Below are 72,089 nucleotides of genomic sequence, written 5' to 3'. Positions count from 1 at the left end.
ACCTTAACAATTGGTATCTTGTTTTGCTTAAGTCTTTTAACCTCACGATCCATTATTTTGACGGGTTCTTCGATGAATTGAAGTTTTTCGTTGATTTGGATTTCATCTAACGGAATAGTGAGATCTTCTTTAGCAAAACATTTCTTCAAATTCGAGACGTGGAAAGTGTTATGTACAGCCGCGAGTTGTTGAGGTAACTCAAGTCGGTAAGCTACTGGTCCGACACGATCAATAATCTTGAATGGTCTAATATACCTTGGATTTAATTTCCCTCGTTTACCAAATCGAACAACGCCTTTCCAAGGTGCAACTTTAAGCAAGACCATCTCTCCAATTTCAAATTCTATATCTTTTCTTTTAATGTTAGCGTAGCTCTTTTGTCGACTTTGGGCGGTTTTCAACCGTTGTTGAATTTGGATGATCTTCTCGGTAGTTTCTTCTATAATCTCCGGACCCGTAATCTGTCTATCCCCCACTTCACTCCAACAAATCGAAGACCTACACTTTCTACCATAAAGTGCTTCAAACGGAGCCATCTCAATGCTTGAATAGTAGCTGTTGTTGTAGGAAAATTCTGCTAACGGTAGATGTCGATCCCAACTGTTTCCGAAATCAATAACACATGCTCGTAGCATGTCTTCAAGCGTTTGTATCGTCCTTTCACTCTGCCCATCAGTTTGTGGATGATAGGCAGTACTCATGTCTAGACGAGTTCCTAATGCTTGCTGTAATGTCTGCCAGAATCTTGAAATAAATCTGCCATCCCTATCAGAGATAATAGAGATTGGTATTCCATGTCTGGAGATGACTTCCTTCAAATACAGTCGTGCTAACTTCTCCATCTTGTCATCTTCTCTTATTGGCAGGAAGTGTGCTGATTTGGTGAGACGATCAACTATTACCCAAATAGTATCAAAACCACTTGCAGTCCTTGGCAATTTAGTGATGAAATCCATAGTAATGTTTTCCCATTTCCATTCCGGGATTTCGGGTTGTTGAAGTAGACCTGATGGTTTCTGATGCTCAGCTTTGACCTTAGAACACGTCAAACATTCTCCTACGTATTTAGCAACATCGGCTTTCATACCTGGCCACCAAAAATGTTTCTTGAGATCCTTGTACATCTTCCCCGTTCCAGGATGTATTGAGTATCTGGTTTTATGAGCTTCTCTAAGTACCATTTCTCTCATATCTCCAAATTTTGGTACCCAAATCCTTTCAGCCCTATACCGGGTTCTGTCTTCCCGAATATTAAGATGCTTCTCCGATCCTTTGGGTATTTCATCCTTTAAATTTCCCTCTTTTAAAACTCCTTGTTGCGCCTCCTTTATTTGAGTAGTAATGTTATTTTGAATCATTATATTCATAGATTTTACTCGAATGGGTTCTCTGTCCTTCCTGCTCAAGGCATCGGCTACCACATTTGCCTTCCCCGGGTGGTAACGAATCTCAAAGTCATAATCATTCAACAATTCAATCCACCTACGCTGCCTCATATTCAGTTGTTTCTGATTAAATATGTGTTGAAGACTTTTGTGGTCGGTATATATAATACTTTTGACCCCATATAAGTAGTGCCTCCAAGTCTTTAATGCAAAAACAACCGCGCCTAATTCCAAATCATGTGTCGTATAATTTTGTTCGTGAATCTTCAATTGTCTAGACGCATAAGCAATCACCTTCGTTCGTTGCATTAATACACAACCGAGACCTTGCTTTGATGCGTCACAATAAATCACAAAATCATCATTCCCTTCAGGCAATGACAATATAGGTACCGTAGTTAGCTTTTTCTTCAATAACTGAAACGCTTTCTCTTGTTCATCATTCCATTCAAATTTCTTTCCTTTATGCGTTAATGCAGTCAAGGGTTTTGCTATTCTGGAAAAGTCTTGGATGAACCTTCTGTAGTAACCAGCTAGTCCTAAAAACTGGCGTATGTGTTTCGGAGTTTTCGGGGTTTCCCACTTTTCAACAGTTTCTATCTTTGCCGGATCCACCTTAATACCTTCTTTGTTCACTATGTGACCGAGGAATTGAACTTCTTCCAACCAAAATGCATACTTTGAAAACTTAGCGTACAATTCTTCCTTCCTCAATACTTCTAACACCTTTCTCAAATGTTCACCGTGTTCTTGGTCATTCTTTGAGTAAATAAGTATGTCATCAATGAAAACAATGACAAACTTGTCAAGGTATGGTCCACACACTCGGTTCATAAGGTCCATGAACACAGCTGGTGCATTAGTTAAACCAAACGGCATGACCATAAACTCGTAATGACCGTAACGTGTTCTGAAAGCAGTCTTTGGAATATCATCTTCTTTCACCCGCATTTGATGATACCCGGAACATAAGTCAATCTTTGAATAAACAGACGAGCCTTGTAGTTGATCAAATAAGTCATCGATTCTCGGTAGTGGGTAGCGGTTCTTGATGGTAAGTTTGTTCAACTCTCGGTAGTCGATACACAACCTGAATGTACCATCTTTCTTCTTGACAAACAAAACAGGAGCTCCCCACGGTGATGTGCTTGGTCGAATGAAACCACGCTCTAAAAGTTCTTGTAATTGGCTTTGCAGTTCTTTCATCTCGCTGGGTGCGAGTCTGTAAGGAGCACGAGCTATTGGTGCAGCTCCTGGTACAAGATCTATTTGAAATTCAACGGATCGATGTGGGGGTAATCCCGGTAATTCTTTCGGAAATACATCGGGAAATTCTTTTGCAATGAGAACATCATTGATGCTCTTTTCTTCAGTTTGTACTTTCTCGACGTGTGCTAGAACAGCATAGCAACCTTTTCTTATTAGTTTTTGTGCCTTCAAATTACTAATAAGATGTAGCTTCGTGTTGCCCTTTTCTCCGTACACCATTAAGGGTTTTCCTTTTTCTCGTATAATGCGAATTGCATTTTTGTAACAAACGATCTCTGCTTTCACTTCTTTCAACCAGTCCATACCGATTATCACATCAAAACTCCCTAACTCTACTGGTATCAAATCAATCTTAAATGTTTAATTTCTCGATTCCGACATATATTATCTGCTGAAATTAATTTACCATTTGCTAATTCGAGTAAAAATTTACTATCCAAAGGCGTCAATGGACAACTTAATTTAGCACAAAAATCTCTACTCATATAGCTTCTATCCGCACCCGAATCAAATAAAACGTAAGCAGATTTATTGTCAACAAGAAACGTACCCGTAACAAGCTCCGGGTCTTCCTGTGCCTCTGCCGCATTAATATTGAAAACTCTTCCGCGACCTTGTCCATTCGTGTTCTCCTGGTTCGGGCAATTTCTAATAATGTGGCCCGGTTTTCTACATTTATAACAAACTACATTGGCATAACTTGCTCCGACACTACTTGCTCCGCCATTACTCATTCCGACACCATTTGTTCCTTTCGTTCTATTAACCCCTGGTCCGTAGACCTCACACTTCACCGCGCTATGACCATTTCTTTTACACTTGTTGCAAAATTTGGTGCAGAACCCCGAGTGATACTTTTCACACCTTTGACATAGCTACTTCTGATTGTTGTTGTTGTTGCGGTTATTATTGTTGTTGGGATGATTGTTGTAGTTGTTGTTGTTGTTGTTGTTGTTGTTGTTGTTGTTGTTGTTGTTGTTGGGCCGTTTGTTGTAGTTGCGATTGATGTTGCGATTGTTGGGATAATTGTTGCGATTGTTGTTGTAATTGCTGTTGTTGTTGTATTGGTGATTCTTATCACCGTTTTCCTCCCACTTTCTTTTGACTTGCTTCACATTGGCCTCTTCAGCAGTCTGTTCTTTAATTCTTTCTTCAATCTGCTTCACTAGTTTGTGAGCCATTCTACATGCCTGTTGTATGGAGGCGGGCTCGTGTGAACTTATATCTTCTTGGATTCTTTCCGGTAATCCTTTCACAAACGCATCGATCTTCTCTTCCTCATCTTCGAATGCTCCCGGACACAATAGGCACAATTCTGTGAATCGTCTTTCGTACGTGCTAATATCAAATCCTTGGGTTCGTAACCCTCTAAGTTCTGTCTTGAGCTTATTGACCTCGGTTCTGGGACGGTACTTCTCGTTCATTAAGTGCTTGAATGCTGACCACGGTAGTGCGTACGCATCGTCTTGTCCCACTTGCTCTAGATAGGTATTCCACCATGTTAACGCAGAACCTGTGAAGGTATGCGTAGCGTACTTCACTTTGTCCTCTTCACTACACTTACTTATGGCAAACACCGATTCGACCTTCTCGGTCCACCGTTTCAATCCGATCGGTCCTTCGGTTCCATCAAATTCCAAAGGTTTGCAGGCAGTGAATTCTTTGTAGGTGCATCCTACACGATTTCCTGTACTACAAGATCCAAGGTTATTGTTGGTATGTAGCGCAGCCTGTACTGCGGATATGTTTGAAGCTAGAAAAGTACGGAATTCCTCTTCATTCATATTCACGGTGTGTCGAGTAGTCGGTGCCATTTCCTTCAAAATAGTCAAATGGAACAAGTTAATCATACAGAATATTAAGAGTAGTTAATAGTATTTCGTAGCATAATATGAACTCATTTATAAAAGCTTTTTCTTCATATTAGCGTTTTATAAGTTTAAATTCGGGTAGTACCTACCCGTTAAGTTCATACTTAGTAGCTAATATACAATTCAACTACTACAATTCTATATGAAAAACTGATTATAATAATATTTCGCGTTCAAACTTTTACACAATATTTTACAAACTTACAATACCGCTTATTTTACATATAGCATGAAATATAGTACACAATAAATTTGATACAAGATGGTTGTGAAGATAATTCTAGCTAGTACACAAGTCGTTCAGCAAAGGCAATAAAGACACGTAATTCATACGTCCAGAAACAAGTCATGCATTCTGGTTTTACTAGGATTACTTCCCATCCTTGGTCTTGTGGAACATAACCGTTATGGCCGTTGATAAGACAGCGTGTTGTAACGTCGTCAAAGGGATGAGGGTTACGTAATGTCCAACAGTCCCGTAACAATCTAAAAATCTCATTTCTTACCCCAATTACCGACTCCGTCACTTGTGGGAACGTTTTGTTTAATAGTTGTAGCCCGATGTTCTTGTTCTCACTTTGGTGAGAAGTGAACATTACTAATCCGTAAGCATAACATGCTTCTTTATGTTGCATGTTAGCCGCTTTTTCTAAATCACGAAGTCCAATATTCGGATATATTGAGTCAAAATAATTTCTTAACCCATTGTGTAAAATAGCATTTGGGTTCCCCGCAATATATGCGTCAAAGTAAACACATCGTAACTTATGGATTTCCCAATGTGATATCCCCCATCTTTCGAACGAAAGCCTTTTATAAACCAAGGCATTCTTGGAACGTTCTTCGAATGTCTTACAAACTGATCTCGCCTTAAATAGTTGTGCCGAAGAATTCTGACCGACTCTAGACAAGATTTCATCAATCATGTCTCCGGGTAGGTCTCTTAAAATATTGGGTTGTCTATCCATTTTGTGTTTTTATACTGTAAAATAGACAAGAGTTAGATTCATAAAAAAAATACTTATTAATACAAGCAATTTTTACATATATCATAAAGCATAAGCACACTATATTACATATATTACACCACACGAATACAACTATCTTATTCCGACTCGCTTGTTTCTTCTTCTTCGGTTTTGGTTCGTTTTGCCAAGTTTCTAGGGATATATGATGTTCCCCTAATACGAGCCGTCGTTTTCCACATTGGTTTAGAAAAACCTGGTGGTTTAGAGGTTCCCGGGTCATTGTTACAACTTAAGGACTTCGGGGGTTGACGATACATATAAAGTTCATCGGGGTTGGAATTAGATTTCTCTATTTTTATGCCCTTTCCCTTATTATTTTCTTTTGCCTTTTTAAATTCAGTTGGGGTAATTTCTATAACATCATCGGAATTCTCGTCGGAATCCGATTCATCGGAGAATTGGTAATCCTCCCAATATTTTGCTTCCTTGGCGGAAACACCATTGACCATAATTAACCTTGGTCGGTTGGTTGAGGATTTTCTTTTACTTAACCGTTTTATTATTTCCCCCACCGGTTCTATTTCTTCATCCGGTTCCGATTCTTCTTCCGGTTCCGATTCTTCTTCCGGTTCTGACTCTTCTTCCGGTTCCTCTTCGGGAACTTGTGAATCAGTCCACGAATCATTCCAATTTACATTTGACTCTTCATTATTATTAGGTGAGTCAATGGGACTTGTTCTAGAGGTAGACATCTATCACATAATATGTCACACCCCCAAAATAGGGCCTAGGGTATTTGTGACTAATTATATCAAATCACAGTTGTATATACGAGAACAACTCTATATGAGACGTTTTGAATAAAACATTTATTAATAAAACAGCGGAAGCATTAAAAGTTTTACATCAAATTTAAACTGAAATAATAATAATAGTCTTAATGCAAAGTAAATGTAATGAAATGAAGACTCCTTGTAGCAGCATTCAATTCATCAGGTAGCAATCATGGCAATCATCTTATTCGTCACCTGAGACAAAACATGCTTAAAGTGTCAACCAAAAAGGTTGGTGAGTTCATTAGTTTATCAAAATCAATCATTTCCGTTATAATAATAGGCCACAAGATTTCAGTTTCATAAATATCCGTACACTAGCAAGTGTATAAAAGCATTCTATAAGTTGTAGGCACCCGGTAACAAGCCTTAACGTTCATGTTTTACCCTCTGAAAGTACACCGAATCAGGTGTGTTATATAAACCTCGAAGTACTAAAGCATCCCATAGTCAGGATAGGGTTGTCAGGCCCAATAGATCTATCTTTAGGATTCGCGCCTACCGTACATAGACAGGTAGTTTAATGTTACCAAGCTAAGGGTATATTTATGGTTTAAACCCACATAGAATTAGTTTTAGTACTTGTGCCTATTTCGTAAAACATTTATAAAACAACGCATGTATTCTCAGCCCAAAAATATATATAAAAAGGGAGTAATGAAACTCACCTTAAATAGCAGTTGAAGTATTCCACGCAAGAAAGGAAAATAAAGCAAGTAAGTGACCGAGATATCAACTAGAAGTAGTTCTTAAGAGAGAAATGAGAGATTAAGGTGTAAGTTTGAAATGAGAAATGTATGTGGTATTTATAGTTGAAAATGTTAGGTAAAAAAAAATTAAAATAAAATAAGTAAATCTTAAAAGTTAAAATAAGAAAAAGTATTTTGTATTTTTATTAAAAGTAAATCTTAAAAGTTAAAATAAGAAAAAGTAGTTTGTATTTTTATTAAAAGTAAAATCTTAAAAGTTAAAATAAGAAAAAGTATTTTGTATTTTTATTAAAAGTAAATCTTAAAAGTTAAAATAAGAAAAAGTAGTTTGTATTTTTATTAAAAGTAAAATCTTAAAAGTTAAAATAAGAAAAAGTAGTTTGTATTTTTATTAAAAGTAAAATCTTAAAAGTTAAAATAATAAAAAGTAGTTTGTATTTTTGTATTTATTTATTAAAAGTAGATATAGTTTTTATTTTTATTTTGTATAAAATTCTAAAAAAAATTGTTTAATATATTTCTAAACATTTTATTTCTATATTTGTTTAATTATTAAATACGAATTTTATATAAAAATTATTATTATATTTAGTTTTTATAAAAATTAAAATTTATGATTATTAATTTATAGTTTTTATTAGTTTTATAAATGTTATAATATTATTTATTATTTAGTTAATTATATATTCTATTAACTAAATAACAAAAGTAATATAAATATTATATATATATTCATTGATGTAATTATGTTATATTATATATCATAATCTTATTTATAATATTTATAATTATATTATTTATTTTAAGCGTACGTTTATTCGGTCAACGTTAAATTTATTCGTATATAACAACTCTAGGTATTTTAGTAAAATCGGAAGTCGAAAAGTGAGGGTTGTTATAGTACCTACCCGTTAAAAGAAATTTCGTCCCGAAATTTAGTTTTTGCCATCAATCGGCGTTGTTCGTACCTAGACGAGGATATTTACATTTTATCTGGTCTTCACGTTCCCAGGTAGATTCGGGGCCTTTCGTGAATTCCAACGGATAGAATATTGTTCTGTTTCATGCATTTAAATAATACGCACCCTAATTTCTTGCAGGTTCTTCTATAAAGTGCATTTTATCATTAATGCGGAGGTTATCTAAAGGATTAATAAGAGTGTCATTTGACTAGGTTATCCTCAAAAGGGATGATGGTGTTATACGAGCATTTTAGTAAACTGAACACATGAAATGTGTTATGAATAGTATTGAGCTTATTTAAAACTTTGAGTGTTTATGTCACAATATTAGGGTAGAAAAAAAAAACAGAGAGTAGTTCATGAAAATTATAGTCATGAAGTTTGATAGAGATCATCATTGTTTACAACAAGAATATTGTAATGATGAATATAAGTTGAAAAAATAAAGTTTTATCACTACTGAATAATATGGATAAAACGATTTGATTATAGGAAGCGTATAAACGAAGCTATTGTAAAAGAGTGAATGAGAAATTAAATGTTCGCCTTAACTTTTGACGTAGTCACGATTGATTTCCGGAATTCAAGGGATTAAAGGAAATCTTCGTAATCCAGGGATTAAAGGAAATCTTCGTAATCCATAAGATTTGATTCTCCGGTAATTAAGGAATTTGAAATTTTCTTTGATTAAATGAGGTGAATTGCTTCAATTGTTGTGTTTGGAATTTTGCTATAAATTAGCTTCTTCCGTTTCATTATCTTCACCACTTCTATACTGTCTTCCTCAATTCATACTTCCAAAGATTGTGAGAATGCTCCATCCAGTTCTTATCCTGGATATTTTTCTGACTATCATTTCAGTCATTCTTCTTTTTCATTTACCACCAGAGGAATTTGTTTTCTTCTACTATTACCTTGGGGTTATAGTGTTTTTAATTCTCCCATGTCTTTACGTTGCAATACGTATTGATATACACGGTTTGTAATTTCGGTATCGTTATCGGGCTACATATTTTCCCTTATATGTCGGAGCTCTTTGCCTTTTTATTCTCCTCTCGACTCTAAGTAAAGCGAGTAATGGTCCAGAATTTGTAGGTATGAAGTTTCGAATGGACCTACTGTTCTAAGCGTAATATCAAGATTTGATTTGGTAAATTACCAGAATTACTGAGGATAGAACTATCAAAAATATATTTTCTTGATATGTTCAGAGATTAAGTAGAATGTAAGAGTCGTGTAACATGACAATGATGATTATAAAGTCTATGAATCATCATCTTCCATTAAAAATTTAGCATGACTTACTGTAATATAATCACGTTGGCCTGACGTCATTATATTATACTAACTCATTCTTCAATTCTCAACACTACTTCAAATCATTCAAAATTTGAATTTAAATTTTACAGAATATAGAAACTTAAATAGTTTTCCTTTATGATGTAATAAAGATATTGTAAAGAGATAATTAATTGTGGACAAGAATCGTTATGAAGATATCTTTAGAAATATCGAGGATATTTATAACGAAAGATACGATGATATTTTAGAATTTCTAAAATCGATGGATAATGAAGAAATTCTTCTGTAAGGATTTAGAATGCGTAAAAAGATCTTCTGTGATTTCCTTCAGAAATCGAATCATCTAGATTCTTTGGTTATAGGTTTAGTCCTTGGGATTTGTCCTTGGTCTCCTTCATGTTTTGCTCAATCCATCTTTCAATACCAGATTTTCTTTTGAGCTTTCCCAACACACAATTCTTTATTATCAAGCTTCTGATCATTAAGGCCATCTACAGCTTTTGCTGCTTCATCAGCATTCTCAAGGTTAACTGATCTGAATCATTGATTATCAATCCGATATGTTTTCAAGGATTTTGTAGAATGTACAATGTAATATATTAATGTGAATGTTAGATATTTCTTGGGTATTACCTACCCGTTAAAATGTTTTCACAATCAACAGTTTGTACAAAAGAATTTTTAAATACAATCTTTATGAAAATATACATACATATATATTTTCTTCAGATGTAATTATGGATTTAATAAGTTAATATAATATTAAACTCATTTGATTTACGGTTGAAACGAGAATAAATAATCTCCAAAACTTTAGAGATTACATAATCATCGCGGAATATTTCTTTAATGAAGTTATGAATCAATACTTCATCGTTCATTGTTATTAATATACCTCAGTATATGATGTTGATGCTCGTGGATTTCTTGTGAAATTCATAAGGCACAAATGATGTTTTCGAGAAATTTTTTGAGTACATCGAAAATAGGAGTGTAAAATCACACATGCATTTGAATAATACACTTAGTTTATTATGAAATGGAGTTTATTGTACTGAAGCAGTGATTAATGATTGTTAAGTCATTAACGAAGGATGTACATCATAGCGTATTAGTGATATGAATTAACCAAGTAGTACATACTAGTTAAGATTCACACGTAATAGTTTAGTACGAAAAGATTTATTATTGTTCCAAACCATATATATATAAAGTATACATATATAATTCTTCAGGAATAATGAGTCAATACATCTTAACTCATTAAACTCATTATTACTAATATTCCTTAGTATCTATGGGCGTATGATGTCGATGTTTGAGGTACCGATTATGATGTTGAGACGTGGGATGCTGATGTTGTTGTTGGTGAAGCTGATGCTGTTGGTGGTGATGCTGATAGTACTGGTGGTGCTGGTGCTGCTGTTGGTGCTGCTTGTGGTACTTGGTTAGTAAGTGTGAGCCTAGCTACCAAATCGCGCACTATTTCCTCCAGGGTTTCTACTTTACGCTCGAGTCTATGGATTTGTTCTACCCATTCCTCTGTAAGGTTTGTCAATTCTTGATATTTAGTTGGAAGTCTTCTAACTTCTTCTAATAACCCTTTCTAGTTAGAATTCGGGAGTAGAGGACGAATATTGTCGTTGGTTACATCGAGTCGACCTTCGAGGCGGAAAATCCTTGCGAAAAGAGTGAAAACGGTATTGCGAACAGGTTCGCCGGTAAGTGGATCGAGTACTCCGACGTTTGGTGGTAAGTTTGGCTCGTGATAAGGAGTACCTTCTTCATTTCTCCATAGGGTGAGTATTTCGCGAACCCATCCCCATTTTCTAAAGAAATCACGGTAATTGATCGGTGGGTGTGCTCCTGTCATGCTATCTTTGGAGCTAGAAGAACTTGAGGAATCAGGTGAGAAATCCATATTATGTGTTTGGAATAGGGTTTGATATGAAATGGGTGTTGAATATTGAATGATATATTCGTCTCCTTGAATACGTATATATAGCAGAAAGATTTCCGTAATTTACGGAGGAAATTTAGGAAAAGTGTTAGACAAGGTCTATTGGGAATAGATATGCTAAGATATGATTTGTCTATACTCCAATAATGGCAGTATGACGTGTCGAGATTATAAAATGATAAGTATGTAATCTAATAATCTTTCGATTAAAGACTTTCAATTCGTATACTGTGATAACCCAATGACATTTCCCGGTTCGCAAACCGATGCATAAAGGCATAAGGCATATAGGTACGTGATATAACAGGGAGTTATATACCTTTGAGTATGAATTATAGGAGTTTCAAAAATCTTGGATAATATTTCATGTAATACATATGTAATACACAAAACCAGGATAGATGACTAAGTGAGTTGTTCTTAATAAGTTCACCACTTATTAAGTGCGTAAGTGACTAAGTGTTGTATGATCACTATAGTCAGGTTTGATATTGTGCACCATACCCAAACATCTATGCCACCGCCGAGTCACTTGAATGATCAATTGTTACCGGTTGGCCCAGGAATTCTCGACCAAAATCTAAGTTTGGCATTCGAAATCCACAAGCGTCCCATAGTGGTACCAAGGATCACCCTAGGCCTTAAGTAGCGTTGACGTTCGAGTAATTTCACATTATCGTGTATGTTATAATCTTAAGATTTAAGTATATTTTCTAAGGTATAGTGTAGCATTTATCAATTAAAGGCAACAATTAAAGGCACTATGGTCAAGGAAAGTTGTAGTCCTACATTGCTAAGGTACCTAATTGTATAAGGCACACATAAAATGCAATCTTGGTTCTCTACAACAACCTGCTCTGATACCAATCTGTCACACCCCCCAAAATAGGGCCTAGGGTATTTGTGACTAATTATATCAAATCACAGTTGTATATACGAGAACAACTCTATATGAGACGTTTTGAATAAAACATTTATTAATAAAATAGCGGAAGCATTAAAAGTTTTACATCAAATTTAAACTGAAATAATAATAATAGTCTTAATGCAAAGTAAATGTAATGAAATGAAGACTCCATGTAGCAGCATTCAATTCATCAGGTAGCAATCATGGCAATCATCTTATTCGTCACCTGAGACAAAACATGCTTAAAGTGTCAACCAAAAAGGTTGGTGAGTTCATTAGTTTATCAAAATCAATCATTTCCGTTATAATAATAGGCCACAAGATTTCAGTTTCATAAATATCCGTACACTAGCAAGTGTATAAAAGCATTCTATAAGTTGTAGGCACCCGGTAACAAGCCTTAACGTTCATGTTTTACCCTCTGAAAGTACACCGAATCAGGTGTGTTATATAAACCTCGAAGTACTAAAGCATCCCATAGTCAGGATAGGGTTGTCAGGCCCAATAGATCTATCTTTAGGATTCGCGCCTACCGTACATAGACAGGTAGTTTAATGTTACCAAGCTAAGGGTATATTTATGGTTTAAACCCACATAGAATTAGTTTTAGTACTTGTGCCTATTTCGTAAAACATTTATAAAACAACGCATGTATTCTCAGCCCAAAAATATATATAAAAAGGGAGTAATGAAACTCACCTTAAATAGCAGTTGAAGTATTCCACGCAAGAAAGGAAAGTAAAGCAAGTAAGTGACCGAGATATCAACTAGAAGTAGTTCTTAAGAGAGAAATGAGAGATTAAGGTGTAAGTTTGAAATGAGAAATGTATGTGGTATTTATAGTTGAAAATGTTAGGTAAAAAAAAATTAAAATAAAATAAGTAAATCTTAAAAGTTAAAATAAGAAAAAGTATTTTGTATTTTTATTAAAAGTAAATCTTAAAAGTTAAAATAAGAAAAAGTAGTTTGTATTTTTATTAAAAGTAAAATCTTAAAAGTTAAAATAAGAAAAAGTATTTTGTATTTTTATTAAAAGTAAATCTTAAAAGTTAAAATAAGAAAAAGTAGTTTGTATTTTTATTAAAAGTAAAATCTTAAAAGTAAAAATAAGAAAAAGTAGTTTGTATTTTTATTAAAAGTAAAATCTTAAAAGTTAAAATAATAAAAAGTAGTTTGTATTTTTGTATTTATTTATTAAAAGTAGATATAGTTTTTATTTTTATTTTGTATAAAATTCTAAAAAAAATTGTTTAATATATTTCTAAACATTTTATTTCTATATTTGTTTAATTATTAAATACGAATTTTATATAAAAATTATTATTATATTTAGTTTTTATAAAAATTAAAATTTATGATTATTAATTTATAGTTTTTATTAGTTTTATAAATGTTATAATATTATTTATTATTTAGTTAATTATATATTCTATTAACTAAATAACAAAAGTAATATAAATATTATATATATATTCATTGATGTAATTATGTTATATTATATATCATAATCTTATTTATAATATTTATAATTATATTATTTATTTTAAGCGTACGTTTATTCGGTCAACGTTAAATTTATTCGTATATAACAACTCTAGGTATTTTAGTAAAATCGGAATTCGAAAAGTGAGGGTTGTTATATAATATCAAACGCGTTAAGAGATTAATATATCACATAATATTCACATGTTAAAAATATATAGTTTCCAACAAAATTTGTTAAGCAATCATTTTTCAAGTAAACACGGTCGAAGTCCAGACTCACTAATGCATCCTAACAAACTCGATAAGACACACTAATGCAAAATTCTGGTTCTCTAAGACCAACGCTCGGATACCAACTGAAATGTCCCGTTCTTATTGATTAAAAACGTTCCATATTAATTGATTTCGTTGCGAGGTTTTGACCTCTATATGAGACGTTTTTCAAAGACTGCATTCATTTTAAAACAAACCATAACTTTTATTTCATCAATAAAGGTTTAAAAAGCTTTACGTAGATTATCAAATAATGATAATCTAAAATATCCTGTTTACACACGACCATTACATAATGGTTTACAATACAAATATGTTACAACAAAATAAGTTTCTTGAATGCAGTTTTTACACAATATCATACAAGCATGGACTCCAAATCTCGTCCTTATTTAAGTATGCGACAGCGGAAGCTCTTAATAATCACCTGAGAATAAACATGCTTAAAACGTCAACAAAAATGTTGGTGAGTTATAGGTTTAACCTATATATATCAAATCATAATAATAGACCACAAGATTTCATATTTCAATACACATCCCATACATAGAGATAAAAATCATTCATATGGTGAACACCTGGTAACCGACATTAACAAGATGCATATATAAGAATATCCCCATCATTCCGGGACACCCTTCGGATATGATATAAATTTCGAAGTACTAAAGCATCTGGTACTTTGGATGGGGTTTGTTAGGCCCAATAGATCTATCTTTAGGATTCGCGTCAATTAGGGTGTCTGTTCCCTAATTCTTAGATTACCAGACTTAATAAAAAGGGGCATATTCGATTTCGATAATTTAACCATAGAATGTAGTTTCACGTACTTGTGTCTATTTTGTAAATCATTTATAAAACCTGCATGTATTCTCATCCCAAAAATATTAGATTTTAAAAGTGGGACTATAACTCACTTTCACAGATTTTTACTTCGTCGGGAAGTAAGACTTGACCACTGGTTGATTCACGAACCTATAACAATATATACATATATATCAAAGTATGTTCAAAGTATATTTACAACACTTTTAATATATTTTGATGTTTTAAGTTTATTAAGTTAGTTGTCCTCGTTAGTAACCTACAACTAGTTGTCCACAGTTAGATGTACAGAAATAAATCGACAAATATTATCTTGAATCAATCCACGACCCTGTGTATACGTATCTCAGTATTGATCACAACTCAAACTATATATATTTTGGAATCAACCTCAACCCTGTATAGCTAACTCCAACATTCACATATAGAGTGTCTATGGTTGTTCCGAAATATATATAGATGTGTCGACATGATAGGTCGAAACATTGTATACGTGTCTATGGTATCTCAAGATTACATAATATACAATACAAGTTGATTAAGTTATGGTTGGAATAGATTTGTTACCAATTTTCACGTAGCTAAAATGAGAAAAATTATCCAATCTTGTTTTACCCATAACTTCTTCATTTTAAATCCGTTTTGAGTGAATCAAATTGCTATGGTTTCATATTGAACTCTATTTTATGACTCTAAACATAAAAAGTATAGGTTTATAGTCGGAAAAATAAGTTACAAGTCATTTTTGTAAATGTAGTCATTTCAGTCGAAAGAACGACGTCTAGATGACCATTTTAGAAAACATACTTCCACTTTGAGTTTAACCATAATTTTTGGATATAGTTTCATGTTCATAATAAAAATCATTTTCTCAGAATAACAACTTTTAAATCAAAGTTTATCATAGTTTTTAATTAACTAACCCAAAACAGCCCGCGGTGTTACTACGACGGCGTAAATCCGGTTTTACGGTGTTTTTCGTGTTTCCAGGTTTTAAATCATTAAGTTAGCATATCATATAGATATAGAACATGTGTTTAGTTGATTTTAAAAGTCAAGTTAGAAGGATTAACTTTTGTCTGCGAACAAGTTTAGAATTAACTAAACTATGTTCTAGTGATTACAAGTTTAAACCTTCGAATAAGATAGCTTTATATGTATAAATCGAATGATGTTATGAAAATCATTACTACCTTAAGTTCCTTGGATAAACCTACTGGAAAAGAGAAAAATGGATCTAGCTTCAACGGATCCTTGGATGGCTCGAAGTTCTTGAAGCAGAATCATGACACGAAAACAAGTTCAAGTAAGATCATCACTTGAAATAAGATTGTTATAGTTATAGAAATTGAACCAAAGTTTGAATATGATTATTACCTTGTATTAGAATGATAACCTACTGTAAGAAACAAAGATTTCTTGAGGTTGGATGATCACCTTACAAGATTGGAAGTGAGCTAGCAAACTTGAAAGTATTCTTGATTTTATGTAACTAGAACTTGTAGAATATATGAAGAACACTTAGAACTTGAAGATAGAACTTGAGAGAGATCAATTAGATGAATAAAATTGAAGAATGAAAGTGTTTGTAGGTGTTTTTGGTCGTTGGTGTATGGATTAGATATAAAGGATATGTAATTTTATTTTCATGTAAATAAGTCATGAATGATTACTCATATTTTTGTAATTTTATGAGATATTTCATGCTAGTTGCCAAATGATGGTTCCCACATGTGTTAGGTAACTCACATGGGCTGCTAAGAGCTGATCATTGGAGTGTATATACTAATAGTACATACATCTAAAAGCCGTGTATTGTACGAGTACGAATAAGGGTGCATACGAGTAGAATTGTTGATGAAACTGAACGAGGATGTAATTGTAAGCATTTTTGTTAAGTAGAAGTATTTTGATAAGTGTATTGAAGTCTTTCAAAAGTGTATAAATACATATTAAAACACTACATGTATATACATTTTAACTGAGTCGTTAAGTCATCGTTAGTCGTTACATGTAAGTGTTGTTTTGAAACCTTTAGGTTAACGATCTTGTTAAATGTTGTTAACCCAATGTTTATAATATCAAATGAGATTTTAAATTATTATATTATCATGATATTATCATGTACGAATATCTCTTAATATGATATATATACATTAAATGTCTTTACAACGATAATCGTTACATATATGTCTCGTTTAAAAATCATTAAGTTAGTAGTCTTGTTTTTACATATGTAGTTCATTGTTAATATACTTAATGATATGTTTACTTATCATAGTATCATGTTAACTATATATATATATCCATATATATGTCATCATATAGTTTTTACAAGTTTTAACGTTCGTGAATCACCGGTCAACTTGGGTGGTCAATTGTCTATATGAAACATATTTCAATTAATCAAGTCTTAACAAGTTTGATTGCTTAACATGTTGGAAACATTTAATCATGTAAATATCAATCTCAATTAATATATATAAACATGGAAAAGTTCGGGTCACTACAGTTACAAGTCATTATTTGAAAATAACATAAGTTACGAATGCAAAAGAAAAGTTCCATGATTGAGACATCTCTAAGTAATGCAGCGGAAATCTAACACAGCAGGTCCATAACAGCAAGTCTATAACACCAAGACAGCAATTCTAACAGCGGAAGCAACATCGTCTAAGCACCTGAGAAATACACGCTTAAAAGTCAACACGAATGTTGGTGAGCTATAGTTTGTAATCAGTAAAGTAATGTAGACCACGAGATTTCAGTGCTTCAACCAGTAGTTTAAATCAGTATAAAAAGTATATGCTTAACCGTGGGCACCAGGTAACTAGACTTAACGTATGTATATCACCCCCTAAAAGTGCACTTGACGAGTGCGTTTGTCCTCGAAGTATTAAACACCCGTTGAATGCTAGCGCGACTAGCCCGAGTGGGGTTGTCAAACCCTATAGATCTATATCTAAGATTCGCGTTCACGGTTAGGAAACCAATGATTAAACGTTATCGCGCTAAGGGGAATCTTTGTGCTGTTATATCACCCGCACATATGTAAAGTTTACGTACTCGTGTCTAGTATGTAAAATGTAAAAAGCGCATGTATTCTCAGTCCCAAAAATAGTAAAGTAGAAAGGGATGCTATAACTCACAGTGAATAAGCAGTAAAAGTCGATATAAAATGTATGCAGGTAGTAAGTCGGTCAGAAAGGTCGCCAACCTAAGTCAAAAGTCACTAGGTCAGTATGTTGTCCCAATAAGTGTAAAAGTGAATAAATTAAGTTTAAGTGTCATCATCAACATCATCATTATCATCATCATTCATCAACACTAAGGTAAGTTTAACAAGAATAGAGATCAAAACAAAAAGCTGACTTCGGACAGCTGTTAAGACCTCTATACAAATCAAAAAGATGCGTAGTCAGTGGCCATGGCTCCGTATGTGAGTCCTCTAACCGCTGAACAATTTTTAGAACCTAACTCGTCTTCGTTTGATCGTGGTGACAGTTTAAGTGCGAGTAGGTCAGAAATTTCAGCACAACGTTACAAAGGCGTAGTGACTTTCGGAAGGCTATAAATCCTAAACCGCATATCGGATAAAGTCGAGGCCTAAACAAAAAGTCATCCACTCGAAACGAACTATCTGAAAATAAATTTTCTAGAAGCCCAGGAGTCTGATCAGACCCCAAAAAACCGCAAACAAGTGCTCCGGTGAGATTCTTGGTGCTTGATGCTCATCACGGTTCTCATCCTTGATGCTTGTAAGCTTCAAGTGTACAACTCTTTGATGTTTTAGAATCACTTTGACCAAGGTTCAACCATCAATACATGTGACGACCCGGAAATTTCCGACCAAATTTAAACCTAACCTTTATATGTTTCCGACACGATAAGCAGAATTTGTAATGTTGAATCTCAAGAAGTTTGAAACTACATTCATGTAATCAATTACCCTTTGACCGTGTTCGATGATTCACGAACAATTATATGTATATAGATATGTATATATAATATATAATAACTGAAAACATTAACAAAGTATTTGATATATATGATACTTTACATGAACGTATTTGTTTCGATATATTTATCGACAGAATTAAGAGATAATATCAAATGATTGAATTATCATATACATTATGATATGATTACGGGCCAATGTTATGAGGTCCACTGTGATTTAAGAAATCTATTCTTTTTGACAATATTCGGAAAATGGTAAAGTGATCTATAAGTAGGAATGTGGAGTGTAAATAACTTAGATGTTGGATATCGACAAGTTAAGTAACTCGACATTTTTCATTAAGATGATTTCATACGTTTATTAAACCTTTGGACTTTATCCCATGCTTCACCAACAGACTGTAATTTAAAAACTTGAAACCTATTATGAATATATATAATTCTACTTTTCTAAAATGTTTTATGATATAACGATTTAAATTAATATTAAATATATTTATACGCGTATTATACGTACATAGTTTTATACTTTTACTATACTTTAACTTTACCTTTACTTTACTTTTACTTTACTTTTATTTTACTTTAACTTTAATAATTCACTTTAATAATTTACTTTAATAATTCACTTTAATAATAATTCACTTTAATAATTCACACTTTAATAATTCACTTTAATAATTCATACTTTAATAATTCACTTTAATAATTCACTTTAATAATTCATACTTTAATAATTCATACTTTAATAATTCATACTTTAATAATTCACTTTAATAATTCATACTTTAATAATTCACTTTAATAATTCAAAAATCTATTATAAATAGAATTCAATAGGTTTTATTATTTCATAGAAACTTAAAAATATATTTCTCTAAACTCTCTCAATCGAATTACATATATATATTTACTTAGTATTATTTCAAGATATTATTAGTATACATAAAATACTATAACGGAGTTATATTCAGACGATTTCAAAATAAGTTTTCAAACGGGATAGAGCTAAGGAAATTATGGGTTATAGCTATGGAGGTTATGGGTATTGTTCGAGGGTATTGCTCGCGAGGTCAACCTAACGTTTATCATTTTCGTTGCGTCTACGTACTTTCCTGCAATATTGAATCACAATATTGATACGTGAGCATTCATATCTTATCTTTTATATATTAATAGTGTATCCCTGACTAGTGCTCGAGTATATATGATTATGCATGTTTGTATGCTTAATTTCGTCGTTAAATAGTTTATGATAAATCACGAATTTGATACATATGCTACTGAGATAAGGTATATGATATGCATGTCGTTGAAAAGTTAAAGAAAAATTAATAACTTTTCATTTAGAAATAGTGTGGGTTCGATGAACGGATTAAAAGATATGGTCAACTGAATTATTATTAATTTTAATATTATTATTAAAACGATTATTATAATTGTTATCAGTTGATGTTATTACTAAAATTATCTTTATTACTAAAAATTAATATTTTTATTGAAACTATCATTTTATTATTTTTATCATTGTTATTATTATCAATATTATTTAATCAAATAAATGTGCGTACAAAGATATTTTTACCACACGTAATATAATTACATTAATAATACATACCACTATATTTTTATGATATTAAGTGAATTTTATAAAATTTATTACTTGAGATATATAAAAGTATATTTTTATCATATATGAATTTAAATATAAATTTTTATTTATTAATAAATGACTTGTATTATTTAGTATAATAAGATCTGATAAATATATTTAAATATATAAAACGACTATATATAAGTTATACAATAAACATGTATAGATTTTGGAAGTCATTTTGGGTCAAGTTGACTTTTGTTGACTTTTGCATGTCGGTCTCGAGCATTAGGATTGTGATACACTACGACTTGACCTAAATTGTTAGACAGATATTGACCAACATATAAATATATATACTTAATATAGGTTTGTGAATCCGAGATAAACCCTGCACTTGTTCAGTGCCGTCATATACATAATTGCTACGAAATACAGTATTGTGAGTTTCATTACTCCCTTTTTATATATATCTTTGGGCTGAGAATACATGCGCTATTTTATAAATGTTTTACGAAATAGGCACAAGTACTAAAACTAATTCTATGTGGGTTTAAACCAGAAATATACCCTTAGCTTGGTAACATTAAACTACTTGTCTATGTATGGTAGGCGCGAATCCTAAAGATAGATCTATTGGGCCTGATAAACCCCATCCTGACTATGGGATGCTTTAGTACTTCGAGGTTATTTTAAACACACCTGATCTGGTGTACTTCAGAGGGTAAAACATGAACGTTAAGGCTTGTTACCGGGAGCCTACAACTTATAGAATACTTTTATACACTTGCGAGTGTACATATATTTATAAACAGAAATCTTGTGGTCTATTACTATTACAGAAATGATTCATTATGATAAACTAATGAACTCACCAACCTTTTAGTTGACACTTTAAAGCATGTTTATTCTCAGGTATTAAAGAAATCTTTCGCTGTGCATTAGCTCATTTTAAGGATATTACTTGGAGTCATTCATGACATACTTTGAAAGGCGTTGCATTCGAGTCGTTGAGTTCATCAAGATTAATATTAAGTCAAATATAGTTGGATGTAATATGAAATGGTATGCATGCCGTCAATTTTAGATGTAAAGAGAGTTTGTCTTTCAAAAACGAATGCAATGTTTGTAAAACGTATCATATAGAGGTCAAATACCTCGCGATGTAATCAACTATTGTGAATCGTTTATAATGTATATGAACGGGTCCTTTCAGTTGGTATCAGAGCGGTGGTCTTAGCGAACCAGGTCTTGCATTAATGTGTCTAACTGATAGTTGTTAAGATGCATTAGTGAGTCTGGACTTCGACCGTGTCTGCATGTCAAAATTTTGCTTATCATTTTTAGTCGGAAATCATCTACTTACCATCCTTAGGAAATTACCTGCTTATCATTCTTAAGTCTAGACGCGTTTTCCTACATTTATTGCATAATAATGTATAGTCAAATTCTTATCTTAGCATATCTGTTACTGTGAACTTTGATTGACATCTTTCAAAGATTCCTCCGTAATTTATGGGATTTTGGTATTATATATACATATGTAAATTATGTACTGAAGAATACCAAATCTAAATTCTACAATCTATTTCATACCAAAAATTCTTTCCCTGATCATACAAGATGGATCCCTCAACCAGTTCGAATTCCTCGGATTCCGACAGCTATGCCGATATGGATTTCCACATGAGCTCCGAAAGCAGCGTGACCGGAATGGATCAACCAATTAGCCATCATCCATTTTAGATGAATTGGGGATGGGTTCGTAATCTACTTAACCATTAGAGACAAGAAGAAGGTGATCCCTTTCATCCACCACATTGCCCTCTTGGCAATGAACCTGAAGCACTTACCGGCGAACCTGTCCGAAACACCATTTTCTCTCTCATTTCCAGAGTATCTCGTCATGATTATATACTACACCAAATTCTAGATCTTATCTATCCGCTCGTCCGAACCTACAATCACCCCGGTGTAATAGAAGAAGTCAACGAGCTTCGCGTTCGGGTAGTGGCTTTGGAGAATATGGTGCAAAGGTTACAAACACCAGCAGCAGCACCAGCAGCATAACCAGTACCACTATCAACAACATCAACAGTACCATTACCACCACCAACAACAACCGCATCGCAAACCTCAACTTCACAATCTGTCCCACGAGCATCGACGTCATACGCCATGTAGATACCAAGGAATACCACAACGATGAAGTATTGATTCATAACTTCATTGGGGAAACATTCTACGACGATTATGTAATTTCTAAAGTTTAGAAATTATCTATCCTAGCCTTAACCATAAATCAAATGAGTTTAATTTAATGTTAACTCATTAAATCTATATTACATATGAAGAAATATACACATATATATTTCCATAAAGACTGTAATAAAATTCTTTTGTACAAAATATTAATTGTGAGATTTTTTTTTAACGGGTAGGTAATACCCGAGAGATATATAAATTCACAATTAATATGTTACATTCTTCGAATCTGATTCAGCAAATCATCCATTATACTCCCTACTTTCACAACAATATACATTCTTTTATAGAAATCAAAACAACCATACTCATTTAAAATCTAATTACATATTCTGATTTTGAAATCTCAGAATTTGATTCAAGATATAATCGAAATCATCACTCTTAGATTTCTACATCTTTCAAAACTATACTTTGACTTCAAAACTGTCCTAGAACTTCATTTCTATTCATGGAACTCACAAAAATATTTGTATCATTCAAAATCTTAGAACATCATATGTATATTAACAATTACAATATGTGTTCAAACACTTCAAAATTCTTAAAGACATGCGAGATGATGATCCAACCACACATTACCCACTGTCAAGCACCTGAAAAGCTCTCGAAACCAAAGTTATAGTTTAACACGTATCCGTGTCAGATCCTTTGATATTTATTACCAAATATAATTTTTCAATCTCTTTTCAAAATAGACAGTTTTGTCATAGCTTCAACAAATCACCTTCATTTGTTTATACGAATAAACCTTATTATAACAATTACCCCTTCATCATTGTTACCGGGGAACCTTTCATATCTCGCCACATTAGCAGTAAACTTATCAACAACTTCCTTAACCTTCGACTTAAGCCTCTCCGAAAAGCCACTATACTTATTCATTAAAACCCCATCATGTACTCACCTACATCATGTAACAATAATTGTCACACCAACTACTGGGAATTAGCAATCAGTATTTTGAATTTCGCGACAATTTTACGTCAAAAGTTATATGTATACATATAACGTCTATCTCCTAGACTTACATACTTCGAATGTGAATTTTCTTAAAAATATCCCAAACTATGAACTAGTTCTCCGAAATTGGAAAAAATGCAGATGAAGCAGCAAAAACTGTAAACGACTTTAACAGTCAAAAGTTTGATGATAAAGAATAGTATGGTGGTAAAGCTGAGAAAAAGAGAAGGTTTGAAACTGGAAAACGGATTGAGCAGACCATGAAGAAGGCTGTGGACAAATCACAAAGACTAAACCTGCCTTCAAAGGATCCAAATAATTCAGTGTCTACTGAAATCATTATCAAACACCTTACTTCTTATTCTAAACCTTCACAGACAAATCTTCTTCATCATCCATCTATGTTAAGAATTCTAAGATATCATCGTATCTTTTATTATAAATATCTTCGATATTCCTGAAGATATTTTCAAAACTATTCTTATCCAAAATCTTCTATCTATTCGCAATATCTGCGTTACAACATAAAAAGAACTGTGTTAGTTTCTAAATTCTGAAGAAAAAATAAATTCGAATAGGAATGTTTTTGAAGTAGTGTTGGGAACTGAAGCATGAGTTAGTATAATATAATGACACTTGATCAATGTGATTATATTACAGTAACTCATACTGAGTTTCTAATGGAACGTGATGATTCACAGAACATACCGTCATCATGTACTATTTACACGACTCTTACATTCTACCCAATTTCCAAACATATTAAGAACATATCATCTTGATAGCTCTATATTTTTGGATATTCTGGTAATTTGCCAAATCAAGATCGTGCCATTATGATTTTCTTCTTGGAACATTAATTATGTTCATCCAAAAATTCATATCTACAAATTCTGGACCATTATCCGCTTGACTTAAGGTCGGGAAGAGAAAACGAAAGCATGAAGCTCCGAAATATAATGGATAACAACCCCGAAATTACAAACCTTGTATATCAATGCGTATAGCAATATAAAGACACGGGAGAATGAAAAACACAATAACCCCAAGGTAATGGTAGAAGAAAATAACTTCCTCCGGTGGTAGATGAAAAAGAAGAATGACAAATATGAAAGTTAAGAGTATATCAAGAATCAATACTGGATGAAGCATATTAACGAATGCTTTAAAGTATGAATTGGGGAGAAAGACTAGAAGGTGTGAGCTGTGGAAATAAAGAAATGAAGGGGGTGGATTTATAGTAAAATATCAGACAGAGAAATCGAGACAGATTATCGCATTTAATCAAATAAGATCCTGATTTCCTTAATCGCCGAAGAACCAAATCTTATTGCAAAGATTTTCTTTAAATTCCATGAATTCCGGAAATCAATCATAACTACGTCATCGGTTAAAACGAATATACGTTTACTCATTTCACTCTCTTGCGATAGCTTCACTTATACTCTTCGCATAATCAAATTGTTTTATCTATATTACTCAATGATGATAAAACTCTATTTATCAACTCATATTCGTCATGAAAACATTTTTAAAGTTAGCCATGACGACCTCGATCAAATTTCGGGACGAAATTTCTTTAACGGGTAGGTACTGTGACGACCCGGAAATTTTCGACCAAATTTAAACCAAACCTTTATATGTTTCCGACACGATAAGCAGAATTTGTAATGTTGAATCTCAAAAAGTTTGGAACTACATTCATGTAATCAATTACCCTTTGACCGTGTTCGATGATTCACGAACAATTATATGTATATAGATATGTATATATAATATATAATAACTGAAAACATTAACAAAGTATTTGATATATATGATACTTTACATGAACGTGTTTGTTTCGATATATTTATCGACAGAATTAAGAGATAATATCAAATGATTGAATTATCAGATACATTATGATATGATTACGGGCCAATGTTATGAGGTCCACTGTGATTTAAGAAATCTATTCTTTTTGACAATATTCGGAAAATGGTAAAGTGATCTATAAGTAGGAATGTGGAGTGTAAATAACTTAGATGTTGGATATCGACAAGTTAAGTAACTCGACATTTTTCATTAAGATGATTTCATACGTTTATTAAACCTTTGAACTTTATCCCATGCTTCACCAACAGACTGTAATTTAAAAACTTGAAACCTATTATGAATATATATAATTCTACTTTTCTAAAATGTTTTATGATATAACGATTTAAATTAATATTAAATATATTTATACGCGTATTATACGTACATAGTTTTATACTTTTACTATACTTTACCTTTACTTTACTTTTACTTTACATTTATTTTACTTTAACTTTAATAATTCACTTTAATAATTCACTTTAATAATAATTCACTTTAATAATTCATACTTTAATAATTCACTTTAATAATTCATACTTTAATAATTCACTTTAATAATTCACTTTAATAATTCATACTTTAATAATTCATACTTTAATAATTCACTTTAATAATTCATACTTTAATAATTCACTTTAATAATTCATACTTTAATAATTCACTTTAATAATTCAAAAATCTATTATAAATAGAATTCAATAGGTTTTATTATTTCATAGAAACTTAAAAATATATTTCTCTAAACTCTCTCAATCGAATTACATATATATATTTACTTAGTATTATTTCAAGATATTATTAGTGTACATAAAATACTATAACGGAGTTATATTCAGACGATTTCAAAATAAGTTTTCAAACGGGATAGAGCTAAGGAAATTATGGGTTATAGCTATGGAGGTTATGGGTATTGTTCGAGGGTATTGCTCGTGAGGTCAACCTAACGTTTATCATTTTCGTTGCGTCTACGTACTTTTCTGCAATATTGAATCACAATATTGATACGTGAGCATTCATATCTTATCTTTTATATATTAATAGTGTATCCCTGACTAGTGCTCGAGTATATATGATTATGCATGTTTGTATGCTTAATTTCGTCGTTAAATAGTTTATGATAAATCACGAATTTGATACATATGCTACTGAGATAAGGTATATGATATGCATGTCGTTGAAAAGCTAAAGAAAAATTAATAACTTTTCATTTAGAAATAGTGTGGGTTCGATGAACGGATTAAAAGATATGGTCAACTGAATTATTATTAATTTTAATATTATTATTAAAACGATTATTATAATTGTTATCAGTTGATGTTATTACTAAAATTATCTTTATTACTAAAAATTAATATTTTTATTGAAACTATCATTTTATTATTTTTATCATTGTTATTATTATCAATATTATTTAATCAAATAAATGTGCGTACAAAGATATTTTTACCACACGTAATATAATTACATTAATAATACATACCACTATATTTTTATGATATTAAGTGAATTTTATAAATTTTATTACTTGAGATATATAAAAGTATATTTTTATCATATATGAATTTAAATATAAATTTTTATTTATTAAGAAATGACTTGTATTATTTAGTATAATAAGATCTGATAAATATATTTAAATATATAAAACGACTATATATAAGTTATATAATAAACATGTATAGATTTTGGAAGTCATTTTGGGTCAAGTTGACTTTTGTTGACTTTTGCATGTCGGTCTCGAGCATTAGGATTGTGATACACTACGACTTGACCTAAATTGTTAGACAGATATTGACCAACATATAAATATATATACTTAATATAGGTTTGTGAATCTGAGACAAACCCTGCACTTGTTCAGTGCCGTCATATACATAATTGCTACGAAATACAGTATTGTGAGTTTCATTACTCCCTTTTTATATATATCTTTGGACTGAGAATACATGCGCTATTTTATAAATGTTTTACGAAATAGGCACAAGTACTAAAACTAATTCTATGTGGGTTTAAACCAGAAATATACCCTTAGCTTGGTAACATTAAACTACTTGTCTATGTATGGTAGGCGCGAATCCTAAAGATAGATCTATTGGGCCTGACAAACCCCATCCTGACTATGGGATGCTTTAGTACTTCGAGGTTATTTTAAACACACCTGATCTGGTGTACTTCAGAGGGTAAAACATGAACGTTAAGGCTTGTTACCGGGTGCCTACAACTTATAGAATACTTTTATACACTTGCGAGTGTACATATATTTATAAACAAAAATCTTGTGGTCTATTACTATTACAGAAATGATTCATTATGATAAACTAATGAACTCACCAACCTTTTGGTTGACACTTTAAAGCATGTTTATTCTCAGGTATTAAAGAAATCTTCCGCTGTGCATTAGCTCATTTTAAGGATATTACTTGGAGTCATTCATGACATACTTTGAAAGACGTTGCATTCGAGTCGTTGAGTTCATCAAGATTAATATTAAGTCAAATATAGTTGGATGTAATATGAAATGGTATGCATGCCGTCAATTTTAGATGTAAAGAAAGTTTGTCTTTCAAAAACGAATGCAATGTTTGTCAAACGTATCATATAGAGGTCAAATACCTCGCGATGTAATCAACTATTGTGAATCGTTTATAATGTATATGAACGGGTCATTTCAATACAAAACTAAGAGTAAAATATATCATTCTACAAGTTTTGAACATTAAGATTGCCTCTTTATTGCATAGATCCAATAAAGCTTCAACCTTTGTCCATTTTACACAAGTTTATGCATCTCCATCATATATGATGATGAAGACTTGATATTTATCATCAAAACAAACACAAAAAGGTTCCAAGTTAGTGAGATCTACAATAATAACTTAGATCTCAAGTATTAAGAAAACCCTAAGCTAGAAAGCTTGGATCTTTACAAGATTAATGAGACCATAAGCTAGAAAGTTAAGATCTTTAACAAAATAATGAAAGTAATGAGACCATAAGCTAAAAAGCTAAGATCTTTAACATAATAATGAAACCCTAAGCTGGAAAGCTTGGATCTTTAGTGTTCTTGAAGATCTTGAAGCATAAAGCTTGGATCTTTAAGATAAATGAAGATCATAAACACAAGTTTTGATCTTTATAACAAAACAAAGAAATCACAAGCTAGATCTAACAAGTAAATGAAGATTCAAAGCTAGAAAGCTTGAATCTTTCATGTTCTTGAAGGATTCAAACCAAAGTTTGAATCTACAAGATATAACAAGATCAAAAGCTAAAAGCTAGATCCATTAAATGATGATGATGATGTCGTGGATGAGAAGAGGAGAAGAAGAGAAAGAAAAATTTAAAACTTACACTTTTTAGAGTGAGAAAGACTAGAGAGAGAATTAGAGAGTAAGTGTGTGTAATTTGTAAATGAAATCAAGTGTGAAATGAATGGAATAAGCTTGGTATTTATAGGAAGTGAGGGTAGGGGAGGGGGTGGTGGCCGTAGGTTTTAGTGGGGGACAAGGGAGACACCTTTTTGCTTTTTGGTTGATGGTTGTCTAAAGTTGGTGCTTATGTTAGGATCTCATGCAACATTAAGGATAATGCTTAACAAAAATGCTAGTATGTTCCCTCTAATAAATGAGCATTTGTCTTTCATTATTATGGGTCACTAACTTATTATAATTGGGCTAATTAAATAGTCCATTAGCTAGTGTAGGGTGGGCTAAGGTCCAACAAGGTAGAAAGTCCAACAAGACCAACTAGCGTGCTCAATAAATTACTAAGCGTAATTAAGCTTCCAAAAACCCAAGTAATTGTTATTATAAAATAACAATTAGTATTTCGTAGTCATAATATTCCGATTATGACCAAAGTTAAACGTGTACACAGTACGCAGTTCGTTCTAAACGTCAAGTGACACTAACGGTCATAAAGGCTTTCGGGGATCAAGTTAAGTACCCTACGTACTTAAAGGAACGTTTAAACATATAAACGAAAGTAATCCACATGTAGTAAGATCCCAGAGTATAGTATAGCTCAGTACGCACAAATACGCAGTTTCGTGAAAGCACAAAGCACAAAAGCAAGTCGAAGAAGTCAGGTCGTTACATTATGCAGTATATTTTTTCATCCATGGCGGCACTCGAACTCATAACCCCAAGATGAATGTGCCTCATCGATACCTTTGGGCCAGAAGCCATTTGGTTAAATAGAGTGTTTGATTCCGGCCACCAGCTCCTTGACGGTGGTCAGAATTTCAGATGTTGTAAAGCTTCATCATTGTTTGGTCAATGATTTTGTGTTTTTGAATCGTGGATCATTGGCATTCGTTTCGAGTTTTCGATTCACTTTTAAGGCTACCATTGGCATGCGCACACGATAAATATGGTCATAAGTCACTAGTATTCTGGTTCAGTTGGTGTTGTAGTTTGCGTATGTGGTTGTTTTACTCGGTTGCACCCGTTTACTTGATCTGTCCCTTTCGATGCCTCTCGTATGCCCTATTTGTGGCTGTTTCTTCTAGCGACTCTTTTCCCGTGTCGTTGCTTCATCGCCTCAACACTACGCCTTTCTCGGGCCTTAAACGTGGTTCATGCTTTGATCTTTGGTGTACACTCAGGAGTTTCAAGGATGTTTTCTAACTTAGTTCTGCTTGGTTTTTCAATTCATCGGCGGCGACATTTAGTTCCCAGTCAGGCTCACACCAGTGGCGGAGCTTGAAGGTTATGTTTGGAGGGGCCAAATTATGTCTAATGTGTGCTATGTTTTTAGCAAGAAAAACGCGAACTTTGGTGGACAAAATTGCTTATTTTATACGCATTTTAGTTGACAATACCGATTCCAATTGTATATTATCTAAGTTAACTTCTTAAAATTTAGCTTTAAAATTGATTTCAAGGTAAAAATGCCCAAGAGATATGAAAGAATGAAGTAGATTGTTGATGAAAACAAAATTTGCGCGCCTTCACCATTTTCATCACATCTTCTTCATACGAACTCCGATAGAGTTGATTCAAAAGCCCAAACGTCCGTAACTCAAAGGGCTACAAAATATCATTATTTTCTGAAAACTTTGGAGGGGAGAGGGCCCCCTCCTGCCCCTACTAAGCTCCGCCCTTGGGCTCACCCCTCATTGATGTTTGCTTTGTGGTTAGATAGTGTTGCGGGTGGGACTCGGGTAGTTTGGATAATTCCTTGTATGAGTTTGGGTGATTTATATTTCGAGTTTCAATGTGACTTGCGGTGACTTCTGTTGTTTAAATAACGAGTTTTGCTTGTATTATGGACATCTATCGATTAAATTGTTTTTCAAATTTTCGATCTCAATCGACAAATAGTGTCATTGCCCTTTTAATTAAAACTCATTTTTTTTTTTTTTTTTTTTTTTTTACAAAAAACAACGACTGTGTAAAATAAATACGGAGCAATTGTCGACCCACTAGATTAAAGTCCCCAACCCGACCGGTTTTTATTTTGTGTTGCGAGTTGCGACATCTCAAAACCCAAATAATAATCAAATTTCATTTATCCACCAATCTTCTTCTCGGTATTATTCTTCAATCATGTTCAAAATTGATCGAAATCACGTTCATTTATTACTACATATATGACATATATGATCCTATATAACATTTTGTGCTTATAACAAATTAATCTGAGTATTATTCCCATGTAGTCACCAAAACCCTAATTTATTTACGCTTCCATTAATTTTTTTTTTTTTTATTGATTTGTTTCTGCACATGTTGTGAGTTACTTCAATAATTAGAACCAGGTTTAATAAAAGTAACTTCCTTTTAGCTAAAATGTTTTTGTTTAAGAATCAACAAAAAAACCCTAAATTCATAGATTGTACATTACTTTATGATGAACATAATCACGCATTGAGGTAGCTTAATATTTGAATTGATTAATGTGACCTAGGAAAACAAAATGGTGCTGTTTTGGTGTCGAACTAGGCAAGCGCAGCTCCGATCTTTATCGAATCAGTTCAAGCGATGCTATTTTCAGAAACACACGCCCTCTTCTGTCATCCATGAAGGTAAAATTGGTGTTGTGAATGGTCAAAGTTTGACTTTTCACAAAATTGGACCAGAGCTCGGTAACTTTGTGCGGTTCTTTGCCGCTCCGGTTCAGGTGATCACTTGCCACACTTATACGTACATTGTATTAATTATATGTAATCATTTTGTTTTTAAATGTTTATGATGGTTAATTAGGAAATTTGTATTGAAATTGTTTGTTAGGCTAAACCAAAATACGACGAGAAAGCTAAGGGGCCGCGTATGAACGATCAAATATCTGCTCAGTTTGTAAGACTTGTGACCGATGAAGGTTTGTCTACTCTTTCAATTTCTTTTTTTGTAAATGTTTTATTTGTGTTTATGTCATATACTTTTAAACAATATGTTTTTCTTTATAAAGGTTGGAATAATGAAAATTGCAGGGCATAGTGTAGTGTCACGGCATGAAGCGTTGGACCGTGCACGAAGACTCGGGGTTGATTTAGTTGAGGTACAATTCTTGTGTGCTACACCTTTTTTTTAATTATTTCTTGTTATTTTTATAAATGAAATATGAAGCCTTTAAAAATTGGCATACTACTACAAAAAAAAATTTCACCGTGTGTTGCAGGTTCAAGCGGATGCTAACCCTCCTGTTTGCAAACTCATGAACTATAACAAAGAAATGTATTTGAAACAAGTGAAGGAAAAAGAACAATCAAAAAAGAAGGTAAACGTTTTCTGCTGAATTCCTTTTCTTGTAAACTTGATTTTTTTTAAATTATATAATAAGAGCTGTAGTTTTACTATGTGGAGATATTAGTTGTATAGAACTCTAAATCATGTAAGGATACAAGTATGATATATTTCATATTCTGTTGTCTTATTTATATTTCTAATTTTTGCAGTCTGACTTGGTTTTGCGTGGAGGAGCTTTGAAAGAAGTTCGAATTACTTATAAGATCGTAAGTTCCCATCATATATTATTGTTAATGTGAACTGTTTATCTGTTTTTCAAAATGCAAACATTCCTTGCTCTTACAATTATGGCTATCAATCAAAGTTATTATCATAGTTCTTATAATAACTTGCTTCTTTCATGGATGCCATTTACATAAGTTTTTTGACTAAGGTCTTATGAATGTAGGACAAACATGATTTGAAAACAAAAGCAGATATGGTTAGGCGACTAGCTGAAAGTGGTCACCGGGTCAAGGTATGTTAATATACCTAAATTGACTTGTCATATGTTGATAAGGATTGTGTTTTGAAAGAAACTCAGCCATATAGTGAGATATCTAAGTACCAATCAACTAAGCCTAGCAAATGGGTTGGGTTGGGCCGAGACCCAAATGGGTTTGGGTCAAAAAAAGGTCTCAAACTTCAAACGGGCTGGAAATTGGTTTCAACTGGTCTAGGTGGACCTTCTAATATATTAATGTACTAAAGATGGGTCCATATTGGACCCATTCCCTTTGTTTTCTCGAGACCCAATGGACCCAAATTTTGGTGTATGGGTCTTGATTGCCTGGTATACAATCCACAAATATTCTCTAATACTATGATTGGTTTTGATAATTATGAATGTTGTTTTTGAATGAATTATTATTGTGTTAACCAGTGTATGGCAGTGGAACCGAAAAAAAAGGGGAGTGAAAAGCCGAGCACTGAAAAGCAGGACTTTGGAAAACTTCTATCACAACTCACTGTTCTGGTATAGTTTCCTTTTTTCTTAGGATCCGCTATCGGGAAACAAATGAAATGGGTTGCATGGATTGGGTCAATTAGAAACAATTGTTATCCAGATTTTGTCACTCTTCGGGTGTGTTTGGTAAACAAACTGGAGCTTATGTATGTAATCATATAAAGGGTAATGATGTAATTTCATATTTGATAAGCTCATAATTTATTTTCATAAGCTACTTCAAGTAGTTTATGTTTTAGAGCTTATTTTTTCATAAGCTCTTGAATAATCTCCTATCAAACGATGCTACTAGCATGAGCTTTATGAAGAAAAAAAAGCTTAAGCTAAAAGCTTGCGTGCCAAACACACCCGAACCTTAGTTATGAGTTTTTATGAACAAAATTACAATAACAATGTGATTTTTGAATGGATTTCATTGGGAGGATTTGCATCAAAAATAAATTTTGGGCGACTTTCAACCCTGTTTAGCCCATTTGACTTGTTTTTTTAAGTGGCTATTGTTAATTTATCTGTTTGGCCCATTTAAATAGATGGGATGAAATTGCAACCTATATTTTTTTTTTTAATCTAATATTCTAACTAAATAATTTTCGTGTGGTAGCTTGAAGATTTTTCTCTTGTGGAAAGTGGGCCTATAGTTGATGCGAAACAAGCATACGTTGTTGTCCGACATGTCAAATATGGTCCTTTAAAGAAAGGTCCCGGAAAAAAGAAGCTTCTAGAAATGTCAAACGATGACTCTTCAACCGATAGCCCGGAAAAAGATGAATCTGATCCTGAACTCGATACGGGTCGTGACGATACAGTAGAATCAGATTCACCTGATGACGTTGACCAAGAGCGCATGGTCAAGTTTGCACCGGAAACGTCAAACAGGTATGCTACAAGACAAACAAATGCTTCAGTTCCTGGGTCAGAAAACAGGTATGCAACCAAGGGCCCAAGTTCAGTTCCTGGTGCGAAAAGGTTTGGACCCGAAAGTCAAAGTCAAAAACCTGGTGGCAATCGGCAATTTGATTCAAACAGGCGGGGACCAGGTCAAGCAGCATCAAGTTATGGGATATTTGGTGCACCAAAACCGAAGGATGATTTTCAGAGGGAAAAGGGACCCACACAAGTAAATAGGTACCAGAAAGGACCAAACTCACAACGACCAAGTTCTGATTTTAGTAGAGAAAACTCGAATATCAACCCTAATGGAGTAAGGGAAAGACAGGCTGGTTCTCGAAGATAAATACACAAATTGTACTATGAACAATGCAGTTTTGATATTTTAATATGAAGTTTAGCCCCTGTAGGCCTGCTATTTAGTTATTGTTGTGTTATGCATCACTACAGTGTGCACACTTTGATAGCCCATTGGATTATAAAAGCAACTATTGAGTTGGATTAATACAAAGATCACACTTTCAATAATCAAGAGGTTTTTGGTTCTTTTGCCATGTTCTTTTATTCTGCAAGTATGTTGGTTGTTTAGAGTCCAAGGGCTGTTTATTTATTTAATTATTTTGTCTGTATCAAGTCATGTTTCCATTTTTTTTTTAATGGGAAGGGTGTATGATTCTATGTCTCCTAGAAATAGATTAATTTTCAGATTAAATGACAAAGAAACAACAATTTTATTTACTGAATTAAGTGCTGTACTGAATTGCTGTAGAGAAACAGATCATTGACGGAATGACTTCTCGTCCGGACGGGAGGAATAAAAAACGCCCGTCCAAAGCCTGTTAATATGTTGAATGTGTTTGTTGCGCAAGGTGCGTTTATTCTGTTGTTTTGGTGGTATGATCAATAGATAGTTTTTTGATCTTGGGCTATTGTATTTTGTTAGGTTAGTTTGTGTTATGTAGTTTTCGACATAATCGGGCTCGTCTTAAGTTAGCGTTTAGTTAGGTTAGCGTAGTTTGGTTTTCTTTTGTCGAGCGTTTTTGTCGCGGTTTGTTTCCTTGTCCTGTATCGTTTAGGATTCTTTGATCTTTTGATGAAGTTTCCTTTTTATTTTAATAGTATTCGTTTTTCAAAAAAAAAAAAAAAAAAAAAGTGAAAAGTAAACAATCCTTACTTTTATGCGTAGAAGTATACTTGACAAACGGGTTGGGTCAAAACTCGAAAAGGTTTGGATTGAAACGAGTCATGGATCAAACGGTGAAAATTTTAAGACTCATTAAGGATCCGTTAAATCTTATATATATTTGTTAGGGTTCATATGGGTCTAAATTGGACCCATTCTTTAACGTTTTTATGGACCCAATTGGTTAAATACCTAACCCAATGGATTCATATTTGAATATATGGGTCTCAATCGTCGGGTATATGAACAAGTGACGACCAATCTAATGACGAGTAGAACAACTGTTCATACAACTGTTGATCTTGACCTACATTGAGTTTTTCTTTGAAACATATGTTCCTCCTCGAAACTGATACGGAATGATAATTTAACTTTAACTTGGCCTTTAGCAATGTCACAAAAATTTAACAATTAATACAATGTTTATAACTCCATTTGATTTTGGTCAACAAGTAGATCATCTATATGTTCATCATTAATGGTCTCAGCTGATTTTCTCCTTCTGAAAGCAGCCCTTTTTATAAACTTTTTGCCATTATCAGGAATGCCTTCATCACCACCTAGCATCCTGTAAACCTATGCATTACACAAATATGAAACATGGTTACAGCCTTTCTTGATCAACGTGTTTATTAGAGAGGTCCCAATGGTTGTGTCTTGCTCCCCGTCCACACCCCAGCCCAAGAGGACGCTGTTGGCAGCGGCTAATCCTCCTCTTAGTCCTTTTGTAAAATATTTGAGGACGGAGTATATGTATTTTATGCATTGTACTAATTGTACTAGTAGTATTAAAACTTGTACATTCTGTAATTAAATACTCCGTAATATTAGTGGGTCCCAATTTATTTGAGGGAGTATGTCATGGATGGTAGTTTTAGTCCTGAATTTAGTCCGGGAAGAATGCTGATGTGGCGCTGATGTGTCACCTAGTCCTGGAAGACTTGAGTGTCACCATTGGGACCTCTCTTACAGATCTTACTGACAAATTTTTTTTGACCCACAAAAATATTTTAAGCTTTTTTTTTTTTTTTTTTTTTGAAAAGCAAACTCACACACCCACACACACGAATTATTAGCACTAATATATACACGTCCCCCTGGACTTAAACCCCCCAACCTCTTGGTTGAAGGGGGCCCCATGGGCCAATGGCCCAATGGTTAAGCATGTACTTTTTAATGCTGTTACTGAGCAGTAAAAATTATAAACTTTACCATGCTCATTTTCGGACGTTCCATTGGACTATGTTTGATGCATTGAGAAGCAATCCATATCATGTCATTTAGCTGCTCCACGTCACAGTCACCATCAAGACGAGGATCGAGAAGTTTCTCAACTTCTTTTGCGCTAATCAAACGTTGAGCCTGCAAATTTTCAAATAAAATTGGCTAAGATATTGCAGCATACTTTAATACTTATAGTTACTTTTCAACCATGGTTAGTTTTATGGGTTGCATCTGAAGGAAGAAAACACATACCCACATAACAAGACTCTGTTGTGACTTATCTAAAGCAGGACGACCCGTTATGATTTCTAACAAAAGAACTCCGTAAGCGTACACATCAGTCTTCTCATCAACTAAACCATCCATAAAAACCTCAGGAGCAAGATAACTGTAGATTTAAAAAAAGATCTTCAAATTTTTTTAAAAAAGGACAATAAACACAACGTAAACTAGACGTTTGCTTACATACCCAAATGTCCCTTCGAACTGTGATACAGTGAGGTTTGCCCATTGATCAGGAAGCCATTTTGCCAGCCCAAAATCAGATATCTATGATTACCCCAAAATTTGATGATCATAATGATGTCACATATCAAACAAACAGGCTAGGGATAAAAAAGTAATTTCAAGTACCCGAGGTTCAAAATCTTCTGAAAGCAAAATATTAGCAGCCTTGATATCTCGATGAATGATTCTCCGTTGACAACCCTCGTGAAGATAAGAAAGGCCTGATGCGGTGCCCAAAGCAATGTTATATCTAATTCCCCAATCAAGTTTCTCTTTCTGACCTGTAATTTAGAGGTGGCAATTTCGACCCATTTATAGATGACATGGTCAATCATGGTATTGTTTTATTTATATCTGACCAAACACGTTAGCTAAAAAAGAAGACGCGTTAACGGGCCAAACAGGTGGAAATTCTCCCAGATGCATAAAACAACTGCCAAAAACTAAGTTTCTAATCATATTTGGTAGACCAACTGTTTATAGAAGTTTTGACATTTTAGCAAAAGCTGTGTTTAGTCAACCTAAACTTTTTGACCAGTTACTTGAGCTTGACCCAACCCAAATGAACCATGTAAACAAGAACTAACCGAAAAGAAGAGAAGCTAAGCTTCCATGATGTGATAACGGAAGAACAAGATGCATGCCACCTTCAACTGTGTATCCGATAACATTTGAAATGTTTGGGTGGTTAACGTGTACGAGTATGCCAAGTTCGGATAAAAAGTCTGACGTCATCTCTTCGGGTGTTCCTCTGATTAGCCGTTTTACAGCTATAATTTGCCCGTCTTGCAAATGGCCCTTGTAAACTTCAGAATAACCTCCCTCACCAATTAAGTTTTCTTCATAAAAAAGACAAGTTTTTGAAATAAGGAGTTAATGTTAAGAAAGATTGAAACTTTACTCCAAGAAGTTATAAACGAACCATGACTGAAGTTGTCGGTTGCTTCTTTGAGTTGTGCAAGCGAGAAATTTGTCCATGAAGCTTCAAAACAATACAAATCGGCGTCTAATTGGGTAGGAATTTCAGGCATGCTTTGCATGAGTTTGCGGCTTTTTTTCTTAGTTAGTTTCTTAATAGAAGGTATGCTAGGAAGTATGCCAGGATTAAACGTATGCAACGTTACAGATGGCGCTTTCTTTAAATTATGTAAGAACCCACGCGATTGTTTCGAAGGAGTTTTTGGATCAAGTTGAGACGATGAAACTGAAACATTGTAGTCCTTAGTCGAAGGAGTTTTTTGATCAAGATGACACGATGGAACTGAAACATTGTAGTCCTTAGGTGATGCTGGTTCAGTTTGACTTTTGATATCGTTGACATCCCTTAGTAGTGGCTCGTCGGTGTCTTCATCATCCTTATCTACACAGCTAAATTTTAGCAATTAATGTTATAGTAAAAATGGTGATACGGGGGTAACTCGAGTGAATGAAGGACAATGGCAACTTGCCATTGTATTTCATTCACTTGCATTACCCTTGTGCCATTGGCAAGTAGCAAAAGTAGGGGGTGGTAAAATGGGGATGTCAGTTGGATTGGTAACAGGTCAGGAAGAGTACAGGTCAAAATGGGCAGGGTCCAGATGGGGTTCAGCAGAAGCACTTGTGCAAAAAAAAAAAAATAATAAATAAATTACAAGTTTCTACTTGTTAATGTTTTCATTTTGAATGAACTGATGTTTCGACCAATTTGACCCCTTTCCTCAAAAAAAGGAGGTAAAACTGACCCTCTGACGGCCACCCACCGACGGGTCCCACGACCAACTTTCTCATGGTTAAAGGGACATGGGTCTGAGTTTGAACCCATGAAGGGACACTCCTTAACTTGAGATAAACTAGAGCCGGCTGACTCATTCATAAGTAAATGGTCGACACACTTCAAAGTAAAGGTACAATGGTGAAATAAACAGGATAATAAACAAGAGATATATTGATCAAATGAGGAGATACAACATATATGTACCTTGAGCAGAAATAGGTACTGAAGAATCAGAGAAAAGAATTCGGTTATTTTCTACTGCAAATATAACACCTTCCTTCTTTACGTCTTCAGCCATGTATTACTAATGAAAGTAACATAAAAATAATCTAATTTTAATTTACAAGAACATAATACAAACACAAAGATCCATATTCACATAGAAGATGAATAGACCAACAAGATCACATTTTTATCATACTAAACTAAACCAATATCATAAAATTAATATTAATATTTTAATATACAAACACCATTGGAAAGCAATTAATTATTTCATACAAGATTTATATCTACCAATGTTAAAAATGAAAAATGTAAAACTTTTTATGGTTGAAGATTGAGACCTTAAGGAGTCTGAAGGAACACCATGAAGAAGATTGGTGACGAGATACAAGAAGATGAATCCTTCGTTTGATTCTGGTGGACACGAAAAATGTGAAAGAGAAAGAGAGAAATTTAGGAGACATTGGAAATAAGTGGTAGCCATGTCCATGTTTGCCCCCTCTCACCATCTTTCTGTTTTAAGTAATTTTTTATTTTTGTTATGATTGGTTTATATGTCAAAACATAATATCAATTAGTACAAAACATACAACGTACAACGTAACAAACAAAATGCAATACATAAGATTCTCAATCGATTAACATATTAGTAGGTGATAATTTGCAACAAAAAGTGGTTAAAATACATAAGATTCTCAATCGATTAACCGATTGTTTGGCTGTTTTATTTGAACTTCAAAAGTTTTGAGATTTTAAAAGATGTGTTCACTGTATGTAATTAACTGTTCAGAGGACTTAATCCATTAAAAGGTCAGCAAAATCAACAGTTATTATAATACAACATTCAGTTAATTACCCAAACATGATACCCGATTTGAACTCACTGTTATAATAAAGTTTAAAGGTTATGGGACAAGTTAGATTCTTCACTTACTTACATTACTTCACATTAACATTAGTCTCCTTAAACCCAAAACAACACATAAGCCAAATAACATTCAAACAAGACCAAAACAATAGCTGAAAACTATCAGTACTTCCTTAAAAAGTTATGCGTTACTTCAACGTTTTTATAGTTGCAAATGATTTGCATCATTTTTTGAAAATGTAAAGTACAAATTATGACTTCTTTAATTACAAATGGTGACAACGAAAAACATGCTACAGTCCATTTAATGGACATTACGAGAAATTAATCCCTGAAAGATAGCGTAAAGGTCTTTGTTTTCTGGGCCAAAGATTTCATCTGCCTTCTGCAAAGTAACCTGAGAGACCACGAGGAATTAATTTAAAAAAAAAAAAAAAAAAAGTTAGCACTTTGGAGAGTTCTGGACTGGACTATAGAGTCGACAAACGAAAAAAAAAGATGTAATCGTACCTCCTTTGTTTGCTTGTGTGAGTTTAATTCCTTCACATTTGCCAAAAAAGCACTGAATTGCTCATATGACAATCTGCCCCTGAAGAATGTAAACGTCGAGATACATGATTGTTGAAAAACTGAAAAAAATTCAGTACAGGTGGTAAAACGGGCGGGTCAGGTTTGTATGACCCAGAACAGGTTATTTTTATATAAATATAACCAGTGTGTGAAAGCGTATTACATTATTATGCTCATATTTGAGTATTACTCCGTAATATAAGTTTTTCTTATAGAATGTTTTGCAAATTTTTATGCATGAAAATACTGTCTAGGCTACCTGCGACCCGTTTGACCCATCTGACCTGTGTCCTTAAAGCTATTTTTTAACCCATTATGTTACCTCACTTGTCTGAAGAATTCTTTACCATCCACTCGGGTCCGTCCTGGAACAAGTACAAAGGTGTAACACGAATAATGAACAAAAACACTAACGTGTACTTAAATAATTGTATGATCAAGAATCGACACCTGGCATCAAACTATAAGGGCTTGCAGTTCCTGATGAGAAGACAGAAGATCTGTCATCAGACATATTTGTCGTTAAAGCAATCGAGTGCCTACGTGGCGAAACTGGCTTAGAAGTCTTTTTCGGGGACGCAGAAGCTGAATGTATCGGAGGTGATCCTGGAGGTGTTAGTCGAGGCGTGTTTGTTTGTGACGCTAACAACATGCTCGGAATACGAGGTGGTCTTGAAGCGGCTTGAGAAACTACAATAAATTTCCAATAATATTATTCAAACAACAATAGGTTAAGAAATTCAATTAGAGAGTAATAATGGAATAATCTATGTAGCTTACCGTCTGTCACAGGCTCATCTTGATAAGAATTTTGTACGTCTGACGATTGACTAGTTATTGGTGAAGCGTTTGAAGGTGGCTCGGTATCTTCATCTTCTGAAAATTGGTACATATCTTGTAATATAAAAATTTACTACAAATATTAGGAATTAAGTATTGAAATTAGAGATTGAGTAACCTCCTGCAAATGACTGAGATGATAAGCTTGAATGATTTGGAACAATAGATGATGCAGTATCCCTAGCCTGCAACCTCAGTAAAGTTATAAACGAGAAGAGGACCCGTAAACTCTTACTGTTAAAAAACTATACTGCCGCAATCATCAGTCCAGATCAGCATTTCCGGTGACATTCTATGTACACATCCTATTCAGGTTATCCCGTGACCATTTCTGATCTGAAATGATGCTAGTAAGGTTTGAACCTGAGACCTCTTAGACCTCTTAGGCAACGGGTGGGCTATTTTGGGATGGTTTCCGGTCACATTTTAAGATAGGTCAAATTTCAAAATTAGGTAATATAAATTCAAAAATTCCTTAATTTAAGTAACCAAATACTGTTTTGTGTATTAGTAAGACCAAATTCCGGTTGAATTTTCAGTTCCTTTTAATGAGTGAAATGATGTTCGGTTACCTACATTAGGAAGTTTTGGAACTTCAATAACTTTTTTTTTTCTTTCTGAAACTTAACTTTTCTGATGAGGTAGTTAGCAGTTATACTTTACTGCTATTGTTGGCTTGAATTAGAGGTTATGCCTTTCAGCATAGTAATCTCACCGTGTGAAAGTTGTTACTTGAAACAGTTGAAAGTATGCACATATAGACTTTGAACAATCTAAAACTTTAAAAGAGTTTAAACTACTCACAGTACTTCCATCATCATCTTGAAGCGACATCATGAGTGTCTTTTTGAAGCTCTCCAACTGTATCCATTAGAGGAATAAGATTCAGTTAAGTATTTGAGTAGGAACCAAATCCGGTTTTTAATTATTACTCCGTAACTAATACATTACATTATATATATTATATAATTACAGTAAAGATATCAAAGTCGCAACACAACATATAAAATAAGGGGAAATTCCAAAAATAAAAAGTAAGCAAAAGTTACAGGAAACTTTGACAGAGGTTACAGCATAAGCTCATTCGTACATTAAAGGACTATTGATAGAAATTGAACTTTTACTCCTCATTGTTACCAAAACTAACCTAACACTAAAAAGGAAAACGGATAAAGTTACTAAAAAGGAAAACGGATAAAGTTTTTCTTCTTCATGTTATCTGGGTAGGGGAACATTTTAATTCAAATGTATGCCGGCTAACCACCGGGTTATCCTATCACTGTTTACGACAGTTTTTATTGATATGGTGTGATGGTTTAGAGTGCTCATAGTTTTTCATTTCTTTTAACTTTCACTAATTAATTAATTATTAATTATTAAAGTATAAATAAATATACATATAAATATAAATTATAAATAATAACTAGCTACTATTACTATTTTCTAACATAGTTTAATCAACAAATTAACTCAATAAATCACCTTAGCAACATCGCGATTCAGCTTCTTAACTTGTTCTGATAAAGTCGCATTCTCGTTGACTAACCTTTCCTAAAACATTCACAACAAAACAATAACAACAATAATAATGAGAATTATAAAATAAAAAAAAAACCCCTCAAAACAGCTAAAGAAAGTAGAAAACTAACTTTCTCTTGATCAGCAAGCGAAATCTTATCAACAACATCAGAAAGAGAATTGTTAAGCGATTCAATTTGATTACGAAGATCATCGACAACAAGTTCGCGCTCAGCGAGCTGGTCACGGAGAACGGATGACTCTGATTCAAGAGCAGAGATACGTGTAAAGAGTGCAATGGAAGTGATTTTACGCGCGAAATCGAGCTGTTCGAAAGGATCAGATGGTAGCAGTTCGAGTAGTTCTTGGGGAAGATCAAATGTCATTGGTACTGAGACAGCAGATTCATTGGGCACCATGGTTTTTGAGTTGTATGAATGAAATGTTATGGTTTTGGTTTTAGAAGAAGGTGAGAACAGAGGGGGTTTAAAAACTAAAGGCTGAAATGGAAAGAGATAAGGAGGGATTTCTACATATTTTTTGGATTTTATATACAAAAACTTTATTTTATTTTATATACTTATATTTATATTTTATGATTTTTAATTCAAACATTTATTTATTTATGTTAAGGAATAAGGAGCATTTAAAACTTAAATTTGTCTCATAAATATTATTATTATTATTATTATTATTATTATTATTATTATTATTATTATTATTATTATTATTATTATTATTATTATTATGGAAATGGAAATTATATTAACTTAAAAGTTTTAAAACTTACAAAAAATTAGTGGGAAGCCTAGAGACAATCTGGGCCCCCACACCTCTAGCAATAGCAAAACCTATCCTAGTAAAAATATGAGCAGCAGCACCGGCACCAATATCTTGCGCCATCGAAATCTTCTGAACCCGCTTTAGCAAAGAAACAGCCTCCTTCTCTAATTCCCCAAGCGAAGAAAATGAGAAAGGAATGAAACCATAACCAATCGCCTGACAGCTAGATTCGTACTTGTCCCGCTTCCGACGAGCCGCATCAACCACAGCACGTCCAGGGACGAAGTTAGAAAGCCCAGACTGTGTCAAAGGAGAAGACCCTGTCAGGTCAACACAAACATCACGACCACGATCCCAGGAATAAAGTAACACATCTGCAGGTCTGAGGGCCCTGTCGTTCCCTCCAGACAACCCAATGTCAACCTCCTTTCTCGCTGAAATCCCAGATCGATAACAAACATCAACAAGGGAATCCCGAACAACATTATGTCGATGCTTAATACCCACCATACCAGCACAAGACACCGCGTGATCCCCGAAAATATCCCCATGAAAAACCCGTGAACAGGCAGAGCATGCCGTCGAGACAGAGAACAAAGGAACACCCAACCGGTAACACAACACACATCGGTAAGTCTTTGCGTTCATCGTCTGACCCAACCCCAAAATAGGGACTGCCCTTAGCCAAGCAGAGGTGTGATCCCCCTGTTGTGATTTCCACAATGCCGATTGTCGTGGAGATAAGGAAAAAGTGGATTCTGCAGAAGCGGTAACCTTTGTGAAATAAACATCTGCCAATTTCTTCATGAGTATTGGGGCAGCGACCTCACTCTGATTACCCAAAAAATCAAACCCAACCGTTTGATTAAACAGACCCAAAGCATCTTCGAAAGCACGACCAAGACCAACAATACCAGCATGTCGTAGGAGCTTGGTCTGCAACCCAGCAGACTGTAATCGAGATGCAAGGAAAGCATAATGACGAACATCTCCCGCAGAATAAACACCAAGCCCTCCAAATGCAAATGGCAAGGTGGCAAGCCGCCACTGCCAATCACCAAACCCAGGCCCTGAAGCAGTAACAATACGCTCCAAGGAAGATCGAAGGGCTCCATCGAAAGCGCGTTGAGCCGCCTCAAATATACTAGGAGGACAAGTACGCAAGGAAAAGTAGAGTTTAGAAACTCCAGTACATGCCCTAAGCAACAACAACTCACACTGAGGATCATCAAGCTTAGCAACCTTATCCATAAGCGCAATGGACTTGGTCACCCTTTGCATCACAAGATCACCAATAAACCCAGGATCGGAACTAGCGGGTGCCCCAAGCAACTTAACACCATTTAAAGGTCGAGCAATATTAGGAGGAAAGACACCTACGAGCCTGCTGCGAGGGTCCTCCGTAGGCCAGAAAATTTCAGTTTTTTCAACGTTGAGATGTAGCCCAAAACGAGGCCCGTCCTCCATAATCAAATCCAAAACCTTCCCCACCACCAAAGTGTCCCCAATAATAGTGCCATCATCCAAATACCACGCCTGAAGACATACCTCAAAATTATCTCTGATTTTAGAAACCAAGGGTTGTAAGACCAAAGCAAAAAGTAGCGGACCAAGGGGATCACCCTGTTGCACCCCCTGAGAAGACCATAAGGTGTGGTCCCCATAATACAATCTGGCTGGATTAGAGTAGCAAAATTCAACCCACTGAGAAATGCTCGGACAAAGGCGACGAACTTCACATAACATGACCGTACGATCAACTAGATTGAATGCATTCTGAAAATCAACTAATAACATCGAAAGGCCAACATCAGAACCACGATCCTCAATCAACCGATTCACAGCATGAAGAATGGCCTCACCACCTGAAGAAACACCAACACCAAATTGAAGACCATCGAAGTAACTTCCCAATGACTGGCCAACCATAGCAGCGCCAACCTTCGAAACAAGACGTCGCCAAACAGTACCCACAGCTATAGGACGAATACCACCACCGGGCTTGACAAGTGGTGTGAGGGGAGCACTAGCTATATACTCTCCTAATTCCATAGGGCACCTTCCAGCTAGAAAGAGATTAACCACCCCGGTAATTGAGTCAACCAACTCATCTGAGACTGCCACAGCAGCACCACTCAAGCAATCCATAAGGTGTTGAGCACGCAAACCATCCCTACCACATGATGTGCCACGAGGAAAACTTTTAATCTGACCCAAAACAACAGTAGAAGTCGTAACGAGATGAATGTGATCAACCGGCATATCAGGCAATGATGGAGCTATAGAGGAAGGGTGCTTAGACTGTAAATCCGCAAGTGTGGCATCATTATAAGGAGCAACGCCTGATGAAGAAAGAACACGAGCTGCAGCGGTGTAATGGCCATCACAAATCTTCCTACGACACTGTTTGATATTACGCTGTTCCAAATCAAGGCCCTCATCATCAACCACTGACAAAATAGGAGAATCCTCTGCCAAAGACTCTCTCACAAGCTGTAAACTACCACCCGCTGTCCCCCAAGAGCGAATAGCACTGGAAATATTCTCTTCCTGATGCCGACGCTTTATCGAAGACCGAGACTCACGACTACTCCGTGGCCGAAAGGTTTTAAGGGTACAAAGGGGTAACACCAACAAAGAGACCCAAGTAGAAATGTCATCAGGCTTAGAGATCACCTTATCAAGAGCACCTTTCAAAACCCGAGAAAACCCCAAACGACACTTGGGAGGGATAGACTTAACCGTGCGAAACCCCTTAGAGAACAAACGATCAAGGAGAGCCACGTCAAAACCATCGTTATGATCTCGCACCGAACCATCCACAAGACTAAGTCGAGCAGGAGAAGAGGGAGCTTGTGGCTTGGTGAAATTATGAAGCACAAAACGAACAACACCATTTCCCTCATCGGGGGGCGGCACATCCGGGCCCCTACCATGACGGCACTTAGCACGTACCGTGTGTGTTTTGTAGCAAACACCACATAACCAAATCCCCATACGTCTAAAAGTAACATCAGCCTCAGTATAAACAGCCAAATTAGAAGTAAGAGAATGTCGAGTGATATCTCGCGCATCGATACAACAATGACGATCAAGAAGATGCTTGATAAGAGAACTTCTTACAAGCCCATTTCCACTCCCATTTTGACAGCCACTAAGACCCACAAAGGGACAATGAAACTTCACAGCGGCATGCGACATAGCTACACGCAACTTTCAATAAATTTCACTGGAGCAATTCATCGAACCCCAAAAAAGGATGAGCCATCCCATACTTGATAGACAAGCCGAGAATGTACAACAACTCAGTACTAGGCAATTCTAGCGACAAAGAATCATTGAACAAAACTCATTTAGAGATGGACACAAATTTTAGGAACCGAAATGAATATATTAATGATGCATCCACGTGCAAACTCACTGATTTCTATCAATTAGAAAATGATTGATGCTTATTGATGCTCACAAAACATGACAGTGGTTGCTTGTGGTTTAAGACCAAGTAATTAATCAACAAGCTCTTCAAAGTCTATGAGACAAAAACACAAACAGTTGGTGGGCACTTTGAAAAAAGGAAAGTGTAAATCAACAATTACTGATTCTTTCCATTTTTCTTCAATGATTTGCACGTGATTAGAGTAAACGATATCACCACTTGCATATAAACACAAATACAATTATTATGGTTTTGCCATTTTAGGTCAAATCAATCTCATCTAAAACTATGGTAAGTTCATTAAATGACATCAGCTTAGTAGAGAATTTGATGGATTATTATTATTATTATTATTATTATTATTATTATTATTATTATTATTATTATCATCATCATTATTTATTTATAATTATATTTATATTTATATATAATGATTATATTATATAACAATTTATTTTTATTATATTATATTATTATTACTTCACAAAATAAGTGGGGCTCTATGGTTGGGGTTCTAAGTTCTTTGAAAGAAATCTTATATTCGAATCCTGTATAATATGAATATTTTTCAAGGGACGGGAAAGGGTTGAAACAGTCACCGAATAGAAAAAACTTTCTGACTTTACCCATTTTACCCTTTTACACAAAATAAGTGTATATAAATATTAAATCCTATCCATTTTTTTGTTTACCTTTAAATAGTGGTGTATAAATTCCCTTATTTTTTTAATGTATGATCTGTAAACATTAAATTGTAGTATATGTGTTTGATCATTTTTATTAGTGATAAAAATTTAATTAGTGTTATAATTCAGTAGGCTTATAACTACCTTTAGTGGTTTGATTCTTGATGTTATAATTCAGTAGGCTTATAACTACCTTTAGTGATTTGATTCTTGATTAAGAATACTAATAATGAAGTGTAAGAACAAAGATGATAATGGAGAAAGAAAGAAACACTTTGTAAGTGTATGAAATGGTGCAAGTTTAATGCTTGCATTCATGAGTATTTATAGCCTAAAATCTCAATATAAAAATACATACTTTGTGTACCAAAATTGACTATATGTATACACCAAAATTGACTATCCATATCTATATTATTATTATTATTATAACACTCCCCCTTGGATAGCAATTTTATTTTGTTGAAGATCAACTATAAATTACTGCCTCGTTAAAAACCTTGCTAAAGAAAACCCAGTGGGAAAAAACTTTAGCTAAGGGAAAAAGAGTGCAGCATGGAGTTGACTCCCCCTCAAGTAGACATCGCTTCAGCTGTTACATCTTTTGAACATGTCTCATGCCAATGTTATGAACGTGTGTTCTGAAAATAGCAGTTGGAAGTGCTTTCGTGAAAAGATCAGCAGAGTTTTTGCTGGATTGAACATATCTCATTTCAATCTCGTTGTCCTTAATGAGATTTTGAGTGTATGAGAAGAATCTAGGAGGTATGTGTTTGGTTCGGTCACTTTTGATATACCCTTCTTTCATCTGTGCTATGCAAGCTGCATTATCTTCATAGATAATTGTTGGACTTTTATCGCGTTCTAGTCCACAAGAATCAGTAATGATTTGTGTCATTGATCTCAACCAAAAACATTCCCGAGTAGCTTCATGTAATGCAATCACTTCGGCATGATTTGACGATGTAGCAACAAGTGTTTGTTTTTGAGAACGCCATGATATTGCAGTACCTCCATTTAGGAATACATATCCAGTTTGAGATTTAGCTTTATGTGGATCAGATAAATAACCTGCATCTGCATAACCAACCAAATCTTGTTTTGATTCGTTAGAATAAAATAATCCTAAATCAGTAGTTCCTCGAAGGTATCGAAATATGTGTTTGATCCCATTCCAGTGTCTTTTGGTAGGAGCAGAGCTGAACCTTGCCAACAAATTAACTGCAAAAGAAATGTCAGGTCTTGTACAATTTGTAAGATACATAAGAGCTCCAATTGCACTAAGATATGGTACTTCTGGTCCAAGAATGTCTTCTTGATCTTCACATGGACGAAATGGATCAGCTTCAACATTGAGTGATCTAACAACCATAGGAGTACTTAATGGTTTTGCCTTGTCCATATTGAAACGTTTCAAAATCTTTTCAGTATATGTTGTTTGATGTACAAGTAAACCATTAGGCATATGCTCAATTTGTAAACCAAGGCAATACTTGGTTTTTCCGAGATCTTTCATTTCAAATTCTTTCTTTAGAAGTTGAATGGCTTCATGGATCTCTTTATTTGTACCTATGATGTTAAGATCATCAACATAAACAGCTATGATCACATATCCGGATGTTGTTTTCTTAATGAAAACACAAGGGCAAGTAAGATTATTTGTATACCCTTTGCTTATCAAGTAATCACTTAATCGGTTATACCACATACGTCCCGATTGTTTTAACCCATATAAAGATCTTTGTAATTTAATCGAGTACATTTCTTTGGGTTTTGCATTTGATGCTTCTGGTACCTTAAATCCTTCAGGTATCTTCATATATATATCACTATCAAGTGATCCATATAGATAAGCAGTCACAACATCCATGAGATGCATTTCTAAATTTTTAGAAACTGCCAGGCTGATTAAGTATCTAAAAGTAATTGCATCCATAACAGGGGAATAAGTTTCTTCATAATCAATTCCTGGTCTTTGAGAAAAACCTTGAGCTACAAGTCTAGCTTTATACCTTGTAACTTCATTTTTCTCATTTCTTTTTCGGACAAAAATCCATCTGTATCCTACAGGTTTCACATCTTTAGGAGTGAGAATGATGGATCCGAAAACCTTTCTTTTATTGAGTGATTCTAATTCAGCTCGTATTGCTTCTTTCCATTGAGCCCAATCATGTCTATTTTGACATTCAACCATAGATGTTGGTTCTGGATCATCATCATTATTCATGATGTCATACGCAACATTAAATGAAAATTTCTCATCAAGATTTTTCATTTCATTTCGGTTCCATAATATTTTTGAATATGCATAATTGATTGCAATTTCTGTATTGACATCATCAATCTCCTCTGCAGTAGGAGTACTGATTTGTGGTTCTTCTTGAACACTTTCTTTTACTTCATTATCAGCTGATTTTCTTTTTCGAGGATTTTTATCCTTTGAACCAATTGGTCTTCCACGTTTCTGACGTGGCAAAGATTCATGAGTGACGTTATTGCCAGCTTTTGGAATTTCAATTCGAGATGGAGTATTTACTGCTGGTATATATGATTTTGTCACCGTTTTTGTATCTGTAAATGCATCAGGCAATTGATTTGCAAGTTCTTGTATATGCATTATCTTTTGAACTTCTGTCTCGCATTCTTTTGTGCGAGGATCAAGATACTTTAATTGAGGTTCACACCATGAAACATCATTTTCTTTATTTTTCATTTCTCCCCCTAATCTAGGGAACAATGTTTCATTAAAATGACAATCAGCAAAACGTGCTGTAAAAACGTCACCTGTCATAGGTTCAATATACCTTAATATTGAAGATGTTTCATATCCAACATATATTCCCAACCTCCTTTGAGGACCCATTTTTGTACGTTGTGGTGTCGCAATTGGAACATACACTGCACAACCAAATGTTCTAAGATGGAAAATATTTGGCTCTTGACCAAAAGCAAGTTGTAGGGGGGAATATTTATGACTTGCACTTGGTCTGATGCGAATCAATGCAGCAGCATGTAAAATTGCATGACCCCATATAGATACAGGGAGTTTTGTTCTCATTATCAATGGTCTAGCGATTAACTGTAAACGTTTAATCAATGACTCGGCTAAACCATTTTGTGTATGCACATGAGCAACAGAATGTTCAACAACAATTCCTATAGACATGCAATAGTCATTAAATGCTTGAGATGTAAATTCACCAGCATTATCAAGTCTCACCCTTTTAATGGTGTAATCAGGAAAATGAGCTCTCAATTTAATAATTTGGGCAAGAAATTTTGCAAATGCCACATTACGGCTTGATAACAGACAAACATGAGACCATCTGCTAGATGCGTCTATTAGAACCATGAAATATCTAAATGGTCCACATGGTGGATGAATTGGTCCACATATATCACCTTGAATTCTTTCAAGAAACATTGGTGATTCTTTCTCAACCTTAAGTGGTGAGGGTCTAGTTATCAATTTTCCAAGAGAGCAAGATGTACATGGAACCATTGTATCATGATGGATTTTTCTATCCTTTAGTGGATGTCCATGAGTACATTCAATAATCCTTTTCATCATTGTTGATCCTGGATGGCCTAATCTGTTATGCCATAAACTGAATACACCAGGATCAATATATTTTTCGTTAACTACCATATGTATTTCTGGTACATTTATATGTGTATAATGTAATCCAGAACTAAGTCTTGGCAGTTTTTCAACCACATGACTCTTGTCAGTGATACTTAAATATTTCTCATTTTCTGTTGTCACTGACTGATAATCATACCCGTTAAGGTATATGTCGGAGAAACTCAATAAATTTCTGCTTGACTTGGGAGAAAATAAGGCATCATTTATTAAAAATTTTGTACCATTTGGTAGTATGAAATTTGCCTTTCCTATCCCTTTTATCAAGTTAGCAGGTCCTGATATTGTATGTATAATTCCTTCCGTTGGTTTTAGATCAATAAAATATTTCTCGGATTTAAGTATAGTGTGTGTAGTTCCACTGTCTGCTATACAGAGATCTCCACCACTTGATTTATGTTGTATTCCAGCAAAATTCATATTGAACTTCATATATAAGAAATAAATAGTGAGTACATTAATATTACACAATATTTTAAACGCAAATAGATAGTACTGAAACATTTAGCAAACATAATGACAAAGACAGACGATATTAAATCGTTTATTTTTCGAAAGACACACAACTTAAACATTCAAGAAATCTTCATATAAATCAGATGGTTTCTCAGTGACTGTTGGATCGACGTTATCCACAAAGTTTACTTCCTTTTCTTTATCTTTCAGCGAATCCTGATACATCTTAACAAGATGTATAGATGTTCGGCAAGTATTAGCCCAGTGGCCCATTCTACCACATCTGTAGCAAGATTCTTCAGAATTTTTAGAAGAATTTTCTTCAACATCTTGTTTAATGGGCTTGTTTTGTGGTTGATATTTATATTTTCGTGGATTACTATTTCTTTGACCACCACGGCCACGACCACGACCACGTCCACGCCCATTACCATTACCATAAGGATGGTTTCTACCATAGTTATGGCTTTTGGCATGATGATGGTGATGGTTATTATAACCACGACCTTGCCCGCGTCCTTGTCCCTGTTTATAATTATTTGCAGTATTTGCTTCAGGGATTGCAAGTGTACCAGTAGGACGGGATTGCTGATTTTTCATTAATAGCTCATCATTTTGCTCTGCAACTAAGAGATATGAATTAAGTTCAGGATATGTTTTGAACTTTAGCATTCTCAAATTTCTTTGCACTGTGATGTTTGCAGCATTCATTGTGGAGAAAGTTTTCTCCATCATGTCTGCATCACTAATTTCATGTCCACAGAATTTAAGTTGTGAACATGTATTATACAGAGCTGAGCTGTATTCATTTACTTTCTTAAAGTCTTGGAACCTTAATGTTCTCCATTGTTCCATTGCAGCTGGAAGTAAAATTTCTCTTTGATTATTGAATCTGCTTTTGAGACCTTCCCATAAAACATGGGGATCTTCTACAGTCACATAATTATTTTGTAAGCATTCATCAATATGTTGATGAATAAAGCAACATGCCGTAGCTTGTTCTTTTTCAGAACAAGTGTTGTTTTCATTTATGGTTTCAAGAATGCCCATTGATTTAAGATGCATTTTTACTTTTATAACCCATGGCATGTAGTTGTTTCCAGTTGATTCTAAAGGAGTAAATTTAAGCTTTTCCAGATTCGACATTTTCTATTATCAAAAATTAAAACAAACATCATGATAAATTAGAGTCAATTTATATTCATAAGTATATAAACATTAAACATAAATTTAATATAACATAAATGATAAGTAGGTGACAGTGTCGACCATGTGTAAGCAATCATAAATAAATGTTATATAACAAAAATATAAATATTAGTAAACATAAATGAAAATTTGGCGACAGTGTCGACCATATATTTTTTCAGGTGGTATAACCGACCTATATCATTCTGGTGGTATAACCGACCATATATCATTTTGGTGGTATAACCGACCATATATCATTTTGGTGGTATAACCGACCATATATCATTTTGGTGGCAGAGCCAACCATATTTAGTATTAAGATTATCGTGCTGATAACGTGTTATAATTCAGTAGGCTTATAACTACCTTTAGTGGTTTGATTCTTGATGTTATAATTCAGTAGGCTTATAACTACCTTTAGTGATTTGATTCTTGATTAAGAATACTAATAATGAAGTGTAAGAACAAAGATGATAATGGAGAAAGAAAGAAACACTTTGTAAGTGTGTGAAATGGTGCAAGTTTAATGCTTGCATTCATGAGTATTTATAGCCTAAAATCTCAATATAAAAATACATACTTTGTGTACCAAAATTGACTATATGTATACACCAAAATTGACTATCCATATCTATATTATTATTATTATTATAACAATTAGTATACAATATAAAGTATTATACTTTATGAGGTAACTTAATGCTTTGAGACTTCAAAATTTATAGTGGATACCTGAGTTAAATTCTGATTGACTACAACTTTAAGGTCTTAGCTTAAAAAATAATATAAAATTTAAAAGTGATATTTATGTTTAAATAAAAATACTATGTGTTATATGTTACTCCGTAGTTGAGTAATGATTTTTCAACCTACTAATTCAACATACCGTCACCTTCATGTTACTCAATAGCATAACGACACATAGCATAATGACACACGGAGAGAACATTACTAGAAAATACATGTCATAATCCTAGAAGGATAAGGGGATTAGTAGAATGAAATGTTATGAGGTATAATCATTTTTGGTGTTTGTTAGAAAGAAGAAAAAAATATACTCGTATTGAATTTAAAGGGATTATAGTACAATTTATTCATTTTCAAAAATTCTGATTTAATTTTATTTCTTAAAGGCTTTTTCCTTACTTAGAGCTTAAAGTAAATTTCATGCAGGATTTTAAACTCATGAAAACTTGATTTTATCATTTTCATGGCATCTAAATATTATTTTTAATTTATTTTTATTTTTAAATTTTTTTTCCTAATTATTGGCCGGAGGTCCACTCGGAAGCAATCTCTTTATCCGTAGAATAGAGAGATGGATGACTTTCTCTACCTTTGAGAGTGTTCTCACTCTGGGTAGAGGAATGACTTATCTTTATTTTCGGATATGGAAAAGATTGTCTACATCTCACCTCCTCATACACTACTTATGTGGTATTGGGTTTTGTTGTTATTGTTGTTGTTGTTATTCATTTTCATTTTCTTTCGAGTACATTCCTTCTCTTAATTTGTAACATGCTAAAATATGTAACTGTAGGATATTTTTAAGCAAATAATCCGTAATGATTTGCGTTGGTGGATGGATTAGAAACTTTGTTGTAAAGTTTTCATTTGTAATCTAATTTCATGTGACTGCTATCTTTATCATCATTCAGGACATTAGTTCTCGACTTGCAAGTATGGTGTTGCTTTACTCTTTTGGGGACATCATTTCGTTTTTAGATCTCTATTTTATAATTTTAACACACAATCAGTAAGTTGTAAGTTGACTAATATATATATATATATATATATATATATATATATATATATATATATATATATATATATATTGGTAGGATCAAGAGGGAAGTAACCATTCGGAGGAAGCGGGGGAAAGCAAAAACTTTTTTTTTTTCGTTTTTTGAAAAAACTTTGTTCACGAACATTATAGATGAGATGAAAATATGAACATTTAGTAGAGACACTTTGTGATAAATATTTTTATTTTGGCGGAAAAACTCTCGAAGAAGTACTCGTAATATATAACAATTATCGTGTTTTTCGAGCGTATTTTGAAGTTTTAGCTATTGGGGTTTAGATATTAGGGTTTAGATATTAGGGTTTATAGGGTTTAGATATTAGGATTTAGAAATTTAGGGTTTAGGGTTTAGATTTAGGGTTTAGATTTAGGATTTAGATTGAGTTTTTAACACGAACGGTTTAGAGTTTAGGGTTTAGGGTTTAGGGTTTAGGGTTTGGTGTTTTGGGTTTATGGAATAAACCCAAAACACCAAACTCTAAACTCTAAACCCTAAACTCTAAATCCCATAAACCCAAAATACCAAACCCTAAACCCTAAACCCTAAACTCTAAATCGGACTAAATTTTACTTCACAAAACATGGGAAAAAAACGTTCATATTCTTCACGAACAATATTATGTTGAATGTTATTTTTGTCGATCGTTTTCCCGCCTAAATAATAACATTCATCACGAAGTGTCTCTTCTAAATGTTCTTATTTTCGTGTGATCTTGATGCCGGAAAAAAAAAATAAAAATAAAAAACGAATTTTTTTTTGCTTCCCCCCGATTGGTTACTTCCTCATTGATCATGCCTATATATATATATATATATATATATATATATATATATATATATGCTTTAAGACCATATGTACAACAATGACAATGGCCCCTATGCAATGGCTTCTTGGTGAATGTTGTGGGGCGGACCACACGAGTGACAACGGGAAGGCTAAATCTGATTGGCTAAATTTTTTTTATATTTTTAATAACCCAATATCAATTATGTCTACAACACCATCCTCAACATCACAACAAAACATTTACCATAACACCTCCTTTATCTCATAATAATGTCACGTCACCATAAATCATCCTCACAACACCACAACAATTACACCTTGCGTAACATAAGGTCTAACTAAAATAGCTTCATAACCGTTTTCGATTATTTTGTAGCACTCCAAATATATAATGTAAAGGAATTGATATTCGAACTTAAGACATCTAGTAAGAGGATTGTGGCATTGTATCAGGAGACCTTCGTTTTAGCCTATGGAATCTCAGTTCTAGTCAGTCTTTGAGTTATCAATTGCGTATATAACGTAGCCCTTTCTAAATAGTATTTGATTAGGCTGGAAAAGAAAGAAGAAATGATAGAGCGAAACGGGTGCTTCGAAAATGGATAATCACTAATCAATTTTGATGTCACTCAGGATCATTATCCAAGCACATACAAAGCGAATTAGTATCCGGTAGCATTTTCTCACTAAAATGTCATCGACCGAGTTCCACCACTCCTAGATGATGTTTCTGTCACTATTGGCGTTCCCAAGCCACCGTGCGTTATGCACATAATTAATTGGTTGGTACTTCAAGGTCTCGTTAGGTTGGTAAATGTTTTTAAAAGGAATGAAATGTGTCAAAAGAATTAGAATCCGAAGAAATTAGAATTGATAAATTCTATGGAATGTGAAAAATGTGTTTTTATTGATATGAAATAGAATTAATTAATTAAATTTCATTTTATAAATATCTAAAAAAGTTATACGAAATCTTTTATGTTTTTAATTTTCGTCTTCATTTTCAGACTCGCGTTTTAAATTGAAGTTTTCATATTCGTGAATCTAAAACTTCCGTCGAAAACGCGTTGCCAAAACCCGCAGCGAAAAACGCGAGTCGGAATGCGCGTTGAAAGCGCGAGTCGAAATGTATGTAAAATATAAACGTAAATAGTCGAGGATGTTTTGATTTTTCATATGTTCATGTTGGAAGAAATTCAAACTCATCAACATCTTCACATTTCACACCTCAAGATTTCAAGAAATCTAATTTCTTCGAAAATATATCAACTAAACGGAACGGTCTAAGGAATTCAATGTCAAATCCATCAAATTTCTTTAGAATTCTGTGAACCAAACGGGCCTAAAACTCATCGATAAATGCTTGGAAATGATTTGCTTACTCATTCACTTTCACCATTCACTTTCACTATAAGTGTCTAATCTGAAAATGCACAAAATTTTAGAAAAACTTTACTAACCTCATCCACTACCAATCAAATATCATCTTTCTCTACTAAAACTTATTTTTATTGATTGATACACAAAACTAACACTTAATAGGAGCAGTGGAAGAGGATAGAATACTGGACGTTATTATGAAAGAATGGTATTATCAGTTGTGCGCACATGTTAGGAGTTATAATTAATTAACTCCTCACCCCCCTACAATTTGTTAAGGGGGAAGCAAGGTTGTAATTCGCTATTCGGCGATTAATCAGTCGGTATTTTAGAAGGATTAATCGATAAATCGGGGATTAATCGGATTGTACTTTGTACATTTTAATATTAAATTTTAAAAATTATATGTGTAATTATAGAAAAAAATCATAAATATAAAAATAAACTTTAACATAATTATCTAAAATTATTCATTTTGATCAAAACTATAACGTTCTAGTTTAAATTTATGTTAAAACGTTAACCATTTTTTACTTTGACAAACTTTGATTACCAAATTCGATTTTGCCCCATCAATTGACGTTGACCATTTAATTAAACAGATTTATGAAAATCGGAACGGATTGCTCTTAAAAATGATTAATCGGGGATTCATCGACGAGTAATCGGGTTTTTTACAACACTGGAGGAAGGGTGTATTGTATCTGAATTTGAAAACACTATGACAGACTATGTTTAATTGTGTTATTCACTCAAAATTATATAAGTGTTCAACTTTCTTGGATATATTATTGATGAAGATAATGTATCCCAGTTATTTCATGGAGAAAAACTCCACATATCTATCCAAGAAAATAACACATTAACCATGTTTATGTGTACTAATTTTAGAAGCTCTTTTATATACTCCGTATTAATTAATAAACAAAACCCCAAATAACATTATGTATTAGAAAACAGCCTTGCAAATATTGAAATTTGTAGAAGCATCTTATTACTCTCAAGTATAGTTAGAATCCAAAAACATAGAAGAGTGCATGGGAGACAAAACTGGAACCTAGTACTAGTAGCCTTGATCATGGATCACATACATAATATTGATCATATGATATATCTATCATAGTATCCATATAATCATGTTTCTCATACTCTTATAAGCGTTTGCACCTAAAACGTGTGCGCTTGGTTACAGTTAATCAAACCCATAAAGCTCCAGCCTTGATGAGCAAGGGCTTCAAACCACTCTTGATTTGAAGTCTCATAATCTCATTAGCTCCACCAACCAACTCCCCACCAATGAAGACAGCAGGAACGGTACTATAACCGAGTGCAGACAATGCCTGCTCTATTTCTCGGCCTCTAGCTATCTCATCAAGCTCGTAAACCGTTGGGTTCACACCAAAGTCATTGAACAGTGACTTTATTGTGTGGGACATAATGCAAGAACTCTTGCTGAAGATCACAACAGGCCTTTCACAAACCATTCTCTTCACTCTATCCATAATAATAAGAGTGTACTTAATTAAATTGTATATTAGATTAATTGAAGAGATTGTAGTGTTTGATTTGTTGTATGAAATGGGGTGAGAATGTGGAGATATATATAGGGTTTGAGAGGATAATATGTGGAAAAAAGAAAATGTTTTTCATGGGATTTGCATGCATAGTTGACAATGATAGATATGGAAAAGTAGAGAATATGTTCATGAGTCATGACAGAAGCATATATACATATTGGATAAGTAGGGCTTCAGATTCTATTCTTCATGTAGCTAGCTTATTCCAATATATCAATCGACTTTTCAAGAAATGAAAGGTTATAGTTGTATAGTACTTGTACCTTTTTATCAAACTAGCTATCAAAACATTATTTTCCACTCTATTATGTTAGTTGCTCAAGTTCTATAATAAACTAGTTTCATGAGCCCGTGCGTTGCACGGTAGTTGTATAAATTAGTTTTCGAACATTAGTATTTGGTATATTCTCAAGAGGTATCAAATTCAACCCTGAGTAGCAGCATATCTTGAGGAGGGGTCAAAAACAGTCACAGAATAACATGTTTACACCGCGTACATTCTATTCTATATAAGTATATTTGCCAACCACTATGAATAGTAACTACTGACGCCATACCGACATCATCATGATTTCAGCTGTTTCGTCCTTTTCCAATTCTTTTTTATAAAACTTGGTTTTAGGCCCAAGTTTCATTTTTCGGCCCAAGTATTTGGCCCAATGAAGTGGGCCACGGGACCTCCATCTAGTTGATTAAAAGTACTTCCCTTCCCGAATAGTACCTGTTTATTCAATGTATGTTGACTCAGTGAAACTACTTAAATTCACAGCCTATCTAACATTAATGATTTCGATCTTGTGGGGGATGCCGTGTAGACACCAAATTGTGCGCTTGCATGTCGTGCAGCATAACTTATAACAATAAAATTACATATTGGAAATTAAATTATAAACATAAATCTTAGGGGTCATTTGAAAGATACTTTCACTGCGGATTGGCTGCAGAGGATTTAACGTCAAGAGTGACAAAACTGTAACTGAAATTCGACACAATTAACTTCAATAAAAATCATCGTTAAATCTTAATTTTTGTACGGCGTGTTATCAATTATAAATCGTTAAATAGAACTCATTTACTTGCATTGATTATTTGATTTACAGCAGGTTCTTGATGGAAAGATAGCTAGGAACTAAAAAGTGAAGTAACAAGATTACAAGCCTTACAATACAAAGTTGTATGAATATCAGGGACTCAATTGCAAAAAGAGTGAAAGATTAAGGGCTTCAGTGCAGATTGCATAAGTCGATACAGATTGAAGATGTACACTCATTTTTCCAGTAACAAGTAACAGCTAGAGTGGTTGAAAATATACACTGGCATGTCTTATTCTCAAACTATGCTTTATCGGGATAGGATTGAGATCGAATGTCGTTGAGTATTCGAACGATATAATAAGATCTCTGCGGTAGATTTCATTCATTTAGTTTTTGATCTACAGAGGATCGCTTCCATCATAACATATTCTTTACCACTTGCTCGCGAATAAAGCTATATATAGTAGTACACTGTACATTTGTTCCTTAACCATGACAACGACGAATTTTCTTTATTTCCATGATCAGTTGACAAACTTATTTTGTCATATATATTCCGTACTTTCAGAAACTTCGTTCCCATTTCACAAATGGGAAGCTGATTCTACAAATGAAACGTCAAAAAAACAAACATATGTGAGGTTGCTTTCCTAAGCTAGAATAACTTATGACGTACTCTTTGGTTTTTGTGCTGCTTAATATATATATTTTCTAATTTACTGAAATATCAGACGAAAAAATGTATTGAATTGAAAACAAAAGAGGCAATATAATGGTTAGAAACTGCAGAATGACTGCATTTCAATGTTTTTTTTTTTTTTTTTTTTTTTTTTTTTTTTTTTTTTTGTAAGATAAATTTTATTAAAAAGCCAAAACTAACAAGAGGCTAGAGGAGGCAAAACAATTGAACAGATGAGTAGATGACAGAGGTCATATGTCAGAATATATCCATCATAAGACATGTTATCCACATCGATGTATATAACTGATCGAATGAGCATCTTGCGAATCAATTCCTAGTTGGATAAGTACTCCAACTTTGCTAATACCCTCGTGGGAACACGTACGAAAAGTTTAATCATACATGGGTGATGGGACCTCGAAATATTATATTCGTTACATATATTACGCAGTTGGCTGAAAAACGTTAGATTTCACGATTGGATTATTACTAAAGCGATTCGTTACATATATGGGGTTCCCTTCTTGAATAGACCATTAGAATTAGAAATCTGAAAGATAAATAAAAGCAAAAAAAACCTACTTTAAGAACAGAATATAAATCCGTACCATAAACACTTGGACACATCCATATATCTACATTTTTACATACATATATATATGCTTTCATAAAAGTTAGATTCACTATCGACCAACTTTTCGTACAAATTACTGTAACCTTTTGCCGCGAAGCCCATCTCCCGAACCTAATGATAAAACAGTCTCTATTCTCCACATATTATCCTTACAAGCCATATAAATATCTACTCATACTAAGTATATTTCACACAACAAGCTAAACTCATACTCTTTAGTCACTAACAATATAATCAAATTCAATTTACAGATGGATAGAATTAACAAAATGATTTGTGAAAGGCCAGTAGTGGTCTTCAGCAAGAGTTCTTGTGCTTTGTCACACACAATAAAGTCTCTGTTTAATGACTATGGTGTGAACCCAACGGTGTATGAGCTTGATGAGATACCAAGAGGTCGAGAAATTGAACAAGCATTGTATGGGCTCGGGTGCAGTACAGTCCCGGCTGTGTTCATTGGTGGTGAATTAGTTGGTGGTACTAATGAAATTATGAGTCTTCAACTCAAAAGAGTTTTGAAGCCAATGCTTATCAAAGCTGGAGCTTTATGGGTTTGATTTGGTTTATATATTATTATCGCTACAATAATAATTAATAATGTACTCAATAAAGCACATTACAAGTGCAAATATATCGTTTGACAACTTATGAACTTAGGGTTCATTTGATAAAACATAATGACTAAGCAATGAATAATTCAAATGTTATAGTTGAATTTAGTTTTGAATGACGATAACATATTTGATAATCATTTTGAATGAGAATATGAATAATGTAAAATCAAAGTGTTAATCTTTTTTATGAATAATAAAATAATATAATGGTTAAAAGAGTAATCCAACTCTAAATGGTTCCATACAGGTTGATGAATGATTCGACAGAGATTGTTGTATGGCTCAACATCATTTATCAATTATCAATCATATGTCAAAAACAAATGCATTGTATGCTGAACAATTCAACATTCTGAACCATGCGATTAAAAGTCAAACAAATGTACCCTTAGACAATATTATCCATGTTGACAGGACCAACAAAAGCTTCTATTCATTCTAAAAAACTGATAAACATTTAAATTGTATGCTCAAAAATTGCACACAACGAAAACCATCAAGGTATGCCATCTTTAAAATAGAATACAACAGCAACAGCCTAACGCAATCCAAAAATCTCTTCTTGTGGGTCATAAATACTCCGATCAGGAAAAATCTCCTCAAAATCTTGCTTAACTTTGTTTCTTAATAAAGGATGTGGCAAAAGGCCTTTTAGTAAAATTCTGAATGGTAACTCATCTGGTGGATCTGGGGACTGTTTCATGTCTTCGTAGGTGAATCAGGGAACAGTTTTTCGTTTTTTCATGCTTTCCCACAACTTCATCGCCTCGTCCATCTTTTTGGATTTAGATAATGAAATAATCAATTCTTTGTATAGATATACATTCGGTGTATACCAGTCTTGCTTTTGAATCACCCAAAACATCTGAAAATTTCACAAGTGTAACATAAAACAAGTTATGAGGTTTATATAGTACTACATTTTATAACAGGTGAATACCACGTTACATTTCCAGATTTATAATCTTGATTCATGAGATTGCAAGTTCGTAACTACACGTGACAAAATAGGCAGGGCCAGCTAGCTGGTTGAGTAACGAGTCAAAAATATTCTGGTAAAAATAGGTTGTCTTAAGCACGGGTCAAAACGGGCCGAGTCGGATTGACCCACCAAGATGTATTCTCTCCTTTTATTATTTTGGAAAAAACTCTATGTAATTGTATAAAATACTAACGCAAGATGTAATTGTAAAAACTCTGCAAAACTAAGCTATAATAACAATCAATCTACTTGTATAAAATACAAGAGCCAGAAGGATGTAAGCATTTAAAATACAATTAAGACGACTTTGAACTCCTATGGGCCATTTAACATATTTGACCAAGTAGGTAAAAATTAAGCAATGATCAAAATCAAACCAATGTTAAGTACGACGTCCAAATTGCCACCTCTAATGTATGTTTTTGCAAATCCTTCAAAATAATAATCATTTATACACAACCGAGTTAATTTATCGGAAACATAGCAGGAAGGAATATTAACATAAGTATCATGTCTTACACAGGACTAGTCAATTTTTGACAAGCAGCTTAATTTCAACACCACCGTAGCTAGAACTGAGTTTCCATAGATTTAAATAATAATAGGATAGGAAACTATGTGTGTGACGGGAACTCCTATTTATGCTCCCATAGGCAAAAACTCTATATGGCTACCCTACATGACAAAAACTCCTTGTTCGGCATAAGTGAGTGTCGATCCAGGGAAGATTTGGGAGAAGCTTAAGAAGCATATTTAACGGACAGAAGAAACCGTATTTAAATGAAGTACAAGTGGCATAGTAAAAAGAATAAAGTACAAAAACAGAGAGACGGTTACATATATGACAGTCCTACACTCCTACATAAATAGTTGATCAAGCGTAAATAGTGAATCTAACTCTGAAAGACTACATATCAGATACTTATCTCATACACAACACGTGAGTGTATCATCTAAACATACTTTATCTAGATATAAAATCATAAAACTCGCAAGCGAACATATATGACTGTTAAGTATGGGCTGTTATGGCGGTAAACGGTAGATATTTAACTGTTGAAAACATCAAAAAAGAGAAACACAACAAAACTTAGATTAATAGAAAATGGTATACAATGATAGATATAGTAAAAGATGATGGTACAACAGGGTTATACTAAATAATTCACTACACGTGTTATGTGATAATGATATCTCAATACCTATGTTATTAGTATCAGAACAGAGCACATATCCCAGACCAAAAAGCTTCATACATTAGCTTAGGTAATAATAACTGCATTGGTTGCTAAACCGTATCCCCTCGACAAAAAATAATAATAAAAGAATGTAAACAAACTACAAGACAACTAACTGGATGATGCAGATAATTAATTTAAGGGTGAAGGGGTAAAACCTTGACGGCTAAATCCACTTCTTCTTGGCGTTCGAGCTCATTGAGAACAACAACCATGTCCATCTTTAAGAGCCTCGTGACATGAGTTTTAATAAACTTGTCCAGCTTCTATTCATCGTCTTTTACTCTTTTTAAACCCAAAATAACAAAAAGAGCTTCTTTGCCAAGCAGTGTCTTTCCCCTCCAAAGTGAACCTTGGGGCCTACCATCATGGTAAAATTGAGGTGACAGATATTTGTACGACTGTTGTTGACGATGACATACATCTTCAGTACTTAGAGCCGTGTGATTATAAGCTAATGTTTCTTGTAGATGAATAAGAATCAGAAGAAATTTAGGGTTTTAAAATGGGTATTTTTGATACGTCACGATGGAGCAATGAGGATATAGATGATTGTAACTTTGATTTTAGTCTACACCCAATAGCTGCCATTGCAATGGCTCACACAAAATACCCAAATGCCTTGTTAAAGAGACAAAAGCTACCGTTGAGTAAACAAGTATCTAGCGAATACTTCTTTTATGCATTATTTATCAACCTTAAATCATATTTAATAGATGGGGGATGATTCTCACACACTGTTTTTTTGATCCTCACACACCCTTTTACCCTATTATTAGAGAGGAGTTCAAGTAAATTGGTGTGTGAGGATCAAAAAACAATGTGTGAGAATCATCCCCTTAATAGATAAATCAACCAAGTATGTGCAATAAAAAATGCGTTCTAGACTAAAACAACAGCATCTAAACTTACACATAAATAAAATAAAATATATATCTACAAGATAATGTATCCCAATTATTTCATGGAGAAACACTCCACATATCTTTCCAAGAAAATAACACATTAACCATGTTTATGTATACTAATTTTATAAGCTCTTTTATAATTAATTAATAAACTAAACCCCAAAATAACATTATGTATTAGAAAACTGCCTTGCAAATATTGAAATTTGCAGAAGCATCTTATATTACTCTCAAGTATATAGTTAGGGCCCATATAGTTATAAACCAAAAACATAGAAGATAACATGGGACACAAAACTGGAACCTAGTACTAGTAGCCTTGATCATGGATCATATACATATATAATCTTGATCATATGATACATCTATGATATAATCATGTTTCTCAATCTCTAACCGTTTGCACCTAAAATGTGTGCGCTTCGTCACAATTAATCAAACCCATAAAGCTCCAGCCTTAATGAGCATGGGCTTCAAACCACTCTTGATTTGAAGTCTCATAATCTCATTAGCCCCACCAACCAACTCCCCACCAATGAAGACAGCAGGAACGGTACTATAACCGAGTGCAGACAATGCCTGCTCTATTTCACGGCCTCTAGCTATCTCATCAAGCTCGTAAACCGTTGGGTTCACACCAAAGTCATTGAACAGTGACTTTATTGTGTGTGACATAATGCAAGAACTCTTGCTGAAGATCACCACAGGCCTTTCACAAACCATTATCTTCACTCTGTCCATAATTTGTATACTAATTAGTAAGAACAGTGTACTTAATTAAAAATGTCTATAGATTAATTGAAAAGATTGTGGTGTTTGATTTGTTGTATGAAATGGGTTGAGAATGTGGAGATATATATAGGGTTTGAGAGGATAATATGTGGAAAAAAGAAAATGTTTTTCATGGGATTTGCATGCATAATTGACAATGATAAATATGCAAAAGTAGAGAATATGTTCATGACTCACGACAGAAGCATATATACATATCGGATAAGTAGGGCTTCAAATTCTATTCTTCATGTAGCTAGCTTATTCCAAAATATCAATCGACTTTTCAAGAAATGAAAGGTTATAGTTATATAGTACTTGTACCTTTTTATCAAACTAGCTATCCAAACATTAACATCCATTACATAGATGCAAATATTAACCATTTACATACATGAAAATTAATTTAGTGAAGTATATTTTCATGTATGTAATGGATGGATGTTAATATTTTCATGTATATATATAATGTATATATATATATATATATATATATATATATATATATATATATATATATATATATATATATATATATATATATTAACCAATTTTATACCTTGAATAATTGACTAGGGTTTTATTCTTGTGTCAAAGGACTCCACAAATAGGAAGATAGAAATCTATCATTACATTACCTAATTTCATTTCTGTTTTCTAATATTAATGGTTGATGATTGATTGATGGGTTCACCTTTATTACAAAGAATTTGAGAATTTGACATATACACGCCATGTGTTTGACGAAATGCCATAAACAACAAAAATTTGATTTTAATGTACTAAGTATGTATATTAAGTTTGTATATTATAAAACAGCCAATAATTTTTTGGACAACAGTTCATTCCAGAAAGCATCTATTATTAATAGAATGTATAATTTACCGTATGTCTGTGGAGCTATTTTTTTTTTTTTCATTCCCTCATCCCTTTTATTGTAAGGATATTAAGACCCAAAACAACGCAAGTGATTCAACAAGATCACTCACCGATAGTAATTCTACAAGATTACTAACCCACTTAATGAACGAAAGATTATAAATGCAAGAAATGTAAATCGACACAAGAGATAACGTGGTTATATGCAATCGTTGTGATTGCTTTAGTCCACGGACCAACTAGAGAATGTATTTATTGAATATTTGTGGTGTAGTTACAATGAGTTACAAGAGGGTCTATTTATAGAACGATTTAAGGAGTAAGCTAAAAACAATTCCTTGAAGCTTCATGTGAGTTTCCTGACAACTTCATGAAGGCTACATGTGAGTTTCTTGACAGTTTCGTGGAAGCTACATGTGAATTTCCTCACAACTTCGTGGAAGCTACATGTGAGTTTCCTAACAACTTCGTAGAAGCTACATGTGAGTTTCCTAACAACTTCGTAGAAGCTTCGTGTGAGTTTCCTGGAATCTTCCCTCTAATTGTTTAAAGTTCTCCATATCTCCAACAATCTCTCACTTGGAGACTTTGAACAAACCCAACCTTCGTCAACCCAAAATATCAACGATCTAACCAAGAACGTTAAACCACCATTATACCGCCAAACTCCATTTGGGACACGCACACTCAACACATACTTCGGATGAGCAGACTTTCGATACAAGGTCTTCAATACTACTTGTTAGAATTGAAACATTAACTCTCTAATTCTCTAGTTGAGGTCTTCTCTTATCAATTCATTTGAAGACCAATTGAGGTAATTCAAAACCTCAATTTCTCTGTCGTAACAACCTTAGTAAAATATCAGCAGGATTCTTCGTACCAAGGATTTTCTTCAATAATAAAGTACCATCATTTATATGTTGTCGAATAAAATGATACCTTATCTTGATGTGTTTCGTACGACTATGAAACACCGGATTCTTTCCAAGATGAACCGCACTTTGATTATCACAATTCAAGACGCAATAGTTTTGTCTTTTACCCAACTCACCTAAGAAGTTTTTCAACCAAACAAGCTCTGATATTGCTCAAAATAGACATATCATTAGTCGCAATATCAAGTCATTTTCATTGTTTTACATTTTTATTTGTATTATTTCCTTGTATATTTCATTGTATTGTAATTAAGCATAGAATCGTTGTATACTTGAAGAAATGTTGAAGATAATGAATGAAACAACTCAAAGATCAAAACCAGAACAAGAAACGAAGAAACAAAAACGTGCACCCTGGGTGTGCACTCCGCGCACGCACCGCGCACGCCACCGCGCACGACCAATTTTGATCAGAAAGTTGCTTAAACAAAACATAAATGCGCACCGCGCAAAATTAAAGTGTGCACTCCGCGCACTACAGTGCGCACCGCGCACATCCTCCGCGCACGATCCCCTTTTTCATCTGTAAAGTAGATCTGAGACGTGTAATCGAGCTGTAAAGTAAAAGGTGGTAGGTGGCTAGTGCGCCCCGCGCACCTACTTTTGTGCGCGCCGCGCACGCTGGCTTTTCCAGCTATATTCTTCCTTTTTAAGCCCCTTTCCAGCTTCATTCTTCAGACAGCATTACACAGTCATTTTTAGAGGCAGAGGTTATGATTCAAGGTGATCCTTGGAGTAATCCAGGATCACCTAATCCATCATTTCAATCCGGATTCAAGAATCATCAGGATCATCATCCAAGATTCATATCAAAGGTCGATTCTTGTTATCATAATGAATTCTATCTTTATTTCCAGTTTGTTATTGTCTTTAAATATGATTGTTAGCTAGTTCTTTTTATGCTTGTCTAGATTAATAACCGAGATGTTGATTGTTACTTTGGTTGATTGATTGTTCTTATGTATGATAGTTTGATGTTTGAATACAAGAACCATTCTTGTTAAGTTTAATCTTTTCGATTCAATTAGTTAGTATACTTGTTCAACTAAGAAACACCATCTTGTTGATTTAGTATATTGATTTGCACCTAGTGACAAGTGTTTGCCCGTCTTTTACCAAAAGGGGTAAGTTGCGTCCAAACGATTAATCTATATAGGAATGTAAGAACGACTCTTGTAGATACTTTCGGATAACTTATTTGATATGTGTAGTTGTCTAGGTAAACGATCAATTCCCTAGAATCTGTTATACATATTTTCACTACTCAATTCCATATAGCTAATAGGTGTTAGAAATTTGTCTTATCTAGTGACGTTTATAGGGATCCTATTACTACACTTAATTGATTACTTGGGTTGGGTGAATTGAGCATTTAACTGGACCAAGGGAATGAACTAAGCTAAACCATTAATTGACATAGGAGTGGATCATGATCAACACATCATTGGCATGATCATCATTCAAGTCTTTAGACTAGTTGAATTAATTGATTACAAATAGGAGGTCTTAGATGACAAGAACATCACTTGCGTCGTGTAATCCCGTTTGAGTGTTTGCGCAAGACTACTCTTGGTAAACCGATTAATTAGTTCTCGTGCATAGTCAATCAATCCGGTCTTAATCCTAAAACAACAATCAACAATCGAGGGTAAAAAGTCTAGACGAGCATATTTATTTAATTTGATATAAAAACTACCTTTCATCTTCATAAACCTAAAATACCAAAAATATTGTCTTTAAACTTATTCCTTTATTGATTTGCCCATCGTTAAAGGGCAACCCAATATCTTGTACTTGTTTGATTTCATTTATTTTAGCTTAATCACAATTTAGTTTATACGATCTTAATTTGCACATATAACTGTCATTGGAACGATACACGGATTTTACCATTATCTATACTACTACACGATCGGGTACACTGCCCGTTAGTGTGTGTAATCTTTAAAACCGGTATTTTCCATACAACAATTCATATACCACTTTTCGCACATCAAGTTTTTGGCGCCGCTGCCGGGGACAGTTGTGTCAAGATAAGAATTGTTGACTAAGTTGTGATTATTATTTTTTAGATTTTATCATTTTTTTTTGTAGAATTTTTATTATTATTTTTTTTCTTTCACTGTTTAGTGTCGGTGCTTTAGATTTGATCAATAAAAGGTAACGGGAAATGATCCTTTCTAGTGGCATCATTTAGACGTCTGTAATCAATACAGACTCTCTAGCCGGTAACTGTTCTAGTTGGGACGAGTTCGTCCTTTTCATTTAATATAACGGTTGTACCCCCCTTTTTGGGTACTACTTGTACTGGACTAACCCATGGACTATCGGAGATGGGGTAGATTAACCCGGCGTCAAGAAGCTTGATGACCTCCTTTTTAACAACCTCTTTCATATTGGGATTTAGCCTGCGTTGTCTTTGTACTACGGGTTTGTAGTCATTCTCAAGGAGAATTTTATGTGTACAATAAGACGGGTTTATTCCCGGAATGTCGGTTGTTTTCCAGGCTATAGCCTTTTTATGGGTTTTTAATACAGAAATTAGCTTACCCTTCTCATTATCTGAAAGATGTGAAGCAATAATTACTGGTAATTGAGATGTACCTTCGAGATAAGCATACTCCAAGTGTTTGGGTAGCTCTTTAAGCTCTAGTACGGGTGGTTCTTCTAAGGAATTTTTTATACGAAATCTATCTTCATTTTTGATTTCCTCAAACGATTCCTCTTCCATGGGAATTTCTTCTATTATGGTCTCGTCATCCGTGACCACCTTCATCAACTCATCAAAATCTTTATCAATATTGAAGTATTCATTCTCACTTACCGGGGCTAACCCCGGGATATCAATTTCAAGTAGCTCCTTCAATTCATTCTCGACACAAAGATCTATAACATCAATTTGAAAACAAGAGTCATCGGTAGAAGTGGGTCTTTTCATGGCTTTGTCAATGTGACAAATTATTCTCTCGTTTCCCACACCTAGACTCAATTGTTCTTTTTGGACATTAATGATAGCATCTGCAGTGTTTAGGAAAGGACGTCCTAAAATGATAGGAACTTTTGTGTCCTCTTGCATTTCTAGAATAACGAAGTCGACGGGAAAGATAAGTGAGCCAACTTTTACAAGTATATCCTCGGCTATACCTATGGGAGTATCAAATGATTGGTTTGCTAATCGAATACCCATTCGGGTTGGTTTTAAGTCTCCTAAGTCAAGTTTTAAATATAACGAGTAAGGCATTAAGTTAACACTTGCACCTAGGTCGGCTAGTGCATCGTACACTACCGAATCACCCATCATACATGGTATGATAAAACTACCAGGGTCTCCTAATTTTGGAGGTACATTTTGTTTCTTTAAGATGGCCGAACATTCCTCATGGAGGAATGTGGCAGAAACGTCGTGGTATTTACCCTTCGAGGATATGAGATCCTTTAAAAACTTCCCGTAATTGGGCATATCCCTAAGAACCTCCGCGAGTGGCATGTTAATGCTAATTTGCTTAATCATGTCCTCAAATTTCTCATACCGCCTTGCGAGTCTGTCTTTCTTTAATGCTCTTGGGTATGGAATGGGTTCCTTATGCACCTTTACTGTTGGTTCTTCACTTTTCTTTGGTATGACCTCAGGTGGATCATCTTTCTCTTGTTCTTTGTCAACTTGCTCATTTTCATCAACCGGTATTTGTAAAACAGAAGGACATAAAGGAACTTCCGGGGACTTAAGAGTCTCCGGTTTAGTAGTTAAACCACTTCTAGTAGTTATAGCATTTACATGCCCGTTCCTTGTTTGGGAGTTGTTGGGATTCACTTGAGTATTTGAGGGGAGAGTACCTGGTGGTCTCTCTGATAGTAACTGTGATATCCTTCCAACATCCCTTTCTAAGTTTTGTATTGTGGCTTGTTGATTTCGGATTTGCTGAGTTTGGAGCTCTGCATTTTGCTCGTGCTTAACCATAAAATCTCTTAAGAGATCTTCTAAACCAGATTTCCTCTCAGGTTGAGGTTGCATAATTGCTAATGGTTGTGGTTGCATAAGTGCTAGTGGTTGTGGTTGATTGTGTTGGAAATTATTTTGATAATTTCGTTGAGGTTGATTTCGGTTATTATAACCTGGTGGCGGATTTCTTTGATTTTTATTTGGGAAATTCCGGTTATTTTGGTAATCTGGATTTCCTCCTTGATAGTTATTATTAATTTGATAGTTATTATTATTTGATCCTGAAGGTCCTCCTACTTGATAGCTGTTTATAGGAGGATATTTTCAGTTGTTTGCTTCTATAGCTGGAAAATTACTGAAGTTCATTTCACCTTTTCGTAAGTAACCTAATAAATTTGCTTGCTCTTCCATTGTACTTTGATCACAATCTCTAGTAAGATGGGGACCTTGGCATAGTTCACATCCTACTCTGATAGCATGCATTTCCTTGGTTACTTTCTCGATTTGCCTTGCTTGATTTGCTATTTGAACTTTTAAAGAAGCAATTTCATCATTGCTTTCAATACTAGCAACATTTGATGATCTAGAGAATTCTATTTCTTGATGCCAATTATGGGAATGGGAAACTAAATCAGCAATGATTGTGTGAGCGTCTTCAGGTGTTTTCTTCATGATCGAACCTCCGGCTGCAACATCTATATCTTTTCTAGTTGCCACATTGACTCCTTTATAGAATATTTGGACCTTTTGGAATGTATTCAACCCGTGTTGAGGACATACCCTAAGCATTTTGTTGAATCGGGTCCAAGCTTCATAAAGAGTTTCATTAGGCTTTTGCATAAAGTGATTTATATCACTTTGCAATTTTGCTGCTTTTGAAGCAGGAAAGAATTCTGACAAAAACTTATCCATCATATCATTCCAGTTTTCAATATAACCTTCTGGTAATGAGTCTAGCCAATCTCTTGCATCATCTTTTAAGGACCATGGAAAGATGTTTAAACATGCAACTTCATCGGTGACATCTTTGATTTTGAAAAGCTTGCAAATGCTTACAAAC

At 33.9% G+C, this 72,089-nt stretch overlaps 6 protein-coding genes and 1 pseudogene across 6 annotated transcripts; 2 read left to right on the top strand and 5 right to left on the bottom strand.

The window, feature by feature from the left end:
- The first annotated feature begins 30,834 nt into the window (after positions 1-30,834).
- LOC139853107 (translation initiation factor IF3-1, mitochondrial) lies at positions 30,835-34,503 on the top strand. The gene is made up of 9 exons (XM_071842480.1): positions 30,835-30,925; positions 31,303-31,515; positions 31,626-31,713; positions 31,826-31,893; positions 32,014-32,112; positions 32,291-32,347; positions 32,530-32,598; positions 33,004-33,096; positions 33,689-34,503. The coding sequence occupies exons 2-9, from the start codon at positions 31,312-31,314 to the stop codon at positions 34,319-34,321; spliced, it is 1,311 nt and encodes a 436-aa protein (XP_071698581.1). The 5' UTR covers positions 30,835-30,925; positions 31,303-31,311; the 3' UTR covers positions 34,322-34,503.
- Positions 34,504-35,581: 1,078 nt separating this feature from the next.
- LOC139855022 (receptor-like cytosolic serine/threonine-protein kinase RBK2) lies at positions 35,582-38,943 on the bottom strand. The gene is made up of 8 exons (XM_071844284.1): positions 38,850-38,943; positions 37,812-38,249; positions 37,477-37,728; positions 37,016-37,170; positions 36,852-36,931; positions 36,635-36,770; positions 36,371-36,520; positions 35,582-35,734 (listed from the first exon to the last, which is right to left on the bottom strand). Exons 1-8 carry the CDS (start codon positions 38,941-38,943, stop codon positions 35,582-35,584), a joined length of 1,458 nt encoding a protein of 485 aa, XP_071700385.1.
- A 943-nt stretch (positions 38,944-39,886) lies between these two features.
- LOC139855447 (uncharacterized protein At4g15545-like) lies at positions 39,887-43,159 on the bottom strand. Its single transcript, XM_071844671.1, has 10 exons — positions 42,798-43,159; positions 42,631-42,699; positions 41,953-42,009; positions 41,267-41,333; positions 41,140-41,184; positions 41,089-41,106; positions 40,759-40,989; positions 40,631-40,673; positions 40,249-40,327; positions 39,887-40,135 (listed from the first exon to the last, which is right to left on the bottom strand). Exons 1-10 carry the CDS (start codon positions 43,083-43,085, stop codon positions 40,043-40,045), a joined length of 990 nt encoding a protein of 329 aa, XP_071700772.1. The 5' UTR covers positions 43,086-43,159; the 3' UTR covers positions 39,887-40,042.
- A 14,566-nt stretch (positions 43,160-57,725) lies between these two features.
- LOC139851638 (monothiol glutaredoxin-S2-like) lies at positions 57,726-58,442 on the bottom strand. Its single transcript, XM_071840732.1, has one exon. The coding sequence runs from the start codon at positions 58,332-58,334 to the stop codon at positions 58,029-58,031; it is 306 nt and encodes a 101-aa protein (XP_071696833.1). The 5' UTR covers positions 58,335-58,442; the 3' UTR covers positions 57,726-58,028.
- Positions 58,443-60,938: 2,496 nt separating this feature from the next.
- On the top strand, positions 60,939-61,494 carry LOC139852117 (monothiol glutaredoxin-S4-like). Its single transcript, XM_071841340.1, has one exon. It carries the CDS (start codon positions 61,011-61,013, stop codon positions 61,314-61,316), a length of 306 nt encoding a protein of 101 aa, XP_071697441.1. The 5' UTR covers positions 60,939-61,010; the 3' UTR covers positions 61,317-61,494.
- Positions 61,495-61,766: 272 nt separating this feature from the next.
- On the bottom strand, positions 61,767-64,305 carry LOC139851816 (protein THYLAKOID ASSEMBLY 8-like, chloroplastic; annotated as a pseudogene).
- A 249-nt stretch (positions 64,306-64,554) lies between these two features.
- On the bottom strand, positions 64,555-65,345 carry LOC139852373 (monothiol glutaredoxin-S2-like). The gene has a single exon (XM_071841657.1). It carries the CDS (start codon positions 65,240-65,242, stop codon positions 64,937-64,939), a length of 306 nt encoding a protein of 101 aa, XP_071697758.1. The 5' UTR covers positions 65,243-65,345; the 3' UTR covers positions 64,555-64,936.
- Between the last annotated feature and the right edge of the window lie 6,744 nt (positions 65,346-72,089).

This window comes from Rutidosis leptorrhynchoides, chromosome 6 (genome assembly GCF_046630445.1).
Source record: "Rutidosis leptorrhynchoides isolate AG116_Rl617_1_P2 chromosome 6, CSIRO_AGI_Rlap_v1, whole genome shotgun sequence".
Classification (NCBI taxonomy): Eukaryota; Viridiplantae; Streptophyta; class Magnoliopsida; order Asterales; family Asteraceae; genus Rutidosis; species Rutidosis leptorrhynchoides.
The sequence above is the reverse complement of the archived record's forward strand: the minus strand, read 5'-3'. Positions and strand labels throughout refer to the sequence as shown.

Bases quoted from the DNA above. Each gene is read 5' to 3' on its own strand.
- LOC139853107 (XM_071842480.1), top strand. From the start codon at position 31,312: ATGGTGCTGTTTTGGTGTCGAACTAGGCAAGCGCAGCTCCGATCTTTA. The intron at 31,516-31,625 runs GTGATCACTTGC...ATTGTTTGTTAG, and splicing joins TCTTTGCCGCTCCGGTTCAG to GCTAAACCAAAATACGACGA. The intron at 31,714-31,825 runs GTTTGTCTACTC...TGAAAATTGCAG, and splicing joins AAGACTTGTGACCGATGAAG to GGCATAGTGTAGTGTCACGG.
- LOC139852117 (XM_071841340.1), top strand. From the start codon at position 61,011: ATGGATAGAATTAACAAAATGATTTGTGAAAGGCCAGTAGTGGTCTTC.
- LOC139855022 (XM_071844284.1), bottom strand. From the start codon at position 38,943: ATGGCTGAAGACGTAAAGAAGGAAGGTGTTATATTTGCAGTAGAAAAT. The intron at 37,171-37,476 runs GTTAGTTCTTGT...TCTAAATTACAG, and splicing joins CTTAGCTTCTCTTCTTTTCG to GTCAGAAAGAGAAACTTGAT. The intron at 36,771-36,851 runs GTATGTAAGCAA...TTAAATCTACAG, and splicing joins CAGTTCGAAGGGACATTTGG to TTATCTTGCTCCTGAGGTTT.
- LOC139852373 (XM_071841657.1), bottom strand. From the start codon at position 65,242: ATGGACAGAGTGAAGATAATGGTTTGTGAAAGGCCTGTGGTGATCTTC.
- LOC139855447 (XM_071844671.1), bottom strand. From the start codon at position 43,085: ATGGTGCCCAATGAATCTGCTGTCTCAGTACCAATGACATTTGATCTT. The intron at 41,185-41,266 runs GTTACTCAATCT...ACCAATTTTCAG, and splicing joins ATCTCAGTCATTTGCAGGAG to AAGATGAAGATACCGAGCCA. The intron at 40,136-40,248 runs GTACGATTACAT...GTGGTCTCTCAG, and splicing joins CACACAAGCAAACAAAGGAG to GTTACTTTGCAGAAGGCAGA.
- LOC139851638 (XM_071840732.1), bottom strand. From the start codon at position 58,334: ATGGATAGAGTGAAGAGAATGGTTTGTGAAAGGCCTGTTGTGATCTTC.